The 66,736-nt window shown below is 41.4% G+C and overlaps 1 protein-coding gene across 3 annotated transcripts; it reads right to left on the bottom strand.

Annotated features, from left to right (window-relative positions):
* Positions 1–16,930: 16,930 nt before the first annotated feature.
* Positions 16,931–58,979, bottom strand: LOC143277609 (uncharacterized). 3 transcript variants are annotated; one of them, XR_013053764.1, is made up of 10 exons: positions 58,891–58,979; positions 55,454–55,870; positions 54,288–54,421; positions 52,777–53,020; positions 51,814–51,846; positions 50,183–50,308; positions 48,177–48,201; positions 45,666–45,753; positions 19,086–20,740; positions 16,931–18,899 (listed from the first exon to the last, which is right to left on the bottom strand). XR_013053764.1 is itself a non-coding variant. In XM_076582487.1 (9 exons), the coding sequence occupies exons 1-9, from the start codon at positions 58,943–58,945 to the stop codon at positions 20,165–20,167; spliced, it is 1,698 nt and encodes a 565-aa protein (XP_076438602.1). In that variant the 5' UTR covers positions 58,946–58,979; the 3' UTR covers positions 16,931–20,164. The 3 variants fall into 3 exon arrangements, 2 of the variants coding, with proteins under 2 accessions (XP_076438602.1, XP_076438603.1); XM_076582487.1 differs by having other exon boundaries at positions 16,931–20,740; XM_076582488.1 differs by lacking the exons at positions 16,931–18,899; positions 19,086–20,740 and adding an exon at positions 34,852–35,474.
* Positions 58,980–66,736: the final 7,757 nt, after the last annotated feature.

Raw genomic sequence — 66,736 nt, forward strand, 5'->3', positions numbered from 1 at the left:
GCTTGTTGCAATGTTGACAGTGAAAGCGATGACCGGAGGATGGGTGGCGGTGTAGTATTTTTTTGGTTTTTTGTGCGTTTTTTTTTTATAGTTTGCAGCAGCAGCAGTAGTAGAGCAGCTTGGATTGTGGTGTGTTTTTTTGTTTGTTGTTTTTTTGTTGTTGATTTTTGTTGTTGTTGTTGATGATGATATGACGACTGTAGTTGTTAGTCTTGAGGTGCTGTAGCAGAGCCGGAAGTGTTGGCGTTCTGTGGTGGCTTGAAACGTGGTACAGGAATGTTTTGAACTTTTTTCTGTAGAGAGTGGTGTGTGTGTGTGTGTGTGTAGGGTGTTTGGGTGTGTCTTGTGTGTGGGGGTGTGTGTTTGGGTGTGTTGTGCATGTGTGGATAGGTGTGTCTTGGGTGGTGATCTGTGTATGTGTGTGTGTGTATATGTGTGTGTGAGTGTGTGTGTGTGAATGAGTGTGTGTGTGTGTGTTATGATTTTCCCTTTCTTTGCTTGGATGGACCCAAGTTGATATGTTTGGTTGATTATTATGATATGTATATTTTTTATTTGTTTGGTTGGGGCGTATCTGAGTTGATGCATTTGGCTATATATTTTTTAATTCAAATTTTTCATTCTTTGAGGCAGATCTGAGTGTTTGGTGATGATTATTGTGTGTAGACATTGCAGTGTGTGAATATTGAACATTATATTTGTATATATATATATGTATATATGTGTGTGTGTGTGTGTGTGTAGGAAGAGGAAAAAGAGTCAAACACTATGAAGCAGCAGTTTGCATAACCCAGTCTAGTCATATTGCATGTGAAATCTGAATTGGTTGTGTGTTGTTGCAGCTTTTAGGCTGTGTGTGTGTGTGTGTGTGTGTGTGTGTGTGTGTGTGTGTGTGTGTGTGTGTGTGTGTGTACATATGTCCATATGAACCAGCCTCAACATTTTCTTGTCGTGTGTGTGTTTGTGTGTGTGTGTGTGTGTGTGTGTACATATGTCTGTGTATCAAAACCTGTTGCTTAACGTGTTTTGGTAGAAACACCTTTTAACATTTTTTTTTTTTTTCCTTTTTTTTTTTTCCTTTCCTTTTCTTTTTTTCTTTTGCTCTGAAACGTGTGTGTTTCTTCTCTCCCCTCCCCCTCTCCCCTTCCCCTCTCTCTCTCTCCTTCCCGCCCTCTCCTTCCCTCCCTCTCTATCCCGGTTCTCGTGATTATTGTGTTTTGAAGTATTTTCGTCTTTCATTCACTCATTCATTCATTCAGTTATGTGAATAACTTGTTCCTGGCTTGATTCGCTTAATTCTTTTTTTTCTTTTTTTTTTTTTCTTTTTCTTTCCCTCCCCCCCCCCCCCTCCCCCCTCTTTCGCTCTGAAACGTGTTTGTTTCTTCTCTCCCCTTCCCCTCTCTCTCCCTCCCTCCCTCTCCCTCCCTCCCTCCCTCTCCTTCCTGCCCTCTCTATCCCGGTTCTCGTGATTATTGTGTTTTGAAGTATTTTCGTCTTTCATTCACTCATTCATTCATTCAGTTATGTGAATAACTTGTTCCTGGCTTGATTCGCTTGATTCTTTTTTTTCTTTTCTTTTTTTTCCCTTGTTTATTGATGGTGTATTGGTTGATGTGATGTGTCGTCGTGTGTGGTGGTGTGAGGTGTGGGGGTGAGGAGGGCCTGGGGGGGGGGGGGGGGGTGGGGGAGAGGGGGGTTGAAGTTGGGGAGGTTGGGGGTTGGCTGTTCAATTTTAAGTGCAGTTGTGTGAGCGTTGTCTCTTAACCACTTCAGCATGTCCATGATTTTTTTTTTTTTTTTTTTTTTTTGTGCTTTCATTTTTAAGCTTTTTTGAAGGGGTGTTTTTGTATTTGGGGGGTGTGGGGTGGGGAGGGGGAATACAGGGAGGCTACTGGGTGGGATGTTGTTTTTTTTTTTATCTTTTTTTTTTTTTTTTTTTTTTTTTTTGCCTGTTGTTGTTTTCAGATAGAAAATCTGTCCAGAGTTGATGTGCCGACTTAAAAATTTTTTTTTTTTAATTTTTAAAAAAAATATGTTTTGTTGTTGTTGGTGATTTATCAACTGTCCTGGAAAAGATGAGAGAGGAGTTGACACTGCTGAGGAGTTATGCATGTGTGGGTGTATGTGTGAATGTGTGTCTTCATGTTTTACATTTATTTGCTTATTTATCATCATTGTTGTCTTTTTTAGTTAGTTATTTAGTTATTTATTGATCTATTTATTTATTTATTATCATTATTTTATTATTATTATTATTACTACTACTATCTTTTTTATATTATAATTATTATTTATTTATTTATTTATTTATGTAAGCTTATCAGTTATTTATTCACCTTTTTTTTTTCTTTTTCTCAAGGCCTGACTAAGCGCGTTGGGTTACGCTGCTGGTCAGGCATCTGCTTGGCAGATGTGGTGTAGCGTATATGGATTTGTCCGAACGCAGTGACGCCTCCTTGAGCTACTGAAACTGAAACTGAAACTGAGGAGCCTTCTTATCATGAACAGACTGTGTGTTTGTGTGTGTGTGTGTGTGTGTGTGTGATTTGTATGCGTGCAGGCGCACATGTGTGTGCATGTGTCTGTTGTATACCAATTAATTGGTGGAATTATCATTATTATGCATGATGATGTCCGGCTTCTTGGAAGCAGAAAAAGAAAGAGGTTTTAAATGTCTTGCTTTTGTAATGGAAAAAATAATGTCTTGCTTTGAAAAATAATAATAATGTCTTGCTTTTGTAATGAAAAATTAATATCTTGCTTTTGTAATGAAAAATAATGTATAAAAAAAATGTCTTGCTTTTGTAATGGAAAAAATAATGTCTGGCTTCTTGGAAGAAAGGAAAAAAAGGTTTTAAATGTCTTGTTTTATATGAAAAAATAACGTCTGGCTTCTTGGAAGAAGAAAAAGAAAAAAAGGTTTTAAATGTCTTGCCTTTTGAATGAAAAAATAACATCTGGCTTCTTGGAAGAAAAAAGGAAAAAAAGGTTTTAAATGTCTTGCCTTTTGAATGAAAAAAGAATGTCTGGCTTCTTGGAAGAAAAAAGGAAAAAAAGGTTTTAAATGTCATGCCTTTTGAATGAAAAAAGAATGTCTGGCTTCTTGGAAGAAGAAAAAGAAAGAAGGTTTTAAATGTCTTGCCTTTTGAATGAAAAAAGAATGTCTGTCTTCTTGGAAGAAGAAAAAGAAAGAAGGTTTTAAATGTCTTGCCTTTTGAATGAAAAAATAACGTCTGGCTTCTTGGAAGAAGACAAGAAATGGTTTTGAATGTCTTGGTTTTTGTAATGAAAAGTGTACTGTTTCATGATGTGAAATGTATTATTTTGGACGGTGTGTGTGTGTGGGTGGGTGGGTAAGGGGAGTGGTGTGGGGAGTGGGGGAAGAGGTTGTCTTGTGTGTCTATGGAGGTGGTTGGTTTTCAGGAGGATCTCAGTCGTCTTATCTGTGTGTTGTGTTGGTTTTGTGTGTGTGCACGAAGGGATGTGTGTGTGTGTGTGTGTGTGTGTGTGTGTGTGTGTTGAGAGTTTCTTCTTTTTTCTGGTCTTGTCTTCATTTTGTGTAAACTGTTCATCTGTATGGGTAATGTTTTACCACCATCTAGTTTTTCAGTATGGGATGGATTATGCTATTTACTACTTTTTTTTTGTTTTGTTTTGCTTTTGAGGTGGCTGTTAGTGGCTTTTGATGTTGTGTGCCTATTATAATGTATGACTTTGTTTTATTATGTTGTATGATGTTTAGGTTCGAGTTTAAAATAATTAAAAAAAAAAAAAAATCTTCTGGTGAAAAATTGATGGAATGATCAACGTCAGAGATATGTCCTTGGCGTATATGCATGAACTTGACCGTACGTGTGTCTGATTTTTTCTTTTCTTAGTTTGTTTGTGTGTTTGTTTGCTTGCTTGCTTGTTTTTCAGGTTCTTATGGGCCCCGCCATAGGGATGCCAGGGGTCTTTCAGTATAAATAGCATCCCTATCTTCTGGAAATTCTGTTCCGGGGGGTCTTTCAGTATAAATAGCATCCCTGCCGTCTGGAAATTCTGTTCCGGGGGGTCTTTCAGTATAAATAGCATCCCTATCTTCTGGAAATTCTGTTCCGGGGGGTCTTTCAGTATAAATAGCATCCCTGCCTTCTGGAAATTCTGTTCCGGGGGGTCTTTCAGTATAAATAGCATCCCTGCCTTCTGGAAATTCTGTGTCAGGGGTCTTTCAGTATAAATAGCATCCCTGCCTTCTGGAAATTCTGTGCTGGAAATTTCTCTCTTTTGTATCACTCTCTTTGTTTCTGCCTTTTTCTTTCTCTGCTGTTGTCTCCTTTTTCTGCCTTCCCAGTCCATTCCCCTTTCTTTTTTCAGACAAGCCTTGACACCTTTTTTTTTCTCTTTTTCGCAGTCTATGAAGTACTATGTGTATCTGTGCTGTTTTGCTCTGACGATTCGGTAGTGAGATGTTAAACACTGGGATGGGCACTAGCTGTCCATTCTGCAGTGTTATTTGCTTATATGGCCTTTTTAAATGTATTTTTTGTTTGGCTTTGAAGTATTGTTTTTCCTTTTTTACGATCTTTTTGGAGTGATGGCACAGAGGTAACGCATTCGCATAGGAAGCGAGAGAATCTGAGCGTGCTGGTTCGAACCACGGCTCAGCCACCGATATTTTCTCCCCCTCCACTAGACCTTGAGTGGTGGTCTGGACGCTAGTCATTCGGATGAGACGATAAACCGAGGTCCCGTGTGCAGCATGCACTTACCGCACATAAAAAATCCCACAGCAACAAAAGGGTTGTTCCTGGCAAAAATTTGTAGAAAATTCCACTTCGATAGGAAAAACAAATAAAACTGCATGCAGGAAAGAAAAACAAAGGACAAAAAAAGGGTGGTGCTGTAGTGCCCGGAGAGAGCAGCCCAAATTTCACACAGAAAAATCTGTTGTGATAAAAAGAGAAATGCAAATGCAATGGTTTGACAATCCTGATATGGCCCTGTGCGGTCGGCTGAACTAACAGCTAAGCAATAACAGTATCAGTTTCAGTAGCTCAAGGAGGCGTCACTGCGTTCGGACAAATCCATATACGCTACACCACATCTGCCAAGCGGATGCCTGGCCAGCAGCGGAACCCAACACGCTTAAAGCAACAAGAACAAGAACAAGGACAAGGATCTGTGGGACCAGACTTGACCTGTGCTTCAGCCTTGATGTGTCCTCAACGTGGTAGGCGGGGCTTTGATTTAGAAACGAAAGATAAACAGTTTGTTTCTGCAGGAAAAATACTCATGGACATGATTTTTTTTTTCAAATGCTGTTGTTGTTTCGCATATTTTTTTTCATTTGTGCGTTGTGTTTAGCCGTGGGTTTTTTTGTTTTTTGTTTGTTTGTTTTTTCAGCAGGGTGTAATTGTGTTGAAGTCTTTGAATGGTTGTGTACAAACATTGATGGAGGTGTTTTTGTTGTTGTTGTTGTTTCTCTCCCTCTCTTGTATAAATGTATCAGTTTGTATAATTTTTTGTTTATTTATGCTTTCATATCGTTATGGTATAATTGTTTCAATTATCTTTTCATATCGTTTGGGTATGAATCTTCTCATCTATGCTTTCATATCGTTATGCTGTAAATTTTTCATTTGTTTTCATATCGTCATGGTATGATTATTTCATTTATGTTTTCATATCATCATGGTATGATTCTTCCATTTATGTTTCCATGTCATTATGCTATAATTGTTTGATGTTTTCACAATGTTTTTGTGTAATTGTTTTTTTCATGTTTTTCCATGTCTTTATGCTATAATTGTTTGATGTTTTCACAATGTTTTTGTGTAATTGTTTTGTTCATGTTTTTCCATGTCATTATGCTATAATTGTTTTGATGTTTTCATAATGTTTTTGTGTAATTATTTTGTTCATGTTTTTGTATCAACCTGGTATGATTGATACATCTGTACTCATAAGATCAAATACGCACGTTAAAGATCCTGTAATCCCTGTCAGCGTTCGGTGGGTTATGGAAACAAGAACATACCCAGCATGCACACCCCTGAAAGTGGAGTATGGCTGCCTACATGGCAGGGTAAAAATGGTCATACACGTAAAAGCCCACTCGTGTATATACGAGTGAACGTGGGAGTTGCAGCCCACGAACGCAGAAGAAGAAGAAGAAGAAGAGGTACATCTGTACTGATTTTGTCATGAACGCTTTTGTGTTGTCCTGCATGTCATTCCTTCATTTATGCTTTCCCATCATCGTGGTGTAATTGTTTCTTTCATTCATGCTTTCTCAGGCTGCATTTCGTTTTGGGCAAAAATCAAAATTGTCTGACAAAATATCCAGCATTTTTCTGGGTAATCAAAACAACACAAATAAAAACAAACAAAATAAAACACACACACACACACACACACAAAAAAAAAATCCAAAAAGAGGAAAGAAACTTGGATGTGATGCTGAGTGTTGTGCATAATATTGAACTCCTCTGACACTGTCAGGTTCATAGTCAGGGCAGTGTGTGTGAAGCCCTTTACTGTTGAAGTGATGGATGTTCAGCATTAGTCAGTGCTGACAGAGAGAGAGAGAGAGAGAGAGAGAGTTGTGGAACGTGTTGTCATTTTCATGGCCAGTGTTTCTTTTTGTTTGGCTTAGTATTTCGTTGACGATTGATTTATGTTTTGTTTTTTTCGTCATTTTTTTTCCTGCTTTCATTTCTGTATGCTCATTAGGTACAAACAACCCTGCTTTTGCTCAGCACAGTGAGAGATAGAGGTTAAATGTTATAACTTACAGGTCCCATAGCTTTTTATGGATGTAGGGGCAGTAATTTTGTATCCACTGTGTGTGTTGGGCTCAGCACAGGACGGTTGTGCCAAATCCTCCAGTTCTACTGTTGTTGTAGTTTTTTTTTGTGTTTTGTTTTGGGTGGTTGTTTTTTAATACCGTCCCGTGTGGCCCAACACTCAGCTCGTGTCACAGATTGACATAAGTTAACACTTGGGCCAACAGCAGACTGAGAGCTGTATTATCAATGGTTTCTCTATTGCAATGGGAAATCATTTGCAGCTTTGTGTTTTGTGAAGGACTTTGACTCTCAAACGAGGAGGCAAAATTGCGCTGGCTCTTAGTGCTGCAGCCTTGGGGGGTGGGGGTGGGGGGCTAGTTGGCCTTAGGGAACCATCCCAAACGCCGACTGTCCTAAAACCCTCTTGGCCGAGAGAGTGGGGATGAAACTTGGGTAAGACGCTCTCCACTATAATTGAAATCTAGACCCAGATAGTCGGGACAGCAGTTGCCTCCTCTGCTGTTCTGACGGTCATAGTCGGACATGACTGACTATCGTGCCTTCCTGTACCCCAGTCAGGTAGTACCATTTTTACTGGATGAAGTGAGGAAAAAACAGAGTAAAGTGCCTTTCTCAAGGGACACAACACCATGCCAAAAAAAAAAGGGGGAGGGGGGGTTCAGCCCCAGGTCATTGGTCAACACTGGATCAGGAAAGAGAGCGAGAAGGGGTGGGGGTTAGGGGTTGAAATGGTATATATATGATAGTCAGTCGTGTCCAAATATGACCATCAGAACAGCAGAAGAGGCAACTGCTGTTCCGACTATTTGGGCTTGAATTTGATTATAGTGGAGAGTGTCTTGCCCAAGTACATCCCCACTCTCTCGGCCAAGAGGGTTTTAAGACAGTCGGCGTTGGGATGGTTCCCAAAGGCCAACTAGCCCACAAGGCTGCAGCACTAAGAGCCAGTGCAATTTTGCCTCCTAGTTTGAGAGTCATAGTCCTTCGCAAAAGACTAAGCTGTAAATGGTTTCCCTTTGACTGGAGAAACCACTAATAATACAGCTCTCACTTTGCAGTTGGCTCAAATGTAAAACTTATGTCAATCTGCGATATAAGCCGAGTGTTGGGTTGAAATGGTAGCAGGGTATTATGTACCTGAATCGTCTGGATTTCTTCAGTTCAGGTGTTTTTTCTTTTACACATTTTTTTTCTACTTGTTCATAGTATCAGTTGATTACACAGCAGTTTTTGTTTGTTTGTTGTTTGGTTTGGTTGTGATGCTTTTTTGTGAGTGATGTTGCGGCAACACTCTACGCATGCTCTTGGTTCATGGGCAGTAAGATGACAGTAGCAGTGCTAGATTCTGTACTCACGGTTGTTTTGTTTTTTGGAGGGGTGGTGGGGGGAGAGGGGGGGTCAGGGTTAAACAGCTTTCGTTTGATGTGCCAAGTTTTTGGTTTGTGTGTTTGTGGGGGTTTTTTGTTTTTGTTTTGTTGCACCAATATCTGGATGTTTTTTTAAAAAATTTTTTATATTAAATCAGTGGCATTGCTCACACATCCCTCATTCTGAGTCCCTCTACACCCCTCCCCCCCACCCCCTCCAAAAAAAAACCCCTCCTCCCCCCCGCCCCCCCATACATACACAGCCACACCCAGGTTCATCTGCCACATTCTCAGTCCTGGGGGTCTTCCAGTGTAAACAGTATTCCTACCTTCTGGAAAATGTATGCTAGCAATTTCCTGTCTTTATTTCTTTTCTTTTTTTTCTTTTCTTCTTCCTTGATGTATTGTCAGCTTTTTCTGCCTTCCCAGTCCAATCCACTTACTTTCTTCCTGCAAGCCTTGACACTTTAAAAAAAAAACATTTTTATTTTATTTTTTACTCTCTCTCTTTTCTGTAGTCTTATGATGTACTGTCTGTGCTGTTTAACCCTTTCACCGCCAGTCAGTTTAGAGTGCAAATTAACCTTGTGCAGGAACAACAAGAAAGATGGCGTCTAAGAATAGCTGGGGATTCCCCTGTGATGTGTAGAAAAAAAAAGGCCAGTCCTACCACTGAAAATTAAGAGCATTAGGTTAATGCTCAAAAGGCCCATCATCTGGTTGCATTTCAATGACATGGGTGCTTTACCTAGCTGGTGCCGAAATGCGACCATGGCGGTGAAAGGGTTAACTTTGGCGAATAGTTTGTGAGATTGTAAACATGGGGATTGGCACTTGCTGTCCATTGTGAAGTGTTCTTTGCTTGTAAAGCTTTTTTTTTTTTCTGTTGCTTTGAATATTTTTTAACTCACTCAGTACGGCCAGTCCTCTCTTCTCCTCTACACAGACCCCTCGGATGTCCAGTGGGTGTCTGAATGACCCAACCTTTAGCTTCCGTCGTCAGAATTGTGGTATTCTTTGTCAACATTCACCTCTTCAGTGTAAGAGCCTTCCGCTTGTAATATTTTGGATGGAGGTAATTGGGGTGAAACGCTGTTAACGTCGTCTCTTTCGCCGTTCGTATGGAGAGAGTTAAGATTTGTAAAAGACAGTTTGTATGATGAATAACAAATTAAGCGGAGGGGCTAATGTCCTCAGCACAGTTTCAGTTTCAGTAGCTCAAGGAGGCGTCACTGCGTTCAGACAAATCCATATACACTACACCACATACACCAAGCAAATGTCTCACCAGCAGCGTAACCCAATGCGCTTAGTCAGGCCTTGAGAAAAAAAAAAAAGAAAAAAGAAAAAAAAGAGTAAATAAATAATAGATAAATACATAAAAAGCACTACTACTACTACTAATAATAATATGTATAAGGCGCAAAAACTTGATGAAGTTTGGCACAGCCAAATCTTATTTGCCTCAAGGAGCAGGATGTTGAAATAGTGTATCAAGAACTGGGTTGTTTTGCAGGTTGCTTTTTTGGTTTTTTTTCTTCTTCTTTCCTCCAGATGTGACAGAGTTTCAGGTTAAATGCAGTTGAGTTTTATAATTATTTGTTCTAAGTGAAGGATCCTGAAATGGCCCTATGCAGTCAGCTGGACTGAAAACGGCGATGTCAAATGGAGGTCAGGTCGCCAGTGTGTGACGTGCTTTTGTTTTCGACACTGTGTGGGGTGAGCTGTTTTGGTCGGAAATATCGTACTGATTTTTTTTTTCGTTTCTTTTTTTAACTTTTTTTTTTTTTTTTAATAATTTTTTGCTTATATTGTTTTTTTTCTTTTCATACTGATTTGCCCTTGTTGCTACAGATCAGCTTCTTGAAGCAAGAGATTTTTTTTTTTTTTTGTTCATCTTACTAATTTTTTTTTTTTGTGTGTGTTACGGAGGTGGTTGTGTTTTTATGTGTTCTCTTTGTGGGCACTGATGGACTGTTGGGAGTGATCAATTGTTTATTGTTTTTTTTTGTATTTCTTTTTTTCATGTAAGAAAAGGATTTATGTTAGTTCACGATTGTGGTGTATCGGGTTCTTTTCCCACTTTTAAGTTTTCCAGAGCATCTTGAATGCTGGGTGCGAAGTTATTTCTATTTGAATGTGCGAGTGCATGAGAGTTTGAGTTAAGTGTTGCGTGTGCATTTGTGTGTGTGCGCGTTCATATTGTGTGTGTGTGTGTGTGTGTGCATGTGTTTATAGTGTGTGTGTGTGTGTGTGGTTCGGTGCGTGTTTTGTGTGTGTATGTTAGTGTGGGTTTATGTTGGGTGTGTATCAATGGACATGCATGCCTCACGCTGTGGTGTACGTTGTCTTCTCTTGTGAAGAAGCTCACGTTTTTTTTTCCTTATAAAAATGTTGTTTTTTAAAGACATCTGCCATATGTGGTTACCCCTTGCTTCTGGATACTGCAACAGTAGTCCTGGTATGAGTGTGAAAGCTTTGCACTGCTTGTTAGGACTTACAGATTGTGTTGACATTTGTTTGCTGTTTTTTCTCGGATAATAAATTGTGTGCTTCACTGAGTCTGCACAGACAAGTTAACAGTACTCCAAAACCTGTCCTTTATAATGCTCGTTGTTTTGAACACGCACACACATTTACATATATATGGATGTGTGCTAATTATACACACACACACACACACTTGTATTGAGCACCAACACAACTTTCAAAATCCATTTTTTATTGTTAAAGCCTGAATACTCAAAGGATTCTGGTTAGAAAGTTGGATACAAAAGCAAACATATATTAATATTGGGTATGTAATTATACAGATATGAACACATCTGCTTACCTCTTCCTCTTCATCCATACCCCTCCCTCCCCCTCCCCCAACACACACACACACCTTGACCACCTTAATCCACCCCTAAAAAGGATTGTGTACATGTTTCTTACATTCAGAAATGCATACACACACATACACACACTTGTTCATTTTCAGTTCATCAAATTCCAAACTCCTAAATGATATGCTGCTAAAAATACAGTCAGAGATTTAAGTATGATATGTACGTATGTTATAAAAGATACACTCAGACAAAATTGTTGAAAAGATGACACTCGGACAAAATCGTTGCGAAGGTGATACAATACACATTAAGATGTAGTATGTATTTCTTCACAGAGGGAGGGCCAATTAAAATCAAAACATGTTGCAATTACAGGGAAGTGACCAAACTTAACAAAGAATGTCAACTGGGCACTTATGTATTTATTTATTGGTTATGTCCGTCATTTCTCTTTTTAAGTTCTCTCTCCATGCGCAGTTCAAGCCATCATACCACAGTTTCTCTCTGAAACTGTCTCACAGCATGTCTCAATCGGGGAAATAAAAATAAGCTGTAGGTCGTTTTCAAAGCTGCAACAGGAATTGACCCTCAAAACACAACAAAGATCATGATCTATGAAGAACTTTTTTTCTTTTCTTTCTTTTTTTGTTGTTGAAAAATTATAATCTAAAAATAATCTTTCTTGTTGAAAACAGAATTTACAAAACATTTTCTGACACAAGTCAATTTTTAAAAAGAAAGAACAAACAAAAAGCTTTACTCTTTTTTTTTTTTTTTACAACAGGTAAGCTTAGTTATGAGTAAGATTATAAAAAAAAAAGGTTAAAATGCTGAAAAAAGGAATGTTGATGTTGTGCAAAACAACAGATGTTTCATAATTCCTGATATAACAACTTCTGAACACCAGGGAACCACGTTTTATTGCTCAAGAGCATATAAAAACATACAAAGTCCCTTTCCAGCTTAGACATGTTTGCAGAATTATGCAGACACAACCACAGCGCTAGTGTAAAATGAACATACAAGATAATAGACTAGATATATTAAAAAAAACAACAACAAAAAAACCCCAACAAATATGTACTGTCAACGATACTAACAATAAAATCTAAAATGTAAATAACAAAATAATTACTGTAAGATTTTCGTTGATTATTACAATACATATATTCACATACACATGTACAAGCAAACACATACACACACACATATGCACGTGTGGGCACGCATGCTCACACACACACACACACACACACGCAAAATCTCTGGTATACACAATGAAACATCTGGTTTCCGCATTCAACAAATGACATATGGCCGTGAACAAAGTGTCCAAGCTGTCCAGTCTCTTACAGCATCCTGACTGCAGCCAGACAATCACAAGGGAAAGGACTGAAAACCTTGTCAGGAATTAACCCTCTCAGTTCCGGAACCATTTGTCATTTTTGTTATAAAAAAAAAAGGAAAAAGATGGGGGAAAAAAACCATGAAAAAAAAAATCCCCAACCTACAAAAAAAAAATCCCCAACCTCTAAAGCAAAGAAAAACAAAACAAAACAAAAACAACAAAATCAGGAAAAAAAAAAGTAATACTCTTTTAAAAGTATGAGTTTTCTTGAAGGAAATTAAATGAAGAATTTAATTATCAAATGTTCAATATTGACAGGATAACTCCAAATCAAGGGAAGATGATAAAGATTTTTAGAAAAAAAAGAAACGAAAATTCACAACCAAGCACAATTATGTTTTTTTCCTCCACTTATGTTGTTCTAAACATACATACTCACACCCACCCACACATCCTCCACACCCACAAACACTGTCACACAATATTGCAACACTAAATCTCACTGTGAACAATATCTCCACTTGATGCTGTCATCTGGAGGGTTTCAAAGTAAATGGAATGTTTCAAGATAAAACATTGGGTGGTTGTTTTCTTCTACACCCACTTCCAACATGACCCCCCACCCCCACCCCCCCAACCTGTCGATGTTCTTTGTAACCTGTAATCATCACCAGGATAACCAGAACCACTTCAGATGATCAACAACAACAACATTCTTCCCTTTTCTACCATGTATGGAACCTGCGTTCCCAAGACATTGGCACAAAAAGCGAATGGCACAAACCCACCAAACAGCAGTCTTGGCACACACACACACACACACACAGAAAGAAAAAGTTGCTGCCTGCTAGCTAAACTGATACAACCCAAGAGTTCCAGTTTCAACTTCAAGGAACCCCTTTCAAGGAAGTCAAGAGTGCAGACTGATCCATGTACGTTAATCCACATCTGATGCTGAAAAAAAAAAAGAAAGAAAAAAAAAACGGCAGCATATGCCTAACCTTCATATAAACCCAACACGCCGATCAGGCCTTGAGGACTTGGGAGGGCGTAAGAGGACAGAGAAACCACAGCCACCCTGAGCCAACACCCCCCCCCCCCCCCAACCCTGCCCTCGCCACACCCCCCTCCCCTGCCCCCTAACCATCCTCCCGGGTTTGTCATGGCAGTCACCTTCACCTTCACCTATCCCGTAGTCTTGTGGACTGTTGAGGCACCACAGGTGATTTGGCAACCAGCATCCTCCAATCCTCTCGGTTTTCTGACCTCCTGATAGTATCATCGCTCAACCTCAAGCCCGTCCATTCTGGGATGTTGTCCTCCCATCTCTTCCTCTGTCTGCCTCTCCTTCTCCCTCCTTGCACTGTGCCCTGCAGGAATGTCTTGGCAAGCCCTGATGATCTCATGTCATGGCAGTACACAAAATCAAATCACATTTGGGCAAAAAACATGGAAAAACAATCGCTCCAGTCATGATGTAAAACGGGTGTGCATGGTATGTATCAGACCACCATCTGTGAATTATGTATCTCATCACCATCTGTGTGATATGAAACCGACCACCATCTGCATAGGTTACAGACCGCATGTGCATGATACTATGTATCACACCACCACCTGCATTATATCAGACCACCATCTGCATGATATATAACAGACCAAATTTGCATGATATTATGTTTCAACTTCATCTGCATATTATGTGGTGGTCAATTTTGCATAATTATTATTATGTATCGACTTAATTTGCGTATAATGCGTCAGACCACCATCTGCATGATAATATGCATCAGACGACCATTTACACATTCCCCCCCCCACCCCACCCCCCAAGAGAGTGTGTGGTTCGTCCGTCGGGATCGACGAGGACCATCTAGTCATCCTGGGGGTGGATGGGATGGGCTCTGTGGGTGCGCAGATGACTGGTCAGGCCAATCCGCGCCTGGAAGGTTCTGACACAGTGTGGACAGGGGATGGTGGCAGCTGTCAGGGACTTGCTGGCCCTGCTTTTCCTGGCCTGTCTGCGTTGCTCTGCTGCAGCGATTCTGTTGCCCCCCCCCCCTCCACACACACACACACAACACATACACACACACACACACACACGACACACCCTGTTCCGGTCTCCACTGATTGTCCCTACTCAGTCCTCGCTCTAAACAAAAAATTCAAGAAAATCAAAATGTAAAAAAAAGGGGGGAAAAGAAAGTGTATTTCCACTGCAATACTGCATTTAAAAAACAACAACAACTAAAAAAACAAAAACAAAAATGGACCTGGTATTATACACTGAAAAAACAACAACAAAAAAAACAACAACAAAGGAAACACACCCTGAACCTCTTGTTGATTGAATCTCATCAAAGGAGAACCCAATTTCGCTGCCACAAGCAGTTTTAATTCAACGCTCCCATTCATTCAATGCTGTTTTTAACGAACCCTGCTGGAGAGAGGGGGGCTGGGGTGGATGGGTTTTTTCCTACAAAGTGATCTTTCTTTCATGAACAAAATACACTCATAAAAGAGCGAGTTGCAACTATACCTGCTACACAGGGAAGACTGAGCTGAAGAAGACGACGACAACAAAGAAGAAAAGAAAGAGAAAATAAAATAGATAGATATTGTATTGTATTGTATTTCACTTTTTGTCACAACAGATTTCTCTGTGTGAAATTCGGCTGCTCTCCGCACGGAGAGAGCATCACCACACTGAGAGCGCCACCCATTTTTTAAAATATTTTTTTCCTGCGTACAGTTTTATTTGTTTTTCCTATCAAAGTGGATTTTTCTACAGAATTTTGCCAGGAACAACCCTTTTGTTGCCATGGGTTCTTTTACATGCGCTAAGGGTTTGATGCTCCGATAGAACAGACATTTACTGATTTAGTACTGTCTTCCAGCGATTTTCTCCATGACTGAATGTACATATCTTTTAGACTTTGCGTGATATTTTTTGACAAAAGAAATCCTTACTATGAAATGTATGTGAAAACCAAACACAGTCATAACCATTGTGAATCAAAATATTCTTGATGAAGTTCAGCCACTTTGATGGGAAATCTGTATATGAAAATAATCTGTATAAAGCAGAATATGCTTTACATGATAATTTATCAGTTGCATCGTCAATTAATCCTATCATAGGCTTATTGCAATCAATCAGTTGACACCATAAAGAGTTTAGATCTATCATAGGCTTATTCCAATCACTCAACACCATAGCGATAGTATCAATCAATCAGTTAAAATTAGTTAGAACCATTGTAGCATTATTCCAATCCGTTAACACCACAGTAGTATCAATCAATCAATCAATCAGATGAAAATAGCTAACACCATTCACTAACCAATTAATACCGCAGAATCAAATCCATCACTTGAAGAAAATCTTTTTGATCAATCCACTAACAAGCAAACGCCACACAGTATCAGTGAATACCATATAATCAATCAACCAACAGGTCATTATCACAGAATTATCAAATTGCTGAATCAGTCCGCCTGAACTCGCTAAACACTGGAAACCCACCCCATCCAAACCAAACTGTATAAAAAAATTATATATATATATATATATATATATATTAAAAAAAAGAGAGAAAGTTTTACCCTGTCCATCCAGCCACAAACCCATCCACCTCTCTGGCACACCATAACAGGCCAGCAGTCAGTTCTAACTGCTTCCACCCCCCCCCCCCCCCGCCCCCCAACACACACACAAACCCCTCTCTGCACAAACACAAGTGTATTGGGACTGTCCGGCCATTAGGCAGTGTCACCATTGATTAACATAAAATTTGCACTTCAAAATCAACTCAGTACTACTGTCATGTATGTGTGCGTGGTTATAGTTACACTCTGCCTTCAATGGTCATACTGGAAGGTAAAAAAATTTTTTTAAATAAAATAAAATAAAAAGGAAGAAAGTTTAGATACACAGATACAAACATACACATCTATATATATATCTCTCTCTACATAATTTTATTATATATATATATATATATATATATATATATATATATATATATATATATCTCAATCTACATGTCTAATTATTAACTGACACATAAAAAAAACAAAAAAAACTTGTGCAACACCACATACCTCAAGGGCTCATTGAAGGACATAGGATATTATCTCAGTATTTACATACATGTATTATGTGTGTACCCACTGAATCATACAGGATACACTTTAACAGACATTATCTATCTCAGTATTTATATATATGTATTATGTGTGTACCCACTCAATGATACAGGATACACTTTAACTCACTCAGTATGGCCAGTCCTCTCTTCTCCTCCACACAGACCCCTCGGATGTCCAGTGGGTGTCTGAATGACCCAACCTTTAGCTTCCGTCGTCAGAACTGTGGTATTCTTTGTCAACATTCACCTCTTCAGTATAAGAGCCTTCCGCTTGCAATATTTTGATGATGGTAATTGGGGTGAAACGCTGTTAACGTCGTCTCTTTCGCCATTCGTATGGAGAGAGTTAACAGACATTATCTATTTTTATATATATATATATATATATATATATATATAGACACACACACACACACACACATATATATATATATATATATATATATATATAGGTATGTATTATCTCTGTGTGTGCCCACTGAATGATGCTGGATATACTTTAACAGACATAATCTATCTATATTTATAGATATATATGTAGATTTGTATTATGTGTGTGCGTGTGTGCATGTGCGTGTGTGTGTGCGCGCATGTGCATGTGTGTTTCATCTTTTCATTCTTCCAAACATGCATATTTCCACACTTTCACTGGGATTTAGCTGGCTTCCACCTGACATTCCTCTACCCCTGCCTGAAGGAACCGAATCTGAGCAAAAACTTGCAAATGTATGATTTTTTTTTTTTTTTTTTAAGACACGGAAAGATGGTTGCTGTTTACATACATACATACATATGGATGTCTGTATATATATATATATATATATATATATATATATAAATATAAATTATTGTATGAAGCAAAAAGGAAAAAAATGTATGTGAAAAGATAACAGGGGGGAAGAGGGCGTGTGTGTGTGTGTGTGTGTGTGTGTGTGTGTGTAAGTGCCTGCAAGCACATGCATGTGTGACACAAGGCAATATCATTTTGAGGATAACTTTATGGCAGTGGGGAAAAAACGTAAGGTTGTGCATGGCAAAAAAAAAAAAAAAAGAAAAAAAAAAAAGAACCTCAAACCATCCTGCTTCACACTCTACCCTCACACCAAACACTTCCCTCCAAATAACCAACAAACAAAATAAACCAACAAAAAAAAAACCCCAAAAAACCTAATGGCTCTATGTAAGTAAAAACTGAAAAAAATATTCATTTTGTGTCTGAAAACCCAGTTCACTCACTTCCAAGTTTATGTGCAGGTAAGTACAGAAACAGCCTTCATTAATCAATCACATTATGAAATGGTAATACAAAATATTATAAAAAAAAATTCAAGTGGCCAATCAATGTGTCGAAAATGGAATGTGTTCACATCATCATCTAAAAGTTTCCCCCATTCATGAACAACTCAGCGAAAAACGATAACAGCCATTCATTTGATCAGTCACATACTTTCTCCAACAACAACACAACCCAGCAACAATAACAAATCTATTAGTAAAAAAAAAACCCCCAAAAAATAACTATTTGTATACACGTATTGTTGTACGATTGTACGACTAGCAAAATACAAAACACACACACACGCACACAAAAGGACAAAAGCTGTCCATGTGTGTTCGTACAAAAGAGGATCAATGTCTCTACCCAAGCGTACTCCTTGAAAAATGAGTCAGGCTTTACAGACTCACTTTCGTCTGGTTTTCATGGAGGCTTTTTTGCAAGAACTGTGTGCACACACACATCTCCATTTCCGGTTTTTTCCAGGTCACCGAAAAGCTCAAATTTTATCGTGGAAATTGCTGTTCTCACAAAAGGATTCTGAACATTTTCGGTTGACTATTACTGCAAGTTTACAGGATATATTTGGTTTTATGAATATACCCATTATTTTCTTTAGTCTTCTATGTTTACTTTGAGCGTGTTTCTTGTCACATTTCTGCCACTACATGTTCAAACTGATCCATTTATAAACTCTGTTGAAAAGTTGTCCGAACAGCGAGTTACGGTGGTGGGCTGCCCATGATGTCATATGACCTACTTCCCGCTCTGCAAGCGACGAAAGGCCCACCACCAAAACAGGCATACAAACCTCCCTGTTTGACTCACTCAGTACAGCCAGTCCTCTCTTCTCCTCTACACAGACCCCTCGGATGTCCAGTGGGTGTCTGAATGACCCAACCTTTAGCTTCCATCGTCAGAATTGTGGTATTCTTTGTCAACATTCACCTCTTCAGTACAAGAGCTTTCCGCTTGCAATATTTTGATGATGGTAATTGGGGTGAAACGCTGTTAACGTCGTCTCTTTCGCCGTTCGTATGGAGAGAGTTAAACAACTGTTCCCTTGTCTCTCGGTGTTCTGCAAGCTCATCACTAACCCCTTAAGGCCCACCACCAAAACAGGCATACAAACCTCCCTGTTTAAACAACTCTTCCCTTCTCTCTCAGTGTTCAACAAGCTCATCACTGACCCCTTAAGGCCCACCACCAAAACAGGCATACAAACCTCCCTGTTTAAACAACTCTTCCCTTGTCTCTCGGTGTTCAACAAGCTCATCACTGACCCCTTAAGGCCCACCACCAAAACAGGCATACAAACCTCTGTTTAAACAACTCTTCCCTTCTCTCTCGGTGTTCCTCAAGCTCATCACTGACCCCTTTCCTTGCTCATCAGTCAAGGACAGTTTCCTGAGATAGGACGGAGACTACAGGTCAGGTGCCAGTTGCACTGCTTGGTTCTAACTTTTTGACAGTTTCACGTGACTGAATGCCTACATTGACCGAACTACGCCATTGGTTAGTTCCATACTACACACAGTTAGTAGCGGGTTACAGCCATACTAGGCTCTTCCGTCCGAGCAATGCAACTGGCTCCAGGATGCTGGTCAATATATCTGGACATCTTCCTCTTGGGGACTGTATGACTTTTGTTCAGTCCCACCGTTTAAGAGTACGCAAGCAGCAGCTGGAAATCATTCCACACTGATTACGTTCCGTTAACGTGGAGCAGCTTAGGGTTAATGAAATATAAGCTATGATCACGACCATAAGAAAACGATAAACTTATATCTGGGCAGTGGGAAAAAGCTATATATATATATATATATGAATAGATATATGTGGAAAGCAGGTATCTTGTCTATGGAATGTAATGGTCAAAATACAGGCACTGAAGAAGTCCTTTCGCTGTTGCTCACCCTTGTACTCAATCTTTTTTGTTATTTTTTTGTTTGTTTTTTGGTTTTTTTGTTCTTGTCATGGGAACCAGGGCTGTTTTACATCACCAGTCAACTCCTATTCTCTCACTTAAACAAGTATACTTACGTTCTCAAGTGTACGTATACCCCCATCAAGAGTTCAGACACTCTTGTTGCAGAAAACCATTTAAACAAATTAAAGTGGTGCTCACTTCACCCCTGTCCAACAAACATTGCATTCAATTGGTCGCCATTTTCTGCACATATCAGAAACCTACACGAAGAGAAACATGGTATGTAAATATAAATCATCCTTTAAAATAGAAAAATAAAAGAAAAAAGAAAAAAAGAATCCACTGCTATAAGAGGGGATGGGTGGGGGGGAGGGTACAAGAGGGAACCACAGCGCCAAGTCTCCAAGAGCACCTCACCACCACAAGGGCTGGGGGCGTGTGACTGACACCCCGCTCCCACCCCTACTTTAAATGGCCGTTCCGATGGAGGGGTCTCCGTCCCCCCCACTGTACTGACTGGAGTTGACGTTGCTGTCGTCGCCGCCGCCGTCCTCCCAGCTGGAGTGGTGCCTGCCGGGACGGTTGTCATGCTCGTAGCCATGGTTACGGCGCCCCTTTCTACCCTGATCCTCCCCGTACCGGGCCGTTGGATTCTCGCCATAGTCGTCCGCGTTCCTGTGACGACGGCCACGACGGTCATCATCGTCGTTGTCATAGGGGCGACGAGCGCGGCGGTGGTCGTAATCGTCGTCGTTGCCGTGGCGATTGTCGTGACGACGGGAGGGCCTCTCTTTCTCCTCGTCGTCATGGTAATGGGCGCGGGGCTGATCCCGATCCCGGCTGCGGTGCGGCGGCTTGTTGCGGAGGGAGTCGTAGTCGTGGGTCTCCTCCGTATCGGGGGCCGACGGCTGCTTCTTGTCCTTGTTGCGGCGGCCGTGGCGCCTGTCGTCGTTGTCTGGCGGCAGTTTGCTGTCACCACCGCCTGGGGGGGCCTCCTTCTTCTCCTCCTTCTCATCCAGTCCTTTGTTGGCCATGCCTTCCGACTGAAGAACAGAATAGAAAAAAAAAAAGGGTGCAACGTAAAATCTCTGTACCCAAGTATAGACAATGAAGTTTGTGTATTCTGTAAATAATAATAATACTGCAAATTCATTTAGTGCCTATTCTCTAAATTAGGATCTTGGTGCTTTATAATAATAATAATAATAATAATGATAATGGATACTTGTTGAACGCTTTCCTCCCATAAAGGGAGCTCAAAGCACTTTACAATAAACATTTGACACATGCAAACCACCACACAATAACTTACGAAAGGAAAAAGAAAAAACATGTAAATAGACACCCCCCCCCCCACCCCACCACACTCACTCACTGATGAGAGGTACAGTAAGAACAATATGGAGTAGCCCTGTGGTGTTCTGCATTAGTTTCAAGAAATGCATTTTCAGGAAATACTTGAATCAAGTGGGTCATGACAATGAGTGTGTTGTAACATAGCCACTGTCTGCCAACACCAAGTCTCAATAATTCTGTCATACTTGAATCAAGTGGGTCATGGCAATGAGTGTTGTAACGTAGCCACTGTCTGCCAACACCAAGTCTCAATAATTCTGTCATACTTGAATCAAGTGGGTCATGGCAATGAGTGTTGTAACGCAGCCACTGTCTGCCAACACCAAGTCTCAATAATTCTGTCATACTTGAATCAAGTGGGTCATGGCAATTAGTGTGTTGTGACGCAACCGCTGTCTGCCATAACCAAGTCTCAATAATTCTGTCAAACTTGAATCAAGTGGATCAAGACAATGAGTGTTGTAACCAGCCTCTGTCTGCCAACACCAAGTCTCAATAATTCTGTCATACTTGAATCAAGTGGGTCATGACAATTAGTGTGTTGTAATGCAGCCGCTGTCTGCCAACACCAAGTCTCAATAATTCTGTCATACTTGAATCAAGTGGGTCATGACAATTAGTGTGTTGTAATGCAGCCGCTGTCTGCCAACACCAAGTCTCAATAATTCTGTCATACTTGAATCAAGTGGGTCATGACAATGAGTGTGTTGTAATGCAGCCGCTGTCTGCCAACACCAAGTCTCAATAATTCTGTCATACTTGAATCAAGTGGGTCATGGCAATTAGTGTGTTGTAATGCAGCCGCTGTCTGCCAACACCAAGTCTCAATAATTCTGTCATACTTGAATCAAGTGGGTCATGGCAATTAGTGTGTTGTAACGCAGCCGCTGTCTGTCAACACCAAGCCTCAATAATTCTGTCATACTTGAATCAAGCGAACCATGACAATGAGTGTTGTAATGCAGCCGCTGTCTGCCAACACCAAGTCTCAATAATTCTGTCATACTTGAATCAAGTGGGTCATGGCAATTAGTGTGTTGTGACGCAACCGCTGTCTGCCAACACCAAGTCTCAATAATTCTGTCATACTTGTATCAAGTAGATCATGACAATGAATGTGTTGTAATGCAGCCGCTATCTGCCAACACCAAGTCTCAATAATTCTGTCATACTTGAATCAAGTGGGTCATGGCAATGAGTGTGTTGTAACCCAACCACTGTCTGCCAACACCAAGTCTCAATAATTCTGTCATACTTGAATCAAGTGCATCATGGCAATTAGTGTGTTGTAACGCAGCCGCTGTCTGCCATAAACAAGTCTCAATAATTCTGTCATACCTGAATCAAGTGGGTCATGGCAATGAGTATGTTGTAATGCAGCCGCTATCTGCCAACACCAAGTCTCAATAATTCTGTCATACCTGAATCAAGTGGGTCATGGCAATGAGTATGTTGTAACACAGCCGCTGTCTGCCAACACCAAGTCTCAATAATTCTGTCATACCTGAATCAAGTGGATCATGGCAATGAGTGTCGTAACCCTGCCAACCCCAAGTCTCAATAACACTTTTATCGACTTAGTAATAATCCCTTGATGATGATGATGGCAGGTTTCTTGTATCCAAGGATCACGGAGAAGGTGGTCCTTGGGGACAAGCTCTCTGGTCTCAATAACACTTTATTCATTCATTTATTTCTCCCTTGAAGGAAGTTCTAGCGTCCGTCTGTACAATAACATCCCACATCTAAAATGGTTGAGGTTACAGGTCCTGTAGTCTTTCACAGCTGCAGGGGCAGATAATTCATATCCACGGCACAGGAAGGCAGGGCCCATTCCTCTTCTTCCCACTGCTTTAACTCCTTCCATCCCACAGCTACATGCCTGCTTTTTATGTCAGGTCAGGTCATTAGATCTGCTACTGGTAACCTGTAATCCAGTACAACCTGTTCAGGGTTGGGGTGCCGTCGACTAAACCGGCACTCCCACCGCTCCCTTGTGGGACTGGTGAGGCAGGTGGCTAGACACCCTTATGGAATTAAAAACGAGATCCATAAAAGGGCGTCGGCTCAGGTGAGCCACGGACGGCCATCTAGCTCCACCGTGCTGTGTGCATGCCACACGCAGTTGGCACCTGGGGTGTGTCTACCCATGCATGTGAAGTCTGGATCCGGCAGAATCTGCAGAAGAAACCTATCGGTTCAACGGAGAGGAAGGCGGTTACAGCAGCGCACTGTGGAGTGCAGAGAGCAAGGAAAGGATATCTTGGTCATCCACTGCATCCGTGCTCATCCTCCAGTCGTCTCGACTTAGTCTTGCCACTGGAAATTGGTGAACCCCGACGAGAGAGTGAGGTCGACGTTGCACAACTCCTCTTCACTTTAAACAAATCATCCTTAATGACCTTAATGATGCCTGCTCCAACTCCCCTGCACCAGCACTACATGAGACCACTGCAGAAAAAAAAACAGGGTGGTTCACTAAAACGGTGAAAATCGATGGAGAATTTTAGATTTAACTCACTCAGTACAGCCAGTCCTCTCTTCTCCTCTACACAGACCCCTCAGATGTCCAGTGGGTGTCTCAATGACCCAACCTTTAGCTTCCGTCGTCAGAATTGTGGTATTCTTTGTCAACATTCACCTCTTCAGTATAAGAGCCTTCCGTTTGCAATATTTTGATGGTGGTAATTGGGGTGAAACGCTGTTAACGTCGTCTCTTTCGCCGTTCATATGGAGAGAGTTAATCGGTTGAACAAAGCTTCATTTTCATGCTGCTGGAATCTGTAAACAGTTCAGTTTAGAATGCCAACTGTACCAAGCAAGAATGAAAGAAATCTGAATAGTGTGTTGGTACGAGAATACTCGTACCTGGTTCACAGGGGAAGTAATCATGGCATGAGTTATCTGACACCTGGAGTAGAATGAGTTAAAACCCTCCCCAACCAGTCAGGTACCCAGGTGTGAGGAAAACTGCAGTATCCTGCCTCCCCCCCGCCCCCAAGACAATAATAATAATGGTACTTATATAGCGCTGAATCTTGTGCATAGACAAATCTAAGCGCTTTCGCACCAGTTATTCTCACGCACGCAAAACTCTAAAACTGGAGAAACTAAAGACAAGGAAGAGGCAGGGAAGGGAAGCTATTTTGGGAAGAGGTGGGTTTTAAGGCCAGACTTGAAAGAGCTGAGTGTGGAGACTTGATGAAGCGAAAGAGGAAGTTCATTCCAATTGCAAGGGCCAGAGACAGAGAAAGAACGGCGGCCAAGACACACAGCAATTTACTGTCACTAGCTGAAACAGAGACTTGAACCCAGGTCACTGGTGAGCACAGGATCCCATGTCGCCTTGCTGATTGTGTGTGTGTGTGTGTGTGTGTGTGTTTCTTCTGTCTGTCGCCTTGCTGATTCTGCCACAGTACCTCTGAGTGTGTGTGTGTGTGTGTGTGTGTGTGTGTGAGTGTGTGTGTGTGTGTGTGTGTGTGTGTGTGTGTGTGTGTGTGAGAGTGTGTGTGTGTGTGTGTGTGTGTGTGAGAGAGAGAGAGAGAGAGAGAGAGAGAGAGAGAGAGAGAGTGTGTGTGTGTGTGTGTGTGTTTCTTCTTCTGTCTGTCGCCTTGCTGATTCTGCACAGTACCTCTCCTGAAATGACCGACACGAAAACACTTACTGCCATCCCCACACCACCGCCACCCCCACTCAAAAACAACTATCAGGCATTATCATCATCAGTAGAAGTGTGAAAAAATTGTCCACAGTTCCCATTCCAACATTTCACAGATTTCAGCTTTCTTAAATCACCAAAAACACTGCAGACAGTCAAGAAAAAACAGATTAGCCAAAAAACTAAACAAAATAAAGTCTATTTCTAACATTTGCATGTTTACAGGAGATCATGCATTCAGTCTATCTGTCCCAACGTTTATTTGAAAAAAAAAAAGTAGTGTTGATGTTTTGCAGTTCAAACCCTATTTTCCATGTCGAAAAAACATTATACAATGTTTTATTTAGTGTACAGTTGTAATCAAGGGATATTACAGATTCAATCTAAAAAAAATGGTTCCCTTTAATTTTCTTATTATCATTTTTTTTTTTTAATTGTATCTTGAACAGACTTGTTACTATTTTCTTTTTCATGATTATTTTTTCTCATCCCCTGTGAAAAGAGGGTGCTTTGTGTGTGTGTGTGTGTGTGTGTGTGTGTGTGTATATATACATATATATATTAAAAGGGAGATAATCTTACTTAAGGAAGGCAACTAGCTGCAACTATTTTCGATTTGTCCACTTGGGCAGAGTAGTTGTTTGCACAGGTTTAGGAATCACACCCTTGCTGGAGTGTGCACCAGTGGGTCACGGTGACGTGTGTGTACAATAAACCAATGTTCAGTGACTTTCTCTTTCACCTCACGATCGTGTCGCTTTTTTGGGGTGTGTGTGTGTGTGGGGGAGGGTTGTGTGTGTGTGTGTGTGGGGGGGGGGGGGGAGGGGGGGGGGGGGGGTTGTTACTGCGGCACACACGGATGTTGAGCTAGCAATGTAAAGTAATTATCTGACCTTTACATTTCCGCTTCAGGGAGTCTGTCAGAAATGTTTACTGATGTTTTCTTTGTCACTACATGAGAGAAACAGAGAAAGACTGACGAAACAGAGAACACACACTGAACACGGAAATGTTTAATGTCATCAGCTGTTCAGCTGTGGTTACATGGTCTGAGGTACAGATCAGTACAATGATGGTGAAAACAATTCAAACGCAATGGAACAGAAATGAAAAACAAGAGTCTGGAGTCAAATAAACTGATAAGAGATGAGAGACACTTTAACACTCTTCTGTCATCAGCCATGACACTTTACTGTCATTAGCTTAAAGACCCATGACACTTTACTGTCATCAGCTTAAAGACCCATGACATTTTGAAACATTACTCTCATTAGCTTAAAGGCCCATGACATTTTGTCATTACTCTCATTAGCTTAAAGGCCCATGACATTTTGTCATTACTCTCATTAGCTTAAAGGCCCATGATACCCATGACACTTTGACATTTTACTGTCATTAGCTTAAAGGCCCATGACACTTTTGACACTGTACTGTCATTAGCTTAAAGGCCCATGACACTTTGACACTTTACTGTCATTAGCTTAAAGGCCCATGACACTTTGACACTTTACTGTCATTAGCTTAAAGACCCGTGACATTTTGACACTTTACTGTCATTAGCTTAAAGACCCATGACACTGACACTTTATTGTCATCAGCTTAAAGACCCATGACATTTTGACACTTTACTGTCATTAGCTTAAAGACCCATGACACTTTACTGTCATCAGCTTAAAGACCCATGACACTTTAATGTCATTAGCTTAAAGCCCATGCCACTTAGACATTTTATTGTCATTAGCTTAAAGACCCATGCCACTTTGACTCTGATACTTTTGTCAATAGCTGTTTGACACTTTTCTGTCATCAGCTTAAAGGCCCATGACACCCGGACACTTTGACACTTTACTGTCATTAGCCTAAAGTCCTATTACACTTTTCACACGCACACACCCACATACACTCAATCACTCACACTTGCATCTGTACATCAACACAATCACCACCCTTTTTTCAAAACAGTAGTAAAAATATTATTTTACAAAAATCTTTTATTTTTTTTGGGAGGACACACTCTGCACTGTGTGTGTGTGTGTGTGTGTGTGTGTGTGTGTGCGCGCGCGCATGCGTGTGTGCGTGAGGGTGAATGTGTGTCTTATGTGTAAAATATATACATACAAGTTTTTGGAATGCGAAAACGGCACTGCACTCCAAAAGGCATTTTTCCCAGTCATTTCACAAACATCAACACCAGCTTATAAACGCTTACTGCTGTTGCCAATCATTTCTACTGAATTAAAAAAGAACACCAAAATCATAATTACCAATAGCTGATTAACATAACAAATTCACATCATCACTATTAAACTCTGTACACATCTCTTCCTTTGTTTCCTTTCTTTTTTTCTCTCCCTCACCTGAATATTGTTTTATATAAAAAGAATATAATCATAATAAAAACGCACAATGTTCTTGATTATCACGGTGGCATGCAAGTTTATCTCACAGGATGAAGAAACACGATTTCCTAAGGCACAAGCTAATCCACAGCATAGTTTGCATTCTGTGTCAACAGCAGGTAAAACAAAAAACAACAACATTTTCTGACTCTGCAAAATGAGAGAGAGAGAAAGAGAGTGAGAGAGAGAGAGAGAGAGAGAGAGAGAGTGTGTGTGCGCATGTGAGTGCGTGTATGCATGCATGTGTGTTTATCATTAATGATGTGTGTGTGTGTGTGTGTGTGTGTGTGCGGATGTGCATGTGTATACATGTGCATGTGTGTGAATGCGTGCATGTGTAAATTATTACCTGCAAACAGTGTTTCATTCTGTTCATTTCAGGCTTTTTGTTCCGTTATTTGTAAAACTGATGGATTAAAAACAATTCTGGCATTTGTGATGTAAGGATGGACCACTGAAAATCTCAATCACTCAGCAGAAAAAAAAGAAAGAAAAATTCATATATATATACATCAAAAAAGAAAAAGTAAACATATAAGATCCATATATATCACACATGAAAAACAAACAAACCGGTTCTATTGGAATGCTTCAAAATCTACTGGAATGCTGTCAGCATATGTATAAATTTATCTTGAATGTTGTCAGTGTTTGTATAAATTTATCCTGAATGATGTCAGTATGTGTATAAATTTATCCTGAATGTTGGCAGCACGTGTATAAATTTATCCTGAATGCTGTCAGGATCTGTATAAATTTATCTTCACACCACACGGAAGGAGGGCGTGCAACTCCACGCCACACACGGAGCATGTATCCACACAGCCAACACCACATCAAATGCACTGTGTCACGCAGTCCCCTCAGGACACGGATCCTGTTCTCTCCACACCTCTGGTTCTTTGCATTCCTTTGCATCCATGTGCGTACACACACCAAGTGGACACTATGTGTGCATGCATGTGTTGTGTGTGTGTGTGTGAAATGGTTTAAGTTTAAACTTGAAACCAAGCATTTTGCTTTCCCACCCCCACCCCACCCCCCAAAACCAACCAACCAACCAACAAAACGACAACAAAAAACCTACAACCAAGTCTACCTTATGTTATCTGTAACTCAGCAGATCTGATGAACATTTCTCTGTGTGTGTGTGTGTGTGTGTGTGTGTGTGTGTGTGTGTGTGTGTGTGTGTGTGTGTGTGTGTGTGTGTGTGTGTCTGTGTGTGTGTGAGAGTGTGAGTGTGTGTGTGTGTGTATGTTTCTTCTTCTGTCTGTCTGCCACAGTTCGAGTGGATGCGAGGAAGGTTTTCACCTTGAACTTTGAAGAATCGATCAGTATTGCAGCTTTCCATCCACATGGAACAATCACCAGTACAAGAACCTGACCCTCCCATTTTGATTTAACTCACAATGCTGTCACTGCATCTAAACTTAGCCCTAATCTAATCAACTCATCCGTTGTTCTCAAGCAAAAGATGACGACACGCATGGGCGTTTCCCCCCAATGTAAACAAATGGACGAGACAAGTTTCTGTACAGTGAAACTTTGCTCCACTACCTTGTAATCTGCTGTACTGGTCTGAACTTTCTTTCCTTTTTGAGGTCAGAGCAGACGGGTGCAATAGCCGAGTGGTTAAAGCGTTGGACTGTCAATCTGAGGGTCCCGGGTTCGAATCACGGTGACAGCGCCTGGTGGGTAAAGGGTGGAGATTTTTACGATCTCCCAGGTCAACATATGTGCAGACATGCTGGTGCCTGAACCCCCTTCGTGTGTATATGCAAGCAGAAGATAAAATACACACGTTAAAGATCCTGTAACCCATGTCAGCGTTCGGTGGGTTATGGAAACAAGAACATACCCAGCATGCACACCCCCAAAAACAGAGTATGGCTGCCTACATGGCGGGGTAAAAACAGTCATACACGTAAAAGCCCACTTGTGTGCATACGAGTGAACGCAGAAGAAGAAGAGGTTAGAGCACCACTGAATGCAGTCTGCTCTGCTGTTTTATCTTTTCTTCTTCTTCTTCTGTCTTCATGGGCTGCAACTCCCACGTTCACTTGTATGTACACGAGTGGGCTTTTACACGTATGACCGTTTTTACCCTGCCATGTAGGCAGCCATACTCCACTTTCAGGGGTGTGTATGCTGGGTATGTTCTTGTTTCCATAACCCACTGAACGCTGACATGGATTACAGGATCTTTAACGTGCGTATTTGATCTTCTGCTTGCGTATACACACAAAGGAGGTTCAGGCACTAACAGCTCTGCACACATGTTGACGTGGGAGATCAGAAAAATTTCCACCCTTTACCCACCAGGTGTCGTCACCGAGATTCGAACCCGGTACCCTCAGATTGAAAGTCCAAGCTTTAACCGCTCAGCTATTGCGCCTGTCCTACTTGATATGAAAGTGTACAGTGAAAATCAATCGATGTAGGTAAAGCCACAAAGTCAAGTCAGGCTATCTATTCAAGTGACTGTGTAGAAAACAAAAGCAGTGTCGACACTGACAATATGGCAAGAGCTGTCAAGTGAAACCGCATTCTGTCTGTCAGAGTGTGGAAAGATCATGTGACTCTCACCGAATGTGTCACATTTCACGGTGACACTGACATAACGACATGCAAACATGCAGTTACACCATAATAATAATAATAATAATGGATACTTATATAGCACACTATCCAGAAATCTGCTCTAGGTGCTTTACAAAAACGCTTTGTTAACATAAAACATTACATCTATGTTACATACACACACCAAAATATGACTACACACACACACACGCACGCACACACACACACACACATGCACACGCGCGCACACACACACACGCACACGCACGCACACACACACACACACACACACACTGCGTACATACATTTTAACAATACATGTGCATCTAACAGCTACCCTAACACATACGCACACATAGGCAGGCACAAACTTACATAAACGCATACGCACACAATACACATTCATATACATGCATGTAGTTATATACACATACATATGTATACATATATAGTCAAGCACACAGCTAACGCAAAGGAAGTGTACACCATGCACATACAGGCTGTCAGTAAGATGTAAGATGGAAGCGGAGGCCTATCTGACATGATCCTTCACATGACTGTACAGATCAAACTGGGTGTGCAATGAACGTTCACAACCACTGTCAACCGTCCAATGAGCGTTCACAGTTTCAATTTCTCAAGAAGGCGTCACTGTGTTTGGACAAATCCACATATGCCACACCACATCTGCTAGGCGTAACAAAAACTTTGTAGTTTGTCCAATGAACGTTCACAACCACTGTCAGCTGTCCAATGAACGTTCACAACCACTGTCAGCTGTCCAATGAACGTTCACAACCACTGTCAGCTGTCCAATGAACGTTCACAACCACTGTCAGCTGTCCAATGAACGTTCACAACCACTGTCAACTGTCCAATGAACGTTCACAACCACTGTCAGCTGTCCAATGAATGTTCACAACCACTGTCAACTGTCCAATGAACGTTCACAACCACTGTCAACTGTCCAATGAATGTTCACAACCACTGTCAGTTGTCCAATGAACATTCACAACCACTTGTCAGCTGTCCAATGAACATTCACAACCACTGTCAGCTGTCCAATGAACATTCACAACCACCTGTCAGCTGTCCAATGAACGTTCACAACCACTGTCAGCTGTCCAATGAACATTCACAACCATTGTCAGCTGTCCAATGAATGTTCACAACCACTGTCAGCTGTCCAATGAACATTCACAACCACTGTCAGCTGTCCAATGAACATTCACAACCAGTCAGCTGTCCAATGAACGTTCACAACCACTGTCAGCTGTCCAATGAACGTTCACAACCACTGCCACACAACCAAACAAAAACTAACTTCTCAAACAGTTCCAGTTAACGCCAAACCATGGACGAAGCTGTAACAAACTCCCTTTGCTCAGAGACTGGCTGCAAGGACAAAGACCTGAACAAGACATTCTCTTCCTTCATCTACCCTGCCAGCTCATAGTCAGCAGGTACTGTCCACATCCCTGGCACTGACGCTCAGTTTCTTCTTCTTCTTCTTCATGGGCTGCAACTCTCATGTTCACTTGTATGTGCACGAGAGGGCTTTTATGTGTATGACCATTTTTACCCCACCATGTATGCAGCCATAGTACGTTTTTGGGGGTGTACATGCTGGGTATGTTCTTGTTTCCATAACTCACCGAACGCTGACATGGATGACAGGATCTTTAACATTATCTGATCTTCTACTTGTGGATACACATGAAGGGGGTTTAGGCACAAGCAGATCTTCACATTTTTATGTTGATCGGAAAAATCTCCACCCTTTACCCACCAGGCCCCGTTACCGATATTCGAACCCGGGCCCCTCAGACTGAAACTCCTATGATTTAACCACTCGGCTATTGTGCCCGTCTGCTCAGTTTCATTTTCAGTTTCAAGGAGTCAAAGCGTGTGGAATGATGCATATATACACTACACCTCATCTGCTCCAAAAAAAAGAGAGCAGATGTTTAATCTTTCTTTCTTTCTTTTTTTTTAAAGTCCATAAAAAATTTTTTTTAAATACAACCACCAACAACGATGAAAACAAAATATTTGTTTTAAAGGTAATCCTTTCGACGTGTAACGAAAGGAATGAAGAAAAACAGAAAGAAAGGAAAGAAAAAACAAATTAAAAGAAAAAAAAAGGAAGAAAGAAACCAGGGAAGAAAGGAAGAAACAAATGAAGAAAGGAATGAAGAAAACAAATTAAGAAAGAACGGAAGGAAGAAACTAAGAAAGAAAGGAAGGAAGGAAGGCAGAAACAAAGAAAGAAAGTAGGGAAGAAAGATATGAAGAAACAAAGAAAGGAAGGAAGAATCAAAGGAAGGAAGAAAGAAAGTACGGAAGAAAGATACGAAGAAACAAAGAAAGGAAGGGAGGAAGAAAGAAAGAAAGAAAGAAAGACAGAATGAAAGAAATAAAGGAAACAAGGACAAAGAAACAAAGAGTGAAGGGAAAAAAAAGGACAAAGAAAGGAAGAAACAAAGAAAGGAAGGAAGGAAGAAAGAAAGACAGAATGAAAGAAATAAAGGAAACAAGGACAAAGAAACAAAGACAGTGAAGGGGGGGGGGGAGGACAAAGAAAGGAAGAAACAAAGAAAGGAAGGAAGAAAGAAACAAAGAAAGAAATAAAGAAATAAAGGAAACAAGGACAAAGAAACAAAGACAGTGAAGGAAAAAAGGACAAAGAAAGGAAGAAACAAAGAAAGGAAGGAAGAAATAAATAAATAAAGGAAACAAGGACAAAGAAACAAAGACAGTGAAGAAAAAAAGGACAAAGAAAGGAAGAAACAAAGAAAAGAAGTAAGAAAGGAAGAAACAAATGAAGAAAGGAACGAAGAAAACAAATTAAGAAAGAACGGAAGGAAGAAACTAAGAAAGAAAGAAAGATACTAAGAAAAAAAGAAAGGAAGGAAGAAATAAAGGAAGAAAAAAAGAAAGAAAGTAGGGAAGAAAGATACGAAGAAACAAAGAAAGGAAGGGAGGAAGAAAGAAAGAAATAAGGGAAACAAGGACAAAGAAACAAAGACAGTGAAGGGAAAAAAAAGGACAAAGAAAGGAAGAAACAAAGAAAGGAAGGAAGAAAGAAACAAAGAAAGAATGAAAGAAATAAAGGAAACAAGGACAAAGAAACAAAGACAGTGAAGGAAAAAAGGACAAAGAAAGGAAGAAACAAAGAAACAAAGAAAGAATGAAAGAAATAAAGGAAACAAGGACAAAGAAACAAAGACAGTGAGGGGGAGGGGGGGGGGGGGGGGGACAAAGAAACAAAGAGGGGAAAAAAGAAAGGAAGAAACAAAGAAAGGAAGGAAGAAAGAAACAAAGAAAGAATGAAAGAAATAAAGGAAACAAGGACAAAGAAACAAAGACAGTGATGGAAACAAGGGCAAAGAAAGAAAGGAAGAAACAAAGAGAGGAAGCAAGAAATGAAAGGAAAAGAAAATAGAATGGAAGAAACAAAGAAAGGAAGGAAGGAAGGAAGGGAGGATGCAAAACAGTAAAGAAGAAAAAAACAAACAAAAAAACAGGAAGAAAACAAGGGAAAAAAGAAAGGAAGACAGACAGAAAGAGAAAGAAACAGGAAGCAAGGAATGAACGGAAAAGAAAAAGAAATGGGAAAAAAAAAGTTAGAAAGAAAGGAAGGAAGAGAGAAAGACAGAAAAGAAGGAAGGAAAATAAAGACAGAGAGGAAGAAAGCAAGCTGTGTTTACTTGTCAAGATCTTTCCTTTTTTTTTCTTTCTTTTATTATGAACTTATTTTTTATCATTTACATAATCATACAAGTACAAACATTCAAAATGAAACAGAAGAAAAATTGCAACATACAAACAAGCAAACGATACACAAACACACATTATCGTCATCATCATCATCAACATAAATGTTTTCCATCCCCTGACTCCTCAATTCTACGCTTCTCTCTCGCGCTCCCATATCAACCACCCCCAACCCGCACCCCTACCCCCACCACACACACATACACCCCCAAATGAATGGATTGTCGGAGTCTCTCACCCCCCCACTGAATGGACCCCTCCTATTGTCGGAGAGTCTCACCATTACATATCAAGATCTGCATCTGTACAAAAATGGGGGCTAAACAATGACGACACAGATAAAAGCAAAATAATGATATTATATCCCCCTCCAAAAACAAACAAACAAACAAACAAAAAGAAAGAAAGAAAAACAAAGGAACGAACAAACAAAAGGAAAAATCGGAAGAAAAAAAAACATGTACAAAAAAAGGGGAATAAACAATGACAGCAAAGATAAAAGCAAAATAATATCATATCCCCTTACAAAAAAAAAGAGAAAAAAAAAGAGGAAGGAACGAAAAAAAAGAAAAATGAAAAATTGGAAGAAAAAAACCAAAACAAACACCCACAGACAGACCACCACCACCAACTACAAACAATAAATAATAAGAACAACAATAAAAAAAAAAAAAAACACCACCACCACCCAAGCTTTGACACTGTCACAGTACACACAGTACAATGTAAGTACACGAGGAAAAATTGCATTTTTATAAACACTGAGAGTGAGAGGAAAAAAACCCATAAATGTATCATAGGTCAGCTTGCATGATTCTCCTGCCTTTAAATGCTAGACATCAGATTAATGCATCAATATGAAAAAATGTATCAAAACCAAAAAGAGAAAATGAATAAACAAATGAAAATAAAACAAATGCAATATACACGGCGACCATGTCAAAACTGGTGGATGGGAGCACTTTCCATCAAATGGAAGCCTCAATATGAAAGAAAAAATAAGAAAAGAGAAAACAAATGCAATACACTATTCATACAATATCCACATTAAAACAGACAGAGGCAAACATTCTGTCAGATTCATGCATCAATATTTGAAAAAAAAGAAAGAAAAGAAGAAATAAAATAAAAGTGTAACCCCTTGGGTTTAACGACTACGTTAGAACGAATGGAAACATACTCCCTTGGATTAATACATCAACCATTATAAAACAACCCAAACCAAACCAAAACCAAAAACTTAATAAAACAAATGTAATATACAATGGACATTGTGTCCATGCTAAAACAGATGGATGCAAGCACTTTCCAACTGAGTAATGAAAAAAACAACAACCCCAAAAACAACAACAGAAAACAAAATAAAACACAATACAATGAACATGTCAACCACATCAAAATAGATGGATGCAAACCCATTCTGTCAGAAAAATGCATAATATTAAAAAAAACAAACAAAAAAGCAACAAAAGAAAACAACAAAAAAGCAAACCAAACCAAACCAAATAAAAAAAAAAAAGGAAAAAAGAAAACACAACAGACATGACGACCTTTTAAAACTGACAGGATGGAAGCATATTCCGTCAAAATGATGCTTCGATAATTAAAAAACAGAAAGAAAAATACATAGAAAAAAAAGAAGAATTAACAACACAAGAGAAACAGGACAACCAAGTAAAAACTGACAGGATGAAAGCATGTCCCATCCGCCCGACGCATCACAATTAAAACAAACAACAACAAAAACCACAAACAAAAACAAACACAACACACAAGGGACTTGGGATGTCCACACTAAAACAGACGGATGGAAGCGTATTCTGTCGGAGTGCTCGGGGTGCTCGGAGCCTGAGCCTGAGCCTGAGCTGGAGCCGGAGCCGGAGCGTGCTCCTGACTCGCGTTCTGGGGAGGGTTTCGCACCAAGTCTAAATCGGCATAATGCAGTCCTTGCGAAGTATCCCTACGTCTCTCCTCCTCCTCTCTACCTCTGTCTCTGTCATCCCACCTCTGAAAACACACACGGAGACCACCACTGAGTTACTGGGCCAGAAATTCCCACATGATTAAAAAATTTTTTTTTTATAAAGTTTCTGTCCTGCAGGCAAGTAGTTAAAAAAAAAAATCCCTCCCCCTCACCCCACTCCCTTCATCCGTCTCCTACTTGCCCTTCCTAAGTAAAGACACCGTTAATACAAGTAACTACCGGTAGTGCGGTGACTAGTTAGAAGCATAACTTCACATCAAGCGGTATGAATTCAGTTTCACTTTCCCATGGAAGCATCACTGCATTCAGACAAACCCACTGATATATCCTACACCACATCTCCCGCCACAGCAGATGCCCAACAGCAGCACGACCCCAAAAGGCTTGTCAGGCCTTGAAGCGCATGCGTATAATATTTTTATTTGTGTACCCATGACAGTGGATTTCTTCTGCAGAATATTTCTTCCAAAGGACAACGTTTTTGTTGCTGTGGATTTCTTTTTTCCAGTGGGACCTCAGTTTATCGTTTCATCTGAATGACTACACGCTCAGTTTTATTTTTCAGTCAAACATGGAAGTAAGAAAGAGGGTGGGAATTGAACCAACAGCCTCATGCACACTGTACTGACAGATAAGTGACCGCCACCTTCCTCCACCACTTGTATTGTATCTCTGTTGCCCAGTGAATGGACAAGTCAGACATTGGTTGCCCAGCAAACAGACAAGTGAGACATTAGTTGCCCAACGAATGGACAAGTGGAGACATTGGTTGCCCAACGAATGGACAAGTCAGACATTGGTTGCCCAATGAACGAACAAGTCAGACATTGGTTGCCCAACGAACAGACAAGTAAGACATTGGTTGCCCAACGAACGGACAAGTCAGACATTGGTTGCCCAACGAACAGACAAGTCAGACATTGGTTGCCAAGCCAGTGGACAAGTGGGGACATTGGTTGCCCAGCAAACAGACAACTGAGACACTGGTTGCCCAACGAACAGACAAGTCAGACATTGGTTGCCAAGCCAGTGGACAAGTGGGGACATTGGTTGCCCAGCGAACAGACAAGTAAGAAACTGGTTGCCCAATGAACAGACAAGTAAGACATTGGTTGCCCAATGAACAGACAAGTAAGACATTGGTTGCCCAACGAACAGACAAGTCAGACATTAGTTGCCCAACGAACAGACAAGTCAGACATTGGTTGCCCAATGAACAGACAAGTCAGACATTGGTTGCCCAATGAACAGACAAGTCAGACATTGGTTGCCCAACGAACAGACAAGTAAGACATTGGTTGCCCAACGAACAGACAAGTAAGACATTGGTTGCCCAACGAACAGACAAGAAAGACATTGGCTGCCCAACGAACAGACAAGTCAGACATTGGCTGCCCAGCAAACAGACAAGTGGAGACATTGGTTGCCCAGCGAACAGACAAGTAAGACATTGGTTGCCCAACGAACAGACAAGAAAGACATTGGCTGCCCAACGAACAGACAAGTGGAGACATTGGTTGCCCAACGAACAGACAAGTAAGACATTGGTTGCCCAACGAACAGACAAGTAAGACATTGGTTGCCCAACGAACAGACAAGTAAGACACTGGTTGCCCAACGAATGGACAAGTGCAGAAATTGGTTGCCCAGCAAAAAGACAAGTCAGACATTGGTTGCCCAGCGAAAAGACAAGTCAGACATTGGTTGCCCAGCGAAAAGACAAGTCAGACATTGGTTGCCCAGCGAAAAGACAAGTCAGACATTGGTTGCCCAGCGAAAAGACAAGTCAGACATTGGTTGCCCAGTGAAAAGACAAGTCAGACACTGGTTGCCCAGCGAAAAGACAAGTCAGACATTGGTTGCCCAGCGAAAAGACAAGTCAGACATTGGTTGCCCAGTGAAAAGACAAGTCAGACACTGGTTGCCCAGCGAAAAGACAAGTCAGACATTGGTTGCCCAACGAACAGACAAGTAAGACATTGGTTGCCCAACGAACAGACACGTGGAGACATTGGTTGCCCAACGAACAGACAAGTAAGACATTGGTTGCCCAGCGAACAGACAAGTAAGACACTGGTTGCCCAACGAACAGACAAGTGGAGACATTGGTTGCCCAGCGAACAGACAAGTGGAGACATTGGTTGCCCAACGAACAGACAAGTGGAGAGTACATTTTTTGACATGTCCGCCGGCCAGACGGCTGAATTGTTCTCCAATACAAACTGGACAGGTGGGTGTTTCCACCCCTTGGTGTTACCACTGGTAGTCCCCAAGTCTTTTTTTTTTTTTTTTTTTTAATGGATCGCATCTAAGGGCCCACCGTCTGAGATGTTTTCCGAGATGGATGAAAAACTGAGGATGGAAGGAGGAGGAGGTAAAAGAGCCCAAAACAGAGAAATAAACGTTCAGTAAAAAGGAACCCAAAACAAAGAAATCAAATTTGAAATGAGCCCCCAAACAAAGAAAATGTCAACATTTTCAGAGTTGTACATGAATTCATGTTGATATCTGGGCAATTCTGAATTCTCTTGTAACAATTCTGCCACGGAGCGCTGGACCTGCAAACCAATATTGCAAAGCAGATTTTTCTGTGAGCTAATTGCCTCCATGACTCCCACTCTCTGTCTCATTCTTTTACATCAAATACTGTTTCCTTTTTTTTTCTTTCAATGCTTTATCTTTGTAACTGTGTGTTTCTTGCTGTATTGGTTGGCCTTGTACTTGGCAATGCAATTATAATTACGTTCAACGGGTGCAATAGCCGAATAGTTGAAGCGTTGGACTTTCAATCTGAGCCCCCTTTGTGTGTATACACAAGCAGAAGATCAAATACACAAGTTAAAGATCCTGTAATCCATGTCAGCATTCAGTGGGTTATGGAAACAAGATCATACCCAGCATGCACACCCACGAAAACGGAGTATGGCTGCCTACATGGCGGGGATAAAAACACTCATACACGTAAAAGCCAACTCGCGTATATATGACTGAACATGGAAGTTGCAGCCCACAAATGCAGAAGAAGAAGAAGAAAATTACGTGGAAGTTGCAGCCCACAAATGCAGAAGAAGAAGAAGATAATTACGTTGATTCCTTTGACTTGAACGCGAAGATCTTGTACTTGATTGTTTCTCATTGAGCAGGCTTAAATAAGCTATGCTTGATGCCCCTCCCATACTTTTTGTGTTAGTGTGCTTATGCTGTGTTGTTTCTTGGAATAAAAATTGTTTAAAACAATAAAGAAATCAATGTGAAGTGAAAGCGCCCAAAATAATCAAATTTAAGAGAAAAATTAAAAAAAAGCCCAAAGCAAAGAAATTAAATAAAAAGTCCTAACTGATCAGGCAAAAGGCTGATAAAGCCTAAAAGCCGTGACACTTGATACATGATAACATCAAGTGAAAATAGACCCAAACAAAGATATCAATGCTGTGTGGAAAAAGAACCCGAAACAAAGAAATCAATGCTAAGTGAAAAGAGATCAAATCAAAAGAAATCAACGCTAGGTGAAAAGAACCCCAAACAACGAAATCATTTTGTGAGGAAAAAGAGCCTGAAACAAAAATATCAATGCCATATGAAAAGAGCCCGGAACAGTGAAATCCACCTCAAGTGTCAAAGTTTCTGGGATGCATCCAAACACCTAGACTGATCTGGCGCTAAGCCACTGCTACACTAGAACACCACATCTGTTTAAAATGAAAGGAAAAACGGGTGGAGGGAGAGGGTAGATTAGGGAGGGAGGGAGGGGGTGGTGGGACAATAACACCTGACCTGCAGCCTGGCCCAGAAATGCTGGTCAGGTCTTTAGCTCTTTTGCTGCCACAGACACGTCAGACAGACACCGCACTGCAATTGGCGACTTCAGTGACTTAGACGCTGCACAATGGGCAACTTTAGTCAACTAGACACTGCATCATAGACAACTTTAGTCAACTAGACAATGCACAGCCATAGGCGACTTTAGTCGACTAGACACTGCACCGCCATAGGTGACTTTAGTTCACTAGACACTGCACCATTGGCGACTTTAGTCAACTAGACACTGCACCACGGACAATTTTAGTCAACTAGACACTGCACCACAATTTTAGTCAACTAGACACTGCACCACAATTTTAGTCAACTAGACACTGCACCACAGACAGCATTAGTCAACTAGACACGCATTGTGGACAACTTTAGTCAACTAGACACTGCACTGTGGACAACTTTAGTCAACTAGACAATGCACAGCCATAGGTGACTTTAGTTCACTACACACTGCACCATTGGCGACTTTAGTCAACTAGACACTGCACCACGGACAATTTTAGTTAACTAGACACTTCACCACAGATAGCTTTAGTTAACTAGACACTGCACCACAGACAACTTTAGTCAACTCAACATTGCACCACAGACAACTTTAGTCAACTCAACATTGCACCACAGACAATTTTAGTCAACCAGACACTGCACCACAGACAATTTTAGTCAATCAGACATTGCACCACAGACAATTTTAGTCAACCAGACACTGCACCACAGACAGCTTTAGTCAACTAGACAATGCACAGCCACAGGCGACTTCAGTCGACTAGACACTGCAACGCCATAGGTGACTTTAGCTGACTAGACAATACTCCATAGACAGCTTTAGTCAACTAGACAATATACCATAGACAGCTTTAGTCAACTAGACACTGCACCATAAACAACTTTAGTCAACTAGACACTGCACCATAGACAGCTTTAGTCAACCAGACACTGCGCCATAGACAACTTTAGTCAACTAGACACTGCACCACAGACAATTTTAGTCAATTAGACACTGCACCACAGATAATTTTAGTGAATCAGACACTACACCAAAGACAACTTTAGTCAACTAGACACTGCACAGCCATAGGCGACTTTAGTCAACCAGACACTGCACCGTTATAGGTGACTTTAGCTGACTAGTCACTGCACCGCCATAGGCAACTTTAGTCAACTAGACACTGTACTGCCACAAGCAACTTTACTTGACTAGACACTTGAGTCGACAAGACACTGCACCACCATAGGCTACTTTAGTCAACTAGTCACTGCACTGCCATAGGTGACTTTAGTCAACCAGACACTGCAACGCCATAGGTGACTTTGGTCAACCAGACACTGCACCGCCATAGGTGACTTTAGTCAACCAGACACTGTACCGCCATAGGCGACTTCAGTCGACATCGATTGGTCATGATAAAAGGACCGTTTATCACACTGTAACAAAGCTTGACAGCTGCAGCAAGTTTCCCAAGCAATAGGACAATGACGAACCTTTCGCTCCCTGACCTGACCGCGTTTGAAGTGAACAAGTCCACCGTAGTGTTTTGAAATGAACTTAAGCCTGTGCCTGAGAGCACTGAGTCTGGAATACTTGGCGCTGGGGAGCTCTTCTCACACAGAAACTTGACGGTGAAAGAGTTAGAGAGAAATACAGAGAAAGAGGGTGGTGGAAAGAGTGGGAGAAAGGAACAGAGATAGACCAGCAAAGAAATAAAGAGAGAGAGAGGGGATGGGGGAGAGAGAGAGATAGAGAGAAAAAAAAAGATGGACTGACAAAAGAAACAAAATAAAGAGAGAGATGTGAAGGAAACAGAAATGAAGACGGACCAGCAAACACACACACACACACACGCACAAAACACACACACAGAGTAAGAGACCCAAAATAAGAACATCATGAAGGGACCGACAGAACAAAAGGGACCCACTGTCAGAACAACATAACCTCGGGACCAACAATAAGAACATAACCTGGGGACCCACTGTCAGAACAAATAACCCAGGGACCCACAGTAAGAACAAAATAACCCACAGAAAGAACAACACAACCTAGGGACCCATAGTAAACCCACAAACCACTAAAGGACCCATGGTCAGAGCAACATAACCCAGAGACCCACAGTAAGAACAACATCACTAAAGGACCCACGGTCAGAGCAACATAACCCAGGGACCCACAGTAAGAACAACACTAAGGGACCCACGGTCAGAGCAACATAACCCAGGGACCCACAGTAAGAACAACATCACTAAGAGACCCACGGTCAGAGCAACATAACCCAGGGACCCACAGTAAGAACAACATCACTAAGGGACCCACAGTCAGAGCAACATAACCCAGGGACCCACAGTAAGAACAACATCACTAAGGGACCCACAGTCAGAGCAACATAACCCAGGGACCCACAGTAAGAACAACATAACCCACAGTAAGAACAACATCACTAAGGGACCCATGGTCAGAGCAACATAACCCAGGGACCCACAGTAAGAACAACATAACCCACAGTAAGAACAACATCACTAAGGGACCCACGGTCAGAGCAACATAACCCAGAGACCCACAGTAAGAACAACATAACCCACAGTAAGAACAACATCACTAAGGGACCCACGGTCAGAGCAACATAACCCAGGGACCCACAGTAAGAACAACATCACTAAGGGACCCACGGTCAGAGCAACATAACCCAGAGACCCACAGTAAGAACATAACCCACAGTAAGAACAACATAACCCACAGTAAGAACAACATCACTAAGGGACCCACGGTCAGAACAACATAACCCACAGTAAGACTAAGAACAACATCACTAAGGGGGCCAGAGTAAAAACACCACCACAAAGGGACTCACAGAACAACCTACAATAACTAAGTAACAACATCACTATGATTGTGAGTTATCTCATCTTGTCGATTCTGAACATATGATAATCATAATCTCCATTCATTTCCCTTCAGAATATTCTTAACATTATCTACCTTCGAGCGGCATTTTAAATTATGGGATTTTTTTTTTTATGAGCTGATGCTTGGGGCAAAAATTACAAATAGTCAAAGGATTATTTATACAATTTAAATCAGACATGTCCATGTACTACACAGCTTTGTTGTAAATCACATCCGTGCTACAGTCAATCAATAATACTTCATAGTTAAATTAATTCAGACAGTCTGAGTACAACACAACTTTTTTGTACATCACAAGACAACGGTGTTATAAGTTACGAATACATAAAATCAACACAAACATGTCTGTGTACAACACAGCTTCGTTGTACATGGCAAGACAACAGTGTTTACAAATGTTAATGAATGTAAGTATCGTTAATTCAGACATGTCTCCATAGACAGCACAACGGTTATGCATCACAAGACGGCAGCGATGAAGTGCCCAGAGGTTGAGAGATTCTTAATACTGTCATTTTGCATCATACTGTATGATACTGTATTGTACTGCACTTTATTGCATTATATTGCACTGTATTGTATTGTACTGCATTGTATTCCATTGCATTGTATTGTACTGTATTTTATTGTATTATAATGCACTGTGTTGTATTGTATTCCATTACATTGTATTGTACTGTATTTTATTGTATTATAATGCACTGTGTTGTATTGTATTCCATTACATTGTATTGTACTGTATTTTATTGTATTATAATGCACTGTGTTGTATTGTATTCCATTGCATTGTACTGTATTGTATTGCATTGTATTGCATTGCATTGTTCAGTATTGTATTGTACTGCATTGCATTGCATTGTATTGTACTGCATTGTATTGCACTGTATTGTACTGTATTGCATTCCATTGTACTGTATTGTATTGTGTTGTGTTGTGTTGTATTGTATTGTACTGTATTGTGTTGTATTGTATTGTACTGTATTGTATTATCCTGGGGAGAGTGAGTGCCTGCAGTGCAGTGCCACCATTCTATTCTTAAACGTCTCTGCCACAGTTGTCCGCTGTTTGTTTGCCGTTAGAATGAAGTCTGAATACACAGCATGGCTGGTTTCCTCGCTCAGTCATCCACCCGCCCCCTCCTCCACCCCTCCACTGCCCACCACCCCACACACACACAAACCATTTCTGAAAACCTAACCTGAGCCTAGCAATTCACGATTCAAATAGCCGACAGACTGATTATCCACAAAGAATGAAATTTCCAACGACAGCTGCAGAGCGTTTCACCGCCAGTCCAGTTTCCTTGCTTTGAGTGCAAGTGTATATATCTAAGTACCTATCAGAGTGGATTTCTTCTACAGAGTTTTGCCAGCGGACAGCCCTAATGCTGCCATAGGTTCTTTTTCAGTGCGCCAAGCGCGTGCTGCACACGGAGTCTCTGTTTATTGTCTCAGCTGATTTTCCAGTCAAACTTCAGAGAAATGGCGAGACCGGGATTCACCTGAACGGATGCTGTATAGGCATTAAGCATTTTAACCAAAACCACCACCTTCGTTCTAAGCATATGCCAGTTCTAACGGACTCAGGGATAAATTCTGAACGCTAAGCAAACTTAGCCACTGTGGCAAGGAGGTCAGCACAGCAGACTGACGACATGGAGGACACGGGAACAGTCTCCAACAGAGGTGTGATTTTTCGGCTTGAGCTTGCCCAGCTCCTACCCCAGAGCTTGAGTGTCCTATGGGCTCAAAGTAGAAGACTGGGACCACACAGTTGAAGGACATCCCCCTTCACGGATGCCGTCTTTGTGGGAGTGCTGCTCAAGTTTTCTGACCACCACTACTGCTGGTGTCTGTGTCTTCCAGCCTGGCTGATGCTCAGGGGATGTACCATGGAGTACAGCCTTGTCAGGTAGTCCTCCAAACCTAAACGGACCCTCCCCCCTACCATCCCCCCCCCCCTCCCACAGCAGGATCGTTATCAACCCCATCACCATCAAATAAAGAAAAAAAACAACCCAAATATCCCCAATTATGTGGCACAACAAAACAAAACCATACACACACACACACAGAGAAATTTGATGCTGCTAAAAGCTGCTTACGAAACACATCCCTGGAAGTTCTCTGCTGCGGAATCTTTCACTGTACTATCATTCAATAAGTTTACATATTTATTTTGTTGGATTATTTTATCTAATTTTTTGCGTCACTATCAGTATCAGTAGATCAAGGAGGCGTCACTGTGTTCGGTCAAATCCATATACACTACACCACATCTGCCAAGCAGATGCCTGACCAGCAGCGTAACCCAATGCACTTAGGCCTTGAGAAAAAAATAATAATAAAAAATAAAAATAAATAAAAATAAAATAAAATAAATAAAGTAAAAATAACCAAAAATTTAAAATAAAAAAAAAATAAATAAATAAAATAAAGAAAATAAAAATAAAAATGTTTTTGCGTCAGTGATTTACACATATATGGGGCAAGGTTCTCAAGGCCTGACCAGCACGTTGGATTTATCATGCCAAGGGCAGGCATCATACTACTCCTCTAAAAAATAACGTTAAAAAAAAAAATCCGTTTACAGCAGATATATTGGTATTTGTATTTGCATTTCTTTTTATCACAACAGATTTCTCTGTGTAAAATTTGGGCTGCTCTCCCCAGGGAGAGTGCGTCGCTATACTTCAGCGCCACCCATTTTTTTTGTATTTTTTTCTGCAGGCAGTTTTATGTGTTTTTCCTATCAAAGTGGATTTTTCTTCAGAATTTTTGCCAGGAATAACCCTTTTGTTGCCATAGGTTCTTTTACGTGCGCTAAGTGCATGCTGCACACAGGACCTTGGTTTATCGTCTCATCCGAATGACTAGCGCCCAGACCACCACTCAAGGTCTAGTGGAGGGGAAGAAAATATTGGTGGCTGAGCCGTGATTCGAACCAACGTGCTCAGATTCTCTCGCTTCCTAAGCGGACGCATTACCCCTAGGCCATCACTTCACTCCACATGTAAGTGTAGCATACACAGATCAGTCCACATGCTTTGACAAACCTCCCTGATACTAAAACAGAAAGTGACAGATGCAACAGCCAAGTGGTTAAAGTGTTGGACTTGCAATCTGAGGGTCTCGGGTTCGAATCTCGGTGACGGCGGCTGGTTGGTAAAGGGTGGAGATTTTCCCCGATCTCCCAGGTCAACGTATGTGCAGACCTGCTTGTGCCTGAACCCCCTTCGTGTGAAAACACACAGAGAAGATCAAATACGCATGCTAAGGATCCTGTAATCCATGTCAGCGTTTGGTGGGTTGTGGAAACAAGAACATACCCAGCATGCATACCCCCGAAAACAGAGTATAGCTGCCTATAATTATGGCGGGGTAAAAACAGTCATACACATAAAAGCCCACTCGTGTACATACAAGTGAACGTGGGAGTTGCAGCCCACCGAAAGAAGAAGAAGAGGAAGAAGAAGAAGAATCAGTGTGCACTGACTAACCTTGTCCTTGTTGCTGCGCCGTGTGGGCTGGCTGTAGACAACAGCAGAGTCTGCTGTGTATGGAGGGGGCACCGCATCCACGTCTCCTCTGAACACAGTACAGGGTGGAGGTGGGGGTGGGTGGGGAGGGGGGAGGGGGGAGCGGATTAGTTCTCTTCTCCTGCCGGTCTGACTTTTGTCTGTGCTTTTTGTGTCTCCATCATAGGTGTGGGTTTTAAAGAGATTGATTGATAGAGAGAAAGAATGAGACTGAGATGGAGTGAGAGATGGAGAGAATGAGAGGGACTGGGGGACTGAGAGAGAGAGAGAGGGGGGGGGGGAGAGACAGACAGACAGAGAGAAATTGAAATCTATTGTTTTTCTTAATCTAAGGAAAAGAAATAAGCACTTATTGGCCTGTTTTCATCCTACTGTCATAAATAAAATCAATAAATTAGTCTGGGGAAACAACAACAACAAAAAATTATCAAAAAAAAAAGAGAGAGAAAGAGAGACAGAGCAAGAGAGAGTAAGAGCAAAAAAAATGTGAGCAACAGACAAAGAGAGAGACACAGACCCACAGAGAGACTTAGAGCGAGAGACGGACAGACAGACAGGAACTGAGACAGACAGAAAGAGGGGGAGGGGAGGGGGGGCAGGTGGGGAGGGGGGCAGAGAATGATTAATAAAAAAAATTAATAAATGAATTTTTTTTTATCGAGGGAATAAAGGAATAAGTATAACTATCAGGTTTGTTTTCATCATGCCCTGGAATGTGAAGAAGAAAGGAAAAGACCAGGAAAAAAACAACAACAAAAAACAAACATAATTATACATCAAATTCAAAGCAAAGTATTCATCAGAAATCATGGATAAAATACAGAAACAATTGTACACAAACACAAAATCATATTTCAAAGAAAGACGTGAACATGTGGAGGGGAAAAGAAAATGAGAAAGAGATTTTTGAGCACACAGATTGAACACGAACACACAATCATATTTCAAAGAATGACATGAACATGAGAGAAAAAGAAAATGAGAAAGAGACGGTTTGAGCACAGAGATTGTACACAAACACACAATCATATTTCAAAGAATGACGTGAACATGTGGAGAGAAAAAGAAAATGAGAAAGAGACAGTTTGAGCACAGACATTGTACACAAACACACAATCATATTTCAAAGAATGACGTGAACATGTGGAGAGAAAAAGAAAATGAGAAAGAGAGGGTTTGAGCACAGAGATTGTACACAAACACACAATCATATTTCAAAGAATGACATGAACATGAGAGAAAAAGAAAATGAGAAAGAGACAGTTTGAGCACAGAGATTGTACACAAACACACAATCATATTTCAAAGAATGACATGAACATGAGAGAAAAAGAAAATGAGAAAGAGACAGTTTGAGCACAGAGATTGTACACAAACACACAATCATATTTCAAAGAATGACGTGAACATGTGGAGAGAAAAAGAAAATGAGAAAGAGACAGTTTGAGCACAGAGATTGTACACAAACACACAATCATATTTCAAAGAATGACGTGAACATGTGGAGGAGAAAAGAAAATGAGAAAGAGAGGGTTTGAGCACAGAGATTGTACACAAACACACAATCATATTTCAAAGAATGACGTGAACATGTGGAGGGGAAAAGAAAATGAGAAAGAGAGGGTTTGAGCACAGAGAGTGGAAGAGAGGGGGAGAGAAGGAGGGAGAGAGACAGTCGGTCAGTCAGAGATACAGGCAGACAGACAGAGACAGTGGGGGTGGTGTAGAGAATGAAGAATGAAAGAATAAATGAATGGAAGATTTTTTTTTCCTTACTGAGGGAATAATAAAGGAATAAGTACAAGCATATTTTTCACCAAGCCATGAAAATCTTGGAAGAAAAGAGTGAGTGAGTGAGAGAGAGAGAGAGAGAGAGAGAGAGAGAGAGAGAGAGAGAGGAAAAGACAAGGAAAAAAGAAAGATAAAGAATGAAAACATAATTCATATCAAAGCAAAACATTCATCAGGTATCATGGATAGATTACAGAAACAATCAAACACATACGTGCAATGATATTTTCTAGAAAGACATGTACATGTAGAGAGAAAGGGAAAATGAGGAAGAGAGGAGAAGAGAGAGAGAGAGGGGGGTGTGGGGGGTGGGGTGAGGGGGGAAGAGAGAGAGAGAAAGGAACAAATGAACAAAATTTTATTTTTCCAGGGTAGTGCGATAAGCATAATGACAAGAATGCTTTTTCCCACCCAGCCCTGGGGTATATACTTAAATTTTTTTTTTTAATTTAAAAAAAGAAAGAAAAAGAAACACACAAGAATGAATAAAGAATAAAGAGAGACAGACAGACAGAGAGGGGGAGAGAGAGAGAGAGAGAGAGAGAGAGTCAAAGATGGAGATGCAGAGAGACAGAGACAGACACAGAGACAGAGACAGAAAGAGAGAGAGGGTTTTTTTTTTGGTTGTTTTTTTTTTTAGATATCTTTTTTCAAGAATGAAAACAAAGCAGAAGTACTCACCCCTTCTCAAGCACATCATCGACATCTGCAAGACAGAAAATAAAATCATACACACTATGGTCAACACAAGATAATATTGTATTGCATGGTACTGTATGGTATTGTATTGTATTACTCTTTCTGTCACAACAGATTTCTTTGTGTGAAATTCGGGCTGCTCTTCCCAGGGAGAGCGCGTCACTACACTGAGAGAGCCACCCTTTTAAAAATTTTTTCCTGCCTGCAGTTTTTTTATGTTTTCCTATCGAAGTGGATTTTTCTACAGAATTTTGGCAGGGACAGCTCTTTTGTTGCCATGGGTTCTTTTACATGCTCTAAGTGCATACTGCACATGGGACCTCAGTTTGTCTCATCTGAATGACTAGCGTCCAGACCACCACTCAATGTCTAGTGGAGGGGGGAAAAAAATACTGGTGACCCTGCCGGGATTCGAACCAGTGTGCTCAGATTCACTCGCTTCCTAGGCAGAATGTATGGTATTGCATGATATTGTATGGTCTGGTCTGGTATGGTGCGGTATGGTATGGTATGGTGTGGTGTGGTATTGTATTGTATTGTAATGTAATATATTGTATCATATACTACTGCATTGCACTGTATTACCCTTTGCCATAACAGATTTCTCTGAGTGAAATCCCCACAGGGAGCACCTTGCTACAGATTTTTAAAAAATCCTGCCAGCAAATGTATTTGTCTCCCTATCAAACAGGATTTTTCTGATCAATTTTGCCAGCGACAACCCTTTTGTTGCTGTGGGTTATTTTACGTGTGCTAAGTGAAATGCTACACACACGACGTCAGTTTATTGTCTCATCTGAATGACTAGCATCCAGACCACCACTCAAGGTCCAGTGGAGGTGGTGAAAATATTGCGGAGTGTTGGATTTGATTCACTGTGCACAGAATCTCTGGCATCCTAGACAGATGTGATATCACTAGACCATCACTCCACCTGTATGCACATCCTAGTCCAACACCACCTAGTACACACTAGTCAGAATATAATACATGTATATGAGGTAAACAGAACATAATACACACTATAGTCAAACAGAACATAATACACACTATAGTCAAACAAAACACAATACACACTATAGTCAAACAAAACACAAAACACACTATAGTCAAGCAGAACATAACACACACTATAGTCAAGAATACACACTATAGTCAAACAGAACATAATACACACTATAGTCAAACAGAACACAAAACACACTATAGTCAAACAGAACATAACATACACTATAGTCAAGAATACACACTATAGTCAAACAGAACATAACATACACTATAGTCAAGAATACACACTATAGTCAAACAGAACACAATACACACTATAGTCAAGAATACACACTATAGTCAAACAGAACATAACATACACTATAGTCAAGAATACACACTATAGTCAAACAGAACACAATACACACTATAGTCAAGAATACACACTATAGTCAAACAGAACATAACATACACTATAGTCAAGAATACACACTATAGTCAAACAGAACACAATACACACTATAGTCAAACAGAACATAATACACACTATAGTCAAACAAAACACAATACACACTATAATCAAACAGAACATATTACACATTTAGACAAGCAGAACACACTACACACTACAGTCAAACAAAACACAATGCACATACTATAGTCAAAGAAAACACAATACACACTACAGTCAAACAAAACACAATACACACTATAGTCAAACAAAACACAACACACACTATAGTCAAACAGAACATTCTACACATTTAGACAAGCAGAACACACTACACACTACAGTCAAACAAAACACAATGCACATACTATAGTCAAAGAAAACACACTACACACTACAGTCAAACAAAACACAATGCACATACTATAGTCAAAGAAAACACAATACACACTACAGTCAAACAAAACACAATACACAGTGGATACGAAGTCACCGGCTATGTTACCTTTAACCTTGTTCAAAAGTAAGCAAATGCAAAGAGAATACTCACATTCCTCCTCTTGCTTCTGTCGACGGGGACGTATGACCATGAAGTAGACGATGATAACGATGATAGCGATGAGGATGAGCGCTCCAATCACACCTCCGGCAATGGCCCCCGCATCGGCTGTGCTTGCTGGAGTGAGAGGAATTGAAACATACATACAGACACCAGATAAAAACCAGAGAAAAAGAAGAGCCTTGGCCAAAGGGATGATTCAGTGCTTATAGCTTTTAGAGGTGTTTGATTGGCTGAGAGCGGACCGGGCCAGCACTGCTCGTCTTTTCACTGTTAGCCGCGCAAAATTTGGCCAAGTAGTGCAAACCGATAGGCCTAGTTTGCATCAGTTTGACATGGTACAGTATATGACACCAAAAGAAAAGATAAAAGAAGAAGAAGAAAAAAGTCGCACACATATGGAGTGCTTTTCGTGCCGCTATACGTCACCATCAACTTCCTGTGATGTTCTCATTGGTCAAAATAATCGGTTTATTCCGTTGGCGAACTGAACAAGGATTTCCCGGGCTACTGCCGTGAATTGATTGGCATTGCTTCTCATGGGAGGAAGGTGACTGTGTAAAGTGGTCAGGTTTTGATCCATGAAAAATCGGTCGGAATTAGATCACCTTACCCTACCATGTAAAAGCAGAACTTACTATGTATCACTGTAATTTCATACATAAATTCCCAAACAAAAGCTACGGTAGGTGGAGTGCACACACACCACCGACACAGCTTTTTTTCCCTCGGCATATGGAATGCAGCTGACCTCAAAAAGTGTAGGCAATCAAAAGGATAAAATCACATGTAATCCAACATACAATGACCCACTGGTGCAGACTCGGTTTCCTGTCCCGTGCAAAATATTACCCCACTCAGGGAGAGATATCAAACAGCAGCAACTGGCTGGTGACCTTTATGGAACAATTTGGAAACGTTTTAACCCATTCAAGTTTTCAACCCTTATGAGTTTACAACCTCAGCAGGCTTCAATGCCATACTGAGTTGAAAAATAACTCAGAAAATATGCTGTGTCCCCCCCCCCCCCCCCACCCCCAAATTATGTGTGGGCACATCCGAAATACAGTGAAAGTTGGCTTCCTTGCTTTGTGTTTTATGCATACGTAGGAAGGTGAAAACCATTCCAAGGAGAAGAATTTTGACACTGGAGCAATGCTCGGATGCTGGGCTCAATGAGTTAAGGAACTTTTTGAAACTTTGTCAGGATGACTGTGGCCTTCAGTCACACTGGCATACATGTATGCATTTACCTCTACAGTATGTGGACATCAGCTTATGCAAAAGTCAATATAATACCCATATACTTTCATGTCATTTTAACACCTGCACAACAAACACATTGCACACACACACACACGCACACAGCACAACACGCAATGAGACCACGAGAGATTTAATAGCAACAATGATTTTTTTTTAAAAACAAACAAAAAAACAAAGGAAACTGGTGTGGTGTAGTTTATTCACTCATTCTTTCAGCACCACTGCATCTTACACAAGACAACACACACTGAAAATACACACTCAACACATGCTGCAAACACACACACACACAGACACACACCAAACCACAAACAGAATGACAGACAGACAAGAGAGACAGACACAGAGAAACTCACATGCACTAGGCTCACTGTTGTCAGGTGAGGTTCCTGCACAAAAAGTTCAGCACATGTACCAAAAGCTCACGTGTGCAAGGAAGCTATGCCTGCATGCGTAGTGTGACTGAGTGTGCAAGCGTGTGCATATAATGCAAACCAGTTAGAGTATTACTGTGTGTGTGTGTGTGTGTGTGTGTGTATCTGTGTGTGCATTCATGCATACAAATGCATGTGTGTGTGTGTGTGTGTGTGTGTGTGTGTGTGTGTGTGTGTGTGTGTGTGACCCCACCCCTTCACATACACACACTCACCCCACCCCCACCCCCTTCACACACATACACACCCCACCCAACCCCTTCACACACACACACACTCACCCCACCCCCTTCACACACACACACACTCGCCCCACTCCTTCACACACATACACTCACCCCACCCCTTCACACACACACACACTCGCCCCACCCCACCCCTTCACACACACACTCACCCCACCCCTTCACACACACACTCACCCCACCCCTTCACACACACACACACACTCACCCCACCCCTTCACACATACACACACACCCCACCCCACCCCTTCACACACACTCACCCCACCCCTTCACACACACACTCACACACACTCACCCCACCCCTTCACACATACACACACACCCCACCCCACCCCTTCACACACACTCACCCCACCCCTTCACACACACACACACACTCACCCCACCCCTTCACACACACACACACACACACACTCACCCCACCCCTTCACACACACACACTTGCCCCACCCCACCCCCTTCACACACACACACACTCACCCCACCCCTTCACACACACACACACACACACTCACCCCACCCCTTCACACACACACACACACACACTCACCCCACCCCTTTACACACACACACTCGCCCCACCCCCACCCCAACACACACACTCACCCCACCCCACCCCCTTCACACACACACTCACCATCAGGAGTGACCGTCCCCACATAGTGAGAGGCGGCGAAACGTTCGTAGCCTTGACCGTTGCGGCGCACGAAGCACTGGTACTCGCGGCCCGTGTCGTTTAAGGCGAGGCGCCTTCGAAGGCTGCTGGTCTGCTCCTTGAGGCAGGCCTTGGAAGTGAAGCCGCCCGTGGTGATGTCGGACTGGGGACCGTCGTAGGTTGACCATCCCATGCCCAGCCGTCTGTACTGCCACACCCACGTCACCTGCAAACACCACCAGTGCCCGGTCAGAGCAGACTGGAATAGGATAGCGCAGTACAGAACAGTGCAGTTATAAAAGAACAGAACAGAAAGGGACTGGATAGATTAGACATACATGTCTAATGTGCAAAAACACACACACACACACACACACAAAAAAAACAACCTTAAGAACAGATTATCAAGTATAAAGAAGACAAAAAAATATTTATGGCTTTCTATAAAATAAAATAAAAAGAGTAAAAAAAAAAAAATTCTTTTTTTCAAAGTGAACAAACTAGCCAGACAGAAAATAACAAAGGAAAAGATGGCAGGAAAACAAACAAAGAAGAAGAAGCCAGAAACAAAGAGAACGACAGAAAGAAAAGAGAAAAATATCTTGCATAGAGTTTCCGCAAGGGAGGGATACTGATCAACCAGGCTGAGAGGTACAGACACCCTGCAGTGTTGATCAGGAAATGTGAACAACACTCCCCACGGTGGCACTGGTGAAGTGGATGACCTTTCGACTGCCGTGTGTGGTTCCAGTCTTTACACAGCACGCTCCATAAAGATAACCACTTTGCCATGGCGACTGGCACAGTTTTTAACAAGGTTTCAAACTGCACTCAACACATTTCAGCCAGGAAAGAGCAAACAGGAAATGGAAAGCGAAAGACAGGGGAACCTTCCCCCCCCTCTCTCCAAGTCCAAATATTTTATTACAATATACTTAAATGGACGATACACAACAACCCACTGCAGGTCAACACAAAGAATAAGCAGTGTGCATTAATTAATCACAATATGGAGCACAGGCTTTAGGGTGGTCGGCCAGCCCAGTATCAAACTTGTCTGCTTTACACTGGTCAGGTACAGGGCTGGACAAAGCGAAAATGTTGTCTCCCCTGCTGGGCTGGCCCAGACTGCACTGATCAACCCGATGAGACACATGTTTGTCTCTCTTGGGAAAGGCATCAACGCTCCAATTAAAAGACCAAACAAAAAAATTACAAGAAAACACCCCCCGCACCCCCCCAACACCGGCAACAACAACAAAAAAGACAGTAAGACAATATCAATACCCCTTTTGGGTTGGGTCGGTATACTGGTCAGCCCAATACGAGACATGTTGTATCAATGTATGTCTAGTCAGGATGGCATCAACACTTTGAAAAAAAAAGAAAAAAAAGGAGAATATTAGACAGGACTTGAAGGAGCCCTGGAAGGAGTCGAAGAGAAGAGAAGACGGGAGGGGTGGAAGAAAGAAACATGTGAGCCACGTCCTTACCACCGGGTCGTTGGTACCACCCGTGGTGTTGACAGATCCCACAGGCCCCGTGCAGGTCAAGGTCAGTATCTGGTTCACTGCCCACAACGTCACGTCCGGAGGGGATGCGGTCATCTCCAGCTGTCCTGGACTCACTGGGCCAGATTGAAAAAAAAAAAAGGAAAAAAGATTAAGAGAGGGGTGAGAGTAGGGGGTTTCTCAATGTATACTGCATTGAGTATATCTGCCTTCTCTTTCTCATCAGCACAGCTGAGGTGACAGCTTGTAGTTTGGCCACAGCCAAAGGTAAACCTGAAAGGGCAGCTCATCATGGAGACAATCTGAAGTGGACAGTCACAGTGTCCACAGAGCTCTGCACAGCAGTGACCACAACCTGTTCTGTGAGGGACCGTCTTCTTGGTCTGCGTTCGTGGGCTGCAACTCCCATGTTCACTCTTATGTATACAAGTGGGCTTTTACGTGTAAGACCGTTTTTACCCTGCCTTGTAGACAGCCATACTCCGCTTTCAGGGAGGGAGGGTGCATGCTGGGTATGTTCTTGTTTCCATAATCCACCGAATGCTGACATGGATTACAGGATCTTTAACGTGCGTACTTGATCTTCTGCTTGCGTATACACACGAAGGGGGTTTAGGCACTAGCAGGTCTACACATGTTGACCTGGGAGATCGGGAAAAATCTCCACCCTTTACGCACTAGGCGCCGTCACCAAGATTCGAACCCGGCACTCTAAGATTGAAAGTCCAACCCTTTAAACACTTGGCTATTGCACCCCTCAAGGGACTGTCTGATTACAGCTGATGCCACAGAGTGGAAGAGTGAGCATTTGATTATGCCATGCACGAGTGTTATGATGCTTTGGCAAAGAGGTATACCCCCAGGCAGGCATCAAGAAAATGGGCCTTGCCTGAGCCAGCCAGAGGCACAGAAGAAGGACAGGGGATTGTGGGGGTCTCCATGATAGCCTATATCCCAGGAGGAGTGCGTGTGTGTGTGGGGGGGGGGGGGAGGTGAGGGGGGTGAGGGGCGGAGGGGGGCGTTTAGGGTGAAAGCCCTGAGTGTATCACATGATGTTTCATAAGTGGAACACAGTCAAGACCAGGCGCCAAGATCACAAGCACATGATGTTACATAAGTTGACAACATATCCAGCAAAACCGTCTCACCTTCCACCTTCAGCTCTGCTTGGTTTTTGGACGTCAGTGGTTTGGTTTGAGTGTCGAGGTACACCGCTGTACAACTATATATGGCTTCATCACCACAACCAGCTTGGTTCATCGTTAAGGTGACGGACCTCCCAACAACACTCCCAGAAGCTTCTGCACCTCGTAGATTGGCATTGGACAACAACTTGGCGTTGCCATTATTCTCTCCTGCCACTGCACTGAGCAGGACCACAGCCGAGCTACTGTCACTGGTGAAGCTCCAGCGACTTATAGACAAAGTGAGGAGCGTCGAGACACCTGACACTGGAGGTTCACAGGTAACTGTCACCTTTGTTCCACTGTCTGTTGTATTGGGGGTCAGTCGGATCACTGTGGGGCTGACACTGATTCTGGATGGAGGGCCGTCTTGGGCATCACCTGTAACAGTTTGGGGGGTGGTGGGATAGGGGAGGGTTGTAAGTCATCAGTTCATCCTTAAATCCACAAACAGGATGACATTTTAGATAATGCTTGTATTCAACTTTCCCAGGTGACAACCTGCAAAGGACAACACACTAATAAATCACTTTTGAACAGCAGAAAGAATTCAAAAATTGAAGAATGACAAGGAAATATGACTGCATTGTTTTGGGTGTTGACATCAAAATTACCTGGCTAGAAATAATATTGGCAAAATAAATGTTTTCTTTCGAGAAAAAGTCAATATTTCATCTTCACCTTTAACAGCGTTTGCTTTGACATGTTTCACATAAAATCAGAAACCAACAATCGGCTAAGGTGGTTCAGTCTCGGCTCAAGAGTTCCTGTGCAATACCCCAACTCCCATCTTAAAAGTATTAAAACTCTCAACTTTTACTCATGAAGAAAGCTAAACAAAATATACCAGACAAGCAAAATCACACAAACACACACACACATGTGCAGGCACAAGCACACACACACAAATGCATGCACAAACATGAACATGCACACACCCATGCATGCACACACACAAACACGCGCATGCATGCACACACACACGAACACACACAATGTCTACAATTGCTGTGCAGTCCAATAGGACATTTGTTACAGCTGCTTGATGTTAGCTTTTCCTACCATATTGGTTATGTTCCTTTTTCCCCAATTCTCTCTCTCTCTCCCTACCTCACACACACACACACACATGTATAAAAAGATTATAAAAAAAAAAAAAAAAATCTCTTGTTCCAATGCACTTACAGAGGGAAGGAGAAAGTCCTGATCTACAGTGTGTGATGAGTTTTGAAGGCAAAATAGCAATTTTAATTTTTGACCCCCATGTAACAAAAATGGTACCCGTTTCGAGAGACTGATTCATATTATATATATATATATATATATATATATATATAGAGAGAGAGAGAGAGAGAGAGAGAGAGAGAGAGAGAGAGATACAAAAATGTGCATGAAAACCTGCATGTGCGCATATATATATATATATATATATATATATATTATCATAATGTGTGTGTGTGTGTGTGTGTGTGTGTATTATATATGCACACGCAGGTTTTCATGCACATTTTTGTCACCTATTCTTCACCTCATCTCCTGTCCCCACTCCCTTGTCTCCCACTCCTTTCTCCCCCCCCCCTCCCCCCACACCCCCCCTGTCAAACATCAACTGAAGTGGAAAAACAATCAGATTGCCACTACTGCTACCACACACAGTACAGTATTTTACAGCACACAGTGAGACATTTAACATTTTCTGGCATTTCTTTGTAAGGAAGCAAATGAAGTTATATATATGCCAAAAGAAACGGGATGGAACCAAAAAGAAAAATCACACACAGTACACACAAACACACACACAGTCATTGAGGCAAACGTATGTGTACACACACACACACACACTCTCTCACTCAGGCATTCACATTCACACACACACACACACACATGCTTCTGTTTATTAAGGTCAGCTACACTGACAGGTAGTTTACTCGCCCCTTCTCCAAAATACCACCACGTTCTCACATCCCTCACACAACCCCACCACCTCCATCAGTCCATGCAAACCCAGCTGAACCCCCTTCACTTCCACCCTCTCTCTGTACAGCACAGCAATGCACCCAACTACCCACTCACAGTAGTCACACCCCTCATTTAAGAATGATCACCCATTTTTTCCAGTATAAAAATAAAAATGTCATGGTGCCATTATTCAAATCATTAGTAAGACCAATACTGGAATATGGTAATGTGGTATGGTCCCCTTACCTTAGAAAACATATTGACTTGATTGAAAATGTACAGAGAGGATGTACCAAACAAATTATACTTTTAAATTTTTTTTTTATAGGGATAGGTAGTATGTCCTATGAAGAGACAGAGAGACTAACTAGTTTGAAAGTCCCAAGCCTGGAATAATCGCAGGTTAAGGGGTGATATGATTGAAACATATAAAGCTTCTACATGGACATAATGATAAAAGCAGTACACAAAACCTTTTCACTCTAAAGGGCAGTAATCATACCAGGGGACACCCACTAAAACTAATGAAGACATTCACCAAATTTTCACACTTTTTTTTACTAACAGGGTTGTTAACTTCTGTAATAATCTGTCCAGTAACATTGTCACTGCAGGAACACTTAACAGTTGTAAGAATTTTATTCATAAACACTGGAAGGATAATGGATTCCAAGTTAATTTCTCCAAAAGGAAGCTAACCATAACATTAGTAATTGCGCACTCTTATATAAAGCTTTGTTTTGTTTTTTTAATAAAAAAAAAAGAAGTCCTAATTGATCAGGCAAAAGGCTGATAAAACCTAAAAGCCATGACACTTGATATGATAGGATATGATAAAATAAAAGGAAATGGAGGATAAAAAAACACACAAAAACAACAACATAAAGCTCAACTTTAACTTTAAAAGCAGTGTACTATTTTCAAAGCTGCATATTTTCACTCAAACTTTGATTTGGCTTCTGAGTGCTCTATGTTTGAGTATTACAACCAACAACACCACCACCATGAAAAGTTTGCCATCAGCAAACAAGGTCTTTTTTGCGGCCAGCTATCAAGCTCAAGCTGAACCCGGAAATGGAGGTATTTTAGTGTGAAACAAAATGTCACAAAGATTCACAACTGAACTGGGAACATTTACGAAAACGTTTTAGAAAAGACAGGTTTTTTAAACTAGTGATACACTCATATCCTTTGAATAGTCATTATTAGATTTCAAGTCACTGTATTTATATAAAAGATCACACCCAAAGAGGCGGGTCCGTGTTTTATGTTCATCGTTCTATTTTCATGCATGTCATACAAGTGACTGCTCTTGAATCGTTTGACCACAAGTGACACCTGCACATCGCAAATGCTTTCTCAAAAACTGTCACGTACACCTGACTGATTACGTCTAAACCACCTAATCGAAAAGACACCGTGGAAACAGATTCACTACTCACATTGCCGTATCCAACATATCAGCAGAACAAGCACCACACGAACAATAGCTGCCATTTTGCATTCGCCATACACGCTACTATGCGCAGTAAGTTTCTACCTGTCCCGTGTCTGTCCTCAAATTGTGTGACCTATTTTTGTTAGCTCGAGACAGTTTATGAACACGGCATTATTTTTAACTCCTCGTGAGGTTCTATTTTTAGATTACTCCTGAAACTGCAAACTTTTGAGTGAGAAACATGGAATAACTACATGTTCATGACATATAATCCCTCAACAATTCATACTCAACTTAAAATAAGAATTAACAGGCACTACTTGAATTAGCTAAAGTGGTTTGAGATGACATACCTTTCTTTTTAACTGTCCTTGTTTAATGACTTGTTTGGTGAAAAACTGTCGTCTGAGCGCTTGGGACGATCTTCGTAATATCACTCCGCCGATGAACTTTCGCGGATGGCACGGAAAAGGTGATCAATTTGATACAGAAATATCATTTTCATTCCGAATTGTTGTTGCTTTATTAAGATATTTTTAATCAGTCCGTTCTAGACAGTAATTTAACCAAAATGAACTGACTTTTCTTGTGATATTCAAATGACTTGTATGTTGTCGCGGAATGACGATTTGTGCAAACGCCTAGTGACGCAGCTTTTGTTTGAATTGTGTGCCATTTATTTGAAAAGAGTGCACTCATTTTTGCTAGTTATCTTTTCTTCTCGCGTTCCCCCCCCCCCCCCCCCCCCCCCCCCCCCCACCCCCCCTGCATGAACTGCGGCGAGGGGACAGTCAAGAACAACAATCAGTTTTGCACACACACACACACACACACACACATTGGCCAGTACATGCACAAAAAACCGGCTGTTGTGCAACAGAAAGAGTGTATGAGAATGTGTGTGTCGTGACCGGTGTGTGTGTGTGTGTGTGTGTGTGTGTGTGTGAAAAAAGAAAAAAAAAGAGAAAGAAAGAGCGCGTGTGAAATGATTAAACGAGAGTGACAGATTGAGAATGTATGAATGTGAGTTGAGTGATGAATGTGCCTGAGAGTGCATGTACATCACGGTGTGTATGTATGAGAGTGTGAGTGAGTGGGTCAGTGAAAATGTACTAGTATGCGTGTGTGTGAGCGAGTAAACAAGTGTGTATGTGTGAGACAGAGAGATAAATAAAATGATTGCGTGTGAGTGAGTCAGGTGAGCGAGAGTGAGAGTTATTGAGGGAGGGGGAGAGACACTGAGAGAGAGATGGAGACTGAGATAGAGAAAGACAGAGAGGGGGAGAGAGAGAAGGGGGGCGGAAAGAGAGAGGGGGAGAGAGAGAAAGAGGGAGAGAGAGAGGGAGGGAGAGAGATAGAGAGAGATGGAGAGATAGAGAAAGAGGGAGAGAGAGAGGGGGAGAGAGAGGGAGCCTGACTGAGAGAGAAAGGGAGAGAGACTGAGAGAGAAAGAGAGAGAGAGAGAGAACGCTTGTTGAATAACTTTCACCCCTGTGTGTGTGTGTGTGTGTGTGTGTGTGTGTGTGTGTGTGTGTGTGTGTGTGTGTGTGTGTGTTGTCACTGTGTCTGTGTGTGTGTGTGTGTGTGTGTGTGTGTGTGTGTGTGTGTGTGTGTGTGTGTGTGTGTGAGCGCGCGCGCGGACGTTAAACTATGAACAAAATAAAACAGTTAACCAAATCGAAAAAAACCAACAACAACAACAAAAAAAAAAAACCCAACCAAAAACACTCACACAAAAAAACAACAACAACAACAAACAAACAAACACAAAAACAATACGAAAGCACAAAAGGGAAGCCTAAGAGTTAGATGGCGGAATGTAAATGGCTACATCCTCAAACCTTCAACTGCGGGTGAACACTTTTAATTACTTCCCCTGAAAAACATTACCTCTCATGAAAAACATCACAACTCAGTCCAGTCCAGTTTTCAGGGAACTGTTCAGTTCAATTCGGACGACTTGGTCCAGCTATGATGTTTGCAGACCCCCTCGCCCCCCACCCGCCCCCCGCACTCCCCTCCACCCTCCCACTAAACCTAAAAAAAAAAAAAAAAAAAATGGTGTCGTTCTGTTCGTAAACAAAGGAGAAAATAAACAGTTTAGTTCACTGAGTTTACTCAAGGAGACGTCACTTCGTTCGGACAAATCCATATATAATTATAATTATACGCCACAACACACCTGCTTGGCAACATGCCCTGACCAGCGGGCGAAACCCAATGCGCTTTGTCAGGCTTTGAGGGAGACAATAAATAAATAACGGAGTATGGCTACCTACATGGCAGAGTAAATAAACAAAACCTTCAGACAAGCAAAATGTTACATGTCTGTCTGAAAGTGTATGTGTGCGTGACTGAAACCCGATTGAATGACACAGGAAACGAATGATGAGCGCCCAGTGGCAGCAGCCAGTCGGCGGCTCTACCCAGGCAGGCAGCCTGTTGTGCAAATGACATCGTGTTTGTAAACCGCTGACAGTTTGGTCTCCGACCAGGGACAGGCGCCATGCAAATATCTATATCATTCATTCATTCATGAATTCAGTTCAAGCACGTTCCCGTAGACATACACACACACACACACACATGTGGAGGGATGGCCTAGAGGTAACGCGTCCGCCGAGGAAGCGAGAGAATCTGAGCGCACTGGTTCGAATCACGGCTCAGCTGCCGATATTTCCTCCCCCTCCACTAGACCTTGAATGGTGGTCTGGACGCTAGTCATTCGGATGAGACGATAAACCGAGGTCCCGTGTGCAGCATGCACTTAGCGCACGTAGAAGATCCCGCGGCAACAAAAGGGTTGTTCCTGGCAAATTTCTGTAGAAAAAACCCACTTCGATAGGAAAAAACAAATAAATAAAACAAATAAAACTGCACGCAGGAAAAAAAAGAAAAAAAAGAAGGAAAAAAAAAAAAAAAAAAGGAAAGAAAAAGAAAAAAAGAAGAGAAGAAAAAAGGGTGGTGGTGCTGTAGTGTATATAGCGATGCGCTCTCCCTGGGGAGAGCAGCCCGAACTTCACACAGAGAAATCTGTTGTGATAAAATGAAATACAAATACAAATACACGGCACACACTTTCCCCCTGTCTAAAATCACTATAGTGAACAGACGTTTAAATTGACGAGCAACACACAATACTGGATCACTTGTACTGTAAGGCACATGCTTGCTTTGCAGTCCAGTTGGACATTATTATTTTTTTATTTATTGAATAATTAAGTTTACTGTTGATTTTGTTCTATAGGTTCTAGGTTCTCGCTCCTTTGTACATAGTTAAAAAAAGAAAAGAAAAAAAAGAATCTTATTTTTCATTACTTTTTTCCCCATCTATAATCACAGTATGTGGATAGACGTTAAACTGAAGAACACACACACACACGCACACACAGAGGCAAACATAGCACAACGGCTGCATTTAGAGGCAGTCTGAACTGGCGAGGGAGTTGGCGGGGCTAGTCGTGAAAAGTTGTATGAAGAGTACGTCTGGTCTCTTAAAACGCATATACGTCTATTCGCTTTTACAAAATTCATGATAAATCACTTGCGTCCGTATGTTTACGTCACCCAGTTCAACTTCTTGTGTCCACACGAAATCCGTATTCAAGGTAGATATCTATCGACGCGGAAATTTATCGATGGGAAGAAACCTATCAATGTGTTTATTCCAGTTAAAAAACAAACAAACAAACAAACACGCACAAGAGTTTGAACTTTCGCAGGATACCATGGTTACGACAGAAGCAAAGCGAAGAAGAGTAAAAAAAAAAAAAGAAAAAAAAAAAGCATGCTGGGAAATATCACAGCGGCCAGAGCGGCTCACCCAAAATGGCGAACCACAACTCTTTTCTAGAGCTTCTAGTTGAAGCAGCAGTAGAGATACCGAACAAGCCTGGCGCCTTTTGTATCGATTCCCAAGCCTTGAGAACACTTCTATTTGAACTGGTGCGCACTCAGAGGAAGGCATCGGAAGGATCTAACACCAATTTGAAGGTTTGAGCAAGTGGCGGAAGTTTACCGTGAACGTCAAAAAATACATTCTGTAGACTTAGATCTGGAAACTTCAGCAGACGTCAAAAGAAAGACGCGATAGATTTGGAAGTAATCCATCCAGACGTGTTTGATATCTTGTGATATATATTTATATATGTATATATATACCCCCCCCCACCCCGGTATATAGTTGTCAGGAAAAAAAAAAAAGTGAGAAGGTGGGAGGAATTGGATACACTGAGTGAAGAGTGATTCAACAGACTGCAGCAGCCTTTAAATAGTCAAAATTCAGTTAGGACTGGATCTGTTTCTTATGGAATTTTTGAATACCCGTTGAACAGACATATTTGTAAGAAATAGATCCAGTTGGGCCTGGACTTTGTTGGCCATTTAGATGACAGGAAATTCTCCTGTGTTAGGATCATGATTTCCATTAGAAAAAAAAAAAGTATTGTGTCAGCATTTAGAATTCAAGCACGCTCTCTGTGTGTGCATGGCCTGCGAAACGAATTCATCTCATTTGTTTTTAGATCTACATTGTTTTGCTACATTTTATTTGTGCTTTATTAGGATTCCTGTGGATTCTGAATTGGGACTGGGACTGCGCTTGACTTTTATTTTCATTTTATTTCATTTTATTTTTTATTTTGTTCATTGGGTGCTTACACATGCTGTTTTTTGGTGTGTTTTTGTTTCCACATTGCTTGAGTGCATGTATGTGTTTTATGTGTTTCTTTGACTCATTCACACACTCACTCTCTCAGTCGAATCGCCCACTGTTGTGTATGCGAACGTTCATGTGTGTGTGTGTGTGTGTGTGTGTGTGGTGACCCAGTTGTGTAGAGATCTGAAGCAGATTTTTTTGTTTTGTTTGTTAAATGTTTGTTTCGTGCTCTCACAGGTCGCTAACGAAAAGCTGGAGCAAGAAATGAGCGATGTTCAGTTTCACATGCAACAGATGGAGAAAAAGGTATCGTGGCTTATTTGATTGACATCCGTCTAGAGTAGTGGGCTTTGTTGTTCTTGTTATTTTTTCTCTCTCACGAGTCCCTCTCTGTCTCTGTCTGTGTGTCTGTCTATCTGTGTGTGTCTCTCTAGCGCGCGCACACGCTGTCGTATAAATAAACCCAATTCAAGTGTTGTGTAGTGTGGCTACAAAACCCTAGCTGGATTGAAAAAAACAACCCCACTCACACACACCAAAAAAATTCCAAAACAAAACAAAGAAGAAGAAGGAGAAGAAGAAGAAGAAGAAGCAAATTTATTATCCTCGGAAACGTAAAATTTGTCTTGGGATGTGTATCTCTCTCTCTCGCGCGCGCGCGTGCGCGTGTGTATGTGTATGTGTGGGAGAGGGGAGGGCGTGAAAGAGGAAGGCTGGTTGAACCTATAACACCAAACACGTCTCTTTCATAGACTCCCCCTCTACAGCTCTACAGACACACACACACACACACACACACACACACACACACACACACACACACACACACACACACACACACACACACCGTACACACACACACACACACACACACACACACACACACACCGTACACACACAGACACTATCAGTGTGAATCCTTTTCACGGTCTGACCAGGAGAGACCGTCACCCTGTAGGTGTAAGTACATTACCAGCAGTAGCACTGGCAGACAGTGCCCTGTCAGGAAAATCACAGCGACCAGTCCTGACAGAAGTACCGCTGGCAGGGGGATCAGTGGTGGGGGCTTTCCTGACCATCTGTGGAAGAGTGGTCAGTCATGAATGGAATTTGTAGCTTTTTGGTTGTCCCCCCCCCCCCGCGCTTTCATGCAAAGCGCCCTGAGCACTTAAGAGAGAAAGGGCGCTGTAGAAATGTACATTATTATTACTAATTATCATTATTTTATTATTATCATTATTATTAATGCTATTATCATACACGACAACATGTCCTTTGCCTCACAGTGCTGAGGAAGATCCCTGGTGTCACGTGGTGTGCCAAAAAATAAAAACAAAAAAGCAGAACAAAAAAAAAACAACCCCCCAAAAACAACAACAACAACAAAACAAACAACAACAACAACAAACAACAACAAACAAACAAACAAAAAAACATGGGTTCAAACCTTCGATTCATTTTATTATTCCTTATGAAACCCCCAGTAAGGTTATGGTAGAACATTAACATAACATTTTTTTTTGTTTTGAGATACGTTTTAATAAGGGGTACAGCGAGTAAGAAGTTTTTATTCATTTATTTATTCAAACCGAGGTCCCGTGTGCAGCATGCACTGAAAAAGAACCCACGACAACGAGAGTGTTGTCCTCTGGCAGTGTTCTGTAGTAGAAGTCCACTCGGATAGGTACACAAACATAGTTATAGGCATACACTCAAGGCCTGATTAAGCGCCACGTTGGGTTATGCTGCTGGTCAGGCATCTGCCCGGAACAGTGGAAGATGTGGTGTAGCGTATATGGATTTGTCGGAACGCAGTGACGCCGTAAATTCCTTGAGAGACTGAAACTTAAAAAAAAAGAAAAGAAGAAAAAAGCGGAAGGACAGGATTGGGCCCCGCCTTTCAATGCAGAGCACCAGACGCAGTGACTGTGAATTCAATTCCCCTGTGTCTGTAAAGAGCTACTACAGGGGTCTGAACGTTCAGGACATAGAATTATGTGACGTAGTGATCAAGTCATCATCGGTGTTCGCTGTGGAAGTCTGCTTCCTTTTTGTCCCCGCCGTCAGTGTTCAAATTGGGTGAAGTGGCCTTCAACTGCACAGTGAGTAAAGGGAAAGAACTTCAGCCCGTACCCTTTGCTCCAAAAACAACGAAGTTAATTCCCATCAACCTTCTTTTCACGCTCGCTGAGAGTAGAGTAGGGTGGGATCTTTGTATTGTTTTTACTTATTTATTTATTTATTTTTAATTCTTTTTTAAATAATTTGATTTTTTTAAAGGTCTTTATGTCACAGAAAAAAAGGTTAGAAAATAACTGCTGAGGAAGGTAAATTATTCACACTGCCGAGGTAGGCCAAGACAGGATATTTCTTTGGCATACAGTTGGACCAGATGGGCGGATTAACGGACAGCCTACAGCGGTTGGAAGACGTGATCGGAGAGATACGCGAGAACGAGAGAATTATCTCGGACAGTACCAACCTGCTCATCGAAGACGTCGAGACTGTGCAAGAGCAAATGGACAGCGTAAGATTAAAGGATAAAGAATGTGTGTTTTCATCACTTTGTGTGTGTGTGTGTGTGTGTGTGTTGTCCATTTTTCTGTGCGGTGAATGATAACTGTGTGGGTGTGAATCGTTTTATCTCCTTTTTTAAATAAAGATTTTATTGTTGCACCTTTGAAATGTTACAAATCTGTTCGTACTGTAAAGCGCTGTGAGCCCGCTCTGGCAAGCGGAAAACTGCGCTATATAAAATCCATGTTATTATTATTATTATTATTATTGACTCACTTGTGTAAACAAAGTGAGTCTGTGTTTTAACCCGGTGTTCGGTTGTCTGTGTGTGTGTGTGTGTGTGTGTGTGTGTGTGTGTGTGTGTGTGTGTGTGTGTCCGTGGTAAACTTTAACATTGACATTTTCTCTGCAAATACTTTGTCAGTTGACACCAAATTTGGCATAAAAATAGGACAAATTCAGTTCTTTCCAGTCATCTTGTTTAAAACAATATTGCACCTCTGGGATGGGCACAAACAAATAAATAATGAAGCCTAATTATATGCAAACTGCATTTACTGTTATATTTATATTTTTTGTATTATCTAAACTTGGCACTTTGATCTGATATTCTGACCAAACAACAAGAGCAGTCATTATTATCATTTTTTGTTCAAACAGGAACTTCTTTTGCTAA

This window comes from Babylonia areolata, chromosome 34 (genome assembly GCF_041734735.1).
Source record: "Babylonia areolata isolate BAREFJ2019XMU chromosome 34, ASM4173473v1, whole genome shotgun sequence".
In the NCBI taxonomy this organism is placed as follows: domain Eukaryota; kingdom Metazoa; phylum Mollusca; class Gastropoda; order Neogastropoda; family Buccinidae; genus Babylonia; species Babylonia areolata.

Coding starts and splice junctions, on each gene's coding strand:
- LOC143277609 (XM_076582487.1), bottom strand. CDS start 58,945: ATGGCAGCTATTGTTCGTGTGGTGCTTGTTCTGCTGATATGTTGGATA. Junction 54,422..55,453: donor AGCAGAGCTGAAGGTGGAAG/GTGAGACGGTTT, acceptor AATCTGGCCCAG/TGAGTCCAGGACAGCTGGAG. Junction 51,847..52,776: donor GGGGACGGTCACTCCTGATG/GTGAGTGTGTGT, acceptor CTTTTTGTGCAG/GAACCTCACCTGACAACAGT.